Genomic DNA, 60,948 nt, shown 5'->3' with positions numbered 1-60,948 from the left:
TCAAATCTCAGATAAAAGAAAAGTCCTTGCAAGTAACCGTCTTGCCTTTCATTTCTTTTTTTCTTTCTTCTGTATATTGTCTTGGCCCAACAACGTTTATTAACTCCATTGTCTCAGTGCACAAAGTAGATTGTCCAGCGCACACCAGCGGCCCTAGCCCATACTTTACCTTCCAGATGTTTTTCAGAGGGATGAATTCAGATAACGGAATTGAATTAGAATCAGTTCTGTTGACCACGTATAACAGCTACTGGTTTCAACGTATTTTACATCATTAGTTCGGCATTTTTTAGATTCAGATTCCCGAAGCCCCTTTCAGCACCTACGTTTTCTTCTCTCCTGAATGTGTCCTCTCGCCTCCTCCTAGGATTTTAAAGGAAACAACCTGTCGGGTCGCAGCGCGCATGCTCTGCCGGATGTGCGCATGCGCTGGCGGGTGCACACGCGCAGTCCTCCCAGTGCGCCGGGTCTGTCTGCCATGGCGGACGCCGGCGGAGAAGTGGCGGCGGTCCCCGCCTCCGGGCCGACCGACGGTCTCGGTAATGGAGCGGGCGCGACCCCCGCGCAGCCCAACCACCCGCTGTCGCGCAAGCTGCACAAGATCCTGGAGACGCGGCTGGACAATGACAAGGTAACCGGAGGGGGCGGGGGCGGGGGCCCCGGGAGGGGCAGGGAGACGTTAGCTGTGCACCGGTGTTTGTGCGCCGCCCCTGCTGTGCTCTTTACACGAACACCTACCCGCAGAGCCTCCCCGACCCTTCTAGAAGAGACCGGGCAGCTCTTCTCCGAGCTGGCTGTCCCTTCTGCAGCATTGAGTAGCCAGGCATATACGTGGCACACACGCACACGTAAAGCGAGAGCCGTAAAGCGGTGGGTAAATACGTAGGTCAAGTGGAAATAAGCGGTCAGCAAGAATTTGACTCTTACGTATTTAAGAACAATCCTTAAAATGTTGACTGATATGTAAAGCTCGGGCCTAGATAGGATTGTGACATGCTACAAATTATGGATTGAATAGGATGGCTTGGAATAGCAAGCTCTGTGTTTGGAGAAGAAACTACAGAGCACTTCCCATAAACCAGCCTTAATCCCGCAAAAACAAACCGGAACAGAAACAACGTCGTGGTCATTGATTTGTGTGGTTCACTGCCAGTGTGATCAATAACAGCCTTTTGAATCCCGATGAGATTGCACAGCAACTCTAAAACTGCAAACCCTGATGCAAGGATTGATCAGCACAAAGAGCTCATTTCTCCAGCCCCAGACTGCCTGACACACAGCAGCGCTCCAAAACTTGAATGAATTGAGCTGTCAAGTTTTGCCTTGCCCACCCTATTTATCTTCACTTCTTCAAACATCTCAACAACATTTTTGCAGGGAAACCACTTCCATAACCAACAGAATGAATAAAATGCTCTCCAGGAGTCCACTGAATCCAAAACATAAGTGTTTTTATTACAGATGTAAACATTTCTCATTGGCAATAATGTGCCAGTTGTAATGGTTCCTGTTTTAATTAATGAAGGTGTTTGAACCAAGTTACGATGATTTAAAATTCACTTTCCAAAATCAGTTTCTTTTGCACCAACCTAATATCAACGTCCATATTTTTATCTCATCAAGGTTGCTGCCATAACTTCCTATACTTTGTTGCTTCAGTTACCTAAATCTCTCAGGATATATACTAATTGCATACAGAATCGCTGTCGAAGCAATTCTGTTGTATATTACCTTGTACATATATGATTATATGTATATATAAGTTTCTGTGTTCTGGAAATAAGATTGCTGCTTAGTAATTAGAAAGACGGACACTGTTGGAGTCGTTTACTGGAAATGAGTCCATTAAAAATAATTTCACTGAGCTTTGACCGGGTTATCAGGAACCGTCTAAAAGTCAGCCCTGGTGATTTTCCTCTGTTGTCCCTCGCGCAGGAGATGTTGGAAGCTCTCAAGGCACTTTCAGCTTTTTTTGTGGAGAATAGTTTGCGGACTCGGAGAAATTTACGTGGCGATATTGAGCGTAGGAGCCTGGCCATCAATGAGGAGTTTGTGAGCATTTTCAAGGATGTGAAGGAGGTAAGGAACTGCGTTTCGCCTTTATAGGGAGCTATGTGTTTGCCGTTTTGATGTTTTTTAACATTAAATTGCAGTGTTAGCTGATAATGTAATGTTTTCAAAGAGAAACCAACATAACTCCATTTTTATTTGAATTATTGTGATTTCTGTATTCTTTACCTCTATTAAAAAGTTGTAATGTTTATTTTGAGAAATTATCTTAGGAATTGTAAGTTTTTGGTCTGTTTTGTTTTTTTGAGAGAGAATTTCTCTCTGGCTGTTACGGAGCTCATTCTGTAGATCAGGTTGGCATTGAACCCACAGAGATCCACCTGCCTCTGCCTCTGCCTCCAAGTGCTGGGAATAAAGTTGTGCAACATCACCACCCAGCTAGGAATTGTAACTTCTTAATAAAAATATAACATTTCTCTGAATGGTTTTCCATAGGAAATATTTTACCATTTCATGCACTGCTCAGATGATCTTTTCTTCATTGGAAATTGATTAGTATTGAGTTACTTTTGTTATCTCCTAAAGTACATAAGTTTTTTGTTTTGTTTTGTATACAGTGTTCTGCCTGCATGTATGCCTGCATGCAAAAGAGGGCACCAGATCTCATTACAGATGTAGGCCACCATGTGGGTGCTGGTAATTGAGCTCAGTAACTCTGGAAGAGCAGTCAGTACCCTTAACCTCTGAGCCATCTCTCCAGCCCTCAGCACTGTGTGTTTTAACTTTGTGTAGACATCTTTGAAAAGTACAGGTTCATCAGAGTTGCTACCTATACACCCTTTCTATGCTTGGCTAAAATTTAAGTTTTCATTTGCTTAGAGAATTACTGACTATCCTGTGTATGTTGTACATTTACTATTTTGTGCTATGATTTTTTTTCTTTTTTCAGTTTTAAAAATTGACAGATAAAAAATATATATATACATATATATATATATATACAATTCTACATATACATTTAAATTTGAAGTAAATATAAATTTGAAGTGGTTAGGCCTAGCTAATATGTTTATTACCTATGTAGTTATTCTTATGTAGATGTATGCAAAATAATATTCATCTGATAAGATATTTTTGGTTTTTTATACCCTCTAAAAGAAGTGGACCAGTTTCTTTACACCTTTATAACAGTAGATATTCTTCTTTTTAATCATTTCCAACTTGAAATATGGATTCTCCTTTCTTTCATTACAGATATTTATTATACATAATGATGGATTTCAGAAAGATCTTTTGTTATGCTTTGACAAAACAATAGAAACTGTGGAATTTGGCCTAAAAAGGGGAAATGTCTTTATGTTATATACATTGTTGATACTATTTTTTCCCCTTTCAGGAACTCGAAAGCATTAATGAAGATGTGCAAGCCATGAGCAGCTGTTGTCAGGACATGACAAGCCGGTTACAGGTGTGTCAAGGTGGCTGGGTTTCAATGAAGCTCCTGGTAGAAGGTTTCAGAAGTGTCAGGACATCTAACATGTATGTAGGAAGTCTGTATGTAAGTGTCATAGTTTTAAAAGAGCCCAAACACATAAATGAATGCTCTTGTGTTTCTTTTGTGATGGCTTCTTAATATTAGTTAACTCCAAGAGCCTTTATATTTTGTCTAAGCCGTGAAGAGTTATCTGTAGACTGTTGGTGAGTCTTTCAGATCTCTACTGCTGGAGTCCAGCAGGAACAAGTTCTTTAGGAACTTGTAGCAAATACTTAGAGGAAAACAGCAAATTCTTCAAAAATATAAATTTCTGTACACAAGATTTATCATAGAATAAAAATACAAATTTTCCTCAGGTTCTCTCTAGCTGACGGTTAGGTCTGTACAAGGGAAAATGTCTTCATGTTAGACTACAAAGGGTAGAAGTTAAGCTTTAAGGGAAACTATGAAGCAGTGCAGGCATTTGGAGACACTGTTGGACGTGGAGACTCAGTTGTAGTGAAGTGTCTACAGCTGCCATGTTCAACTGTGTTCCTAAGAGTCAGTGGCACAGTGAACCACGGTTCAGTGTTTCTTAAAAATCTCACTAGAGGTCAGGTGCTGTTGATGGAGGAAGGTCATTGGTTAAATAAAAAGAAACTGCTTGGCCCTCATTGGTTAGAAGATAGGTGGAAGGAGTAAACAGAACAGAACGCTGGGAGGAAGAGGAAGTGAGCTCAGACTCCACAGCTCTCCTCTCGGGAACAGACACCTCAGAGAGACGCCATGCTCCCCACTCCAGGGAAGATGCACGTGATGAAGCTCCGACCCAGGATGGACTTAGGCTAGAATCTTCCCGGTAAGTGCACCTAGCTGTGCTACATAGAATATTAGAAATGGGCTAGTCCAGGTGTGAGAGTTAGCCTAGAAGAGGCTAGATAGAAATGGGCCAAGCAGTGATTAAAAGAATACAGTGTCTGTGTAATTATTTCGGGGTATAAGCTAGCCGAGCAGGCGGCCGGGGTGCTGGGAACGCAGCCCCGCCACCCATATTACTACATGCCGTCATTCTCTGACAGGATGTTTAGGAAGCAGAAAGACAGAATTCCAACTGAGAATAGACTTTGCAGGAAGGAGGTAGAGGCTTTAATTGCCTCCAGGTCCAGAGACCTGATCCACAGAAGCTGGACTCTTCAGTGTACTGTTACAGCACGAAAATGACCCGCTCCCTTGAGATGCTCAGTCTAGCTTCTCTTTTAACTGGCTGACTCCCTCTGCTCTGCGTGTTGCTGTCTGTTACAGTGTCCTGTACGGTGTGCACTGGCTGACTCCCTCTGCTCTGCATGATGTTGTCTGTTACAGAGTATTGTACGGTGTGCACTGACTCCCTCTGCTCTGCATGATGTTGTCTGTTACAGTGTCCTGTACGGTGTGCACTGGCTGACTCTGCTCTGCGTGTTGCTGTCTGTTACAGTGTCCTGTACGGTGTGCACTGGCTGACTCTGCTCTGCGTGTTGTTGTCTGTTACAGTGTCCTGTACGGTGTGCACTGGCTGACTCCCTCTGCTCTGTGTGTTACTGTCTGTTAGGGGGCACCATACAGTGTGCACTCACTGGAGACTTAGTTTGTTCATAGTTCTGGTTCAGTGTCTTTGCATGACATGGACCCTGTGTCCCTCCCATCCTTGGCCATTTGTTTTTTCTTTCATTGCTGTTGCCCTAAATTTTTTATTACATTAATTTGTGTATTATTTTTTTGTGTGTATCCGTGGTATATGTGTGTAAGTTGGAGAACAATTTTGTGAATTGTTTCTCTTCATTTACCATGTAGGTTCTGGAGAGCAAATGCAAGTCTCTACACTTGCAACCAGGTCTATGTCCAGTGCCTGTGTTTTCCAGCTCTGAGACTTCATTCTCGTCACCTGTACTTTTGTGCCCTCTGTAGACCAGTGATTTAATTCATAGCCCCATTTTGAGGTCTCATGGTGTGCAACTCACAGGTCCACAACTGAAGCCATGTTCTTGCCCTCAGATTGCTCTCCCAGTACTTTTGCTTTGCTAAGAAACATGCAGATACTATCATCTTCTGTGCTCTAGCATCATGCACGTGTTGAGACCTTTGAGGGAGCACACCTTGTAAAGACAGCTCATGAGCCTTGAAATATCCATGCCAATTACCTGGGCCTTTTGAGCTCTTTGCCATTTGTCCAGATTCCAGGAAGGGTAATACTAGTTTAATGCAATTATAATATACTGAAGTTCTCTGTATTTATAATTCCAGGCAGCAAAAGAACAGACTCAAGATTTAATAGTAAAAACCACTAAGCTTCAAGCAGAAAGGTAAGTTTTTCTTCATACAGTCACCTCCTTATTGATGCAGATTAAATGGAACGTGGTAAATAATGCTAAGTCAAAATGATTCAAGGTTCACAGAGGACCCAAGTTTCTAAACTTTATCTAATAATAATTTTAACATAAAAAATCATTGGGAACATTATACCTGGTTCTTAGTTTTTAGAGATTATTTCTGTTTTGGAGTGGAGGTCACTAGTATTTGGAATCAATTGTAATGATAAGGCATGTGATCAATCAGGATGGCAGGGACACCATTTTAATGAATGAAACCACAGGGAGACTGATTCTCCTCGTGCCTGATAACTGGTGCTAAAGAGAAGTCGAAAATCAGCTCCAAAGAAGGTTGTAAGTAAAATGGTTAGTTTCTGTTGTTTCAAGGAATTTTATGATGCTTGGGATTACTTTAAACCTGTGAAACAAGTATTTGTGCCTTATCTAAAAATTAAAACATATAAGATGACTTTTGAATAATAGTACATACACCTTTTAGCTCTGTGTAGAGCTAAATCCAGGTATTTACTTCAAACACTAATGGAACCCCTTAATGAACTATGCAGAGCCACCATGCCCAGCTGTATATCCACCACGCATACAGTTCCAGATCCAGGCTTCACGCACCAGGGGTGTTGAGTTGCTGCTCAGGCAGCTCTGGCAGTGAGTAACTGGCCTTTGGATGGAAACCCTTCCAGTTCCATGGTCCCTGCAGGCTGCCTTCTAGTGTAGAGCATGCCTTCTCCTAATTGCCAGCTACCCCACTTAGGCTACATCCAGATGGAAGAGTTTACAGTGTTGTTTTTATTGTCGAGCAGAAAGAGTGGTGTATTAGGGTTCTCTATACATAGAAAGATTTATTAGAATGACTTACAGACTGAGGTCCAGCTAATCCAACAATGGCTGCCTATGAGTGCAAGTTCCAAGAATCCAGAAGTTGTTCAGTCCATGGGACTGGATGTCTCAGCTGGTAGATGCTGGGATCCTGAAGAAGTAGACTGTAATATCAGCGAAGAGATGAACTTGCTAGCAAGGCGAGAGCAAGCAGGTAAAGAGAGAGCTTCCTTCTTCCCCATCCTCATATAGGCTGCCAGAGAAAGTGTGGTCCAGATAAAAGGTCAAAGATCTGGATTAAAGGTGTGTCTTCCCACATCAAAGGTCCAGATTAGAACCGAGTCTTGCAACTTCAAATGATTTAGTTAAGAAAAAAATCCCTTATAGGTGTGGCCAGTTATTTGGGTTTAGTTAATTCCAGATGTAGTCAAGTTGACAACCAAGAATAGCATCACAAGTGGGGAAGCCAGAACAGAGACATGACCTATTTTTTTACTCTCATTCTAACATAAATTAATTCTAACAAAAAAATAACATAAATTCTAATAAATAAAGACGAACAGAATTAACTTTTGTTTGCTATGTATATTAATGACTAAGAGAAACTGCACATCTCTGTCTTGGAAAACGGCCTTTGTAAGAGGCTGTGTAAGTTAGTAATACAGGTACCATTTGTAAACGTAGTTCTTCCTTTCCAGAATGAGCAATGCCTTTCACTGCGTGCAGACCTGCAGGGCAGTATCAGCTAGCTCTGTCGCCGGCATGCTTGAGGAGCTTAGTCCTGTGCCTGCTGATGGTCCTGCAAGGCTTTCAGAGATGTTGAGCCTCTTTCACTATGTCAGGGACATCATTTCCTTTGTATTTGTACAAAAGCATAATCTATTTCGTTTTTCTTGTTATAGCCAAAGACTAGAAATCAGAGCGCAAGTAGCAGACGCCTTTTTATCCAAGTTCCAGCTGACTTCTGACGAGATGGGTCTTCTCCGAGGCACAAGAGGGGGCCCTGTCACTGAGGTGCGTGTGCTAGCTGTTTACAGTGTAGCAATTACAAATGCTACAGAGAAAATGAGATTTTAAAAGCTAATTTTCCCATCTAAATTTGAGGTTAAGGCATGTATATTAATTAGTTTTTGGTTTTTGTTTATTTCGAAGTTATGTTTTTTGAAGTCAAAGTACAACCTACCTAAAAAATCCAAACAACAACAGAAAATTCTCCATTCCCCTTTTCCCACCTCTGCCCTTTGTGAACTAGTTCTACTTGTTAACTGCTCCTATGCAAACTGTGTTTGTAGATCTGTGTTTAAAAGGATAGATATTCTCTTTATTCATTCTGGTGTGGTATCACACGCCTTTAATCCCAGCATGCTGGGGACCAAGGCCGGTGAACTCTTGAGTCTGAGGCCAGCCTGATCTACAGTGGATGTTTCTGAAATGGAATACAGGGTTTAGCCTGTTACATCACCTCTTTCCGTGTAAACAATGCATGTCTATGTTTTCTTTATTCCCGATTTGACCGGGATAATAATACATTGCTTACTTCCATAACTTTTTGTCTTCCTTAAGTTGCAATTTACTCCTCATCTTTTTTTTTTAATGATTTGCCACACTTTGCAAACTGAATGAAAGAATCATAAAACCTCTCTCCTTTCTTTTTTGTTTTCCTTAAAGACATTCAGTTTGCCCAGAAAGAACTTTCTGTCTCCTAATTCCTAAAGCTCCGGTGTAGTCTTCCAGCTGAGTCCTGTCTGTTTAGTGCGCATCTTCTCTTCTTACCTCCTGGGTGAGGGAGCACAGGTGCCCATGCAGCAGAGGCCGCAGCAGTGATTGCAGGGCGGCCCTGCTCCTGCGTATCCAGACTTGCTCTGCTTAGATGTCTCAGTCCATCTGAGGCTTACAGTCCTCTGACTTGGCTGTGTGCTTGCTGAGGGCAGGGACTTACTTAGTCTTCACACATTTTCCATTGCCGGTAACTAGCATACTGTTTGTTACACTTTCCATATTCTACAGCTGGAGTGGGATTAAAGGGGAGAAAGGGCATTTGTGAACTGGGTGTGGCTTGTGAGCGGGTTTTGAGGTAGCTAGCTTTGACCCTGACAAATTAATAGGCCCCAGCCATATGTTAACGAAGGGCCACAAGTTCCTCTTGCCAGAGTTAAGAACAACTCCATTTAGCCAGCAGGGACTTTCTTCTAGCTTCAGAGAGACTGGGAACTTTTGACGAAATGCCTGACCGTGGGGAAAGGACTTTCTCTGCACCAGACCCTCCATTATAGAATGTTGCAGTTTTCGTATGGCTCAGTTTATCCGAACACCTAAAGCTTAAAGTGAGCAAAGACGAAGCTGGAGAAACGCTGCTGTGAACCTGAGTAGACCTTGGGGGCTCAGAAATCTTCCTTAGTTATCAAGCATGTGTCACTTGCCTAAATTTCCCAGCATCTTGGTGCTGCTTGTGTGGGAGTAAGCAGAGTTATCACGCTATATGTTTCCACGGTGGCTGGGAAATTATACATTTTTATCCTTCAGAACCTGCACAAAATTTCCCAAAGGAAAAGGCATAAGGGAACTCCCATAACACATAGTGAGACTCATTAAAAATGAAGGTAAAAGGGTGCTGGAGAACTGCGTCCAAGTCGAAATGCTGAGACTTGGTCAAGCGGCAGTAGTCACCATGCGGTCCACGCCAGGCGCCGGATTGATGTCGGTCTTAAATGTGAAGAAATACCTACTATGCTTCCTTAACAGTGCAGCTGAAACCTGTGTACGACTTCACTAGGATGGGCAGAATTTTGTCCCATCTTTGTAGTGATCTTTTATTTCAGAATAGTGTAGTTTTCCTGAAAACACAGATCCTTTTTTAATGACATTTTTAATTTTAAAGGACTTTTTCAAGGCATTAGGAAAAGTGAAACAGATCCATAATGATGTCAAAGTTCTATTGCGAACCAACCAGCAGACGGCAGGGTGAGTAGCTGCTTGGCGAGCCAATCATATTGCTGCTTATATGTGTTAACTTTCAGAGTCGTTCTAGGTTAAACTTTTTGAAACTATGTTCTCTGAAATAGGAATTTAATCTTCATCGCCTTTGGGAAAGGTGGAAGTTCATAGCCTTATATATTTGACTGAAAGAAGAGCTGGAATTAACTGATGGAATTAAAATTTGACATTTATTTAATTGTAAAAAAAATTGAAAAAAATCCATAAAATGATAAAATGTTAAGGGCCAAATTGTCATGTAATTAAACATGAATAATTAGATTCTTAGACACAACTGTTGACTAAAGTTTGCATTGTAAGAACCCTTTAATTTTTATTTAAGTTTGGAAATTATGGAACAGATGGCCTTGCTTCAAGAAACGGCTTATGAAAGACTTTACCGATGGGCTCAAAGTAAGTGGTTTGGTTTTTTTTTTTTTTTTTGCATACTAGTACTTAATTCTTAAAATTTCAGTTGGCCTTGATTTGGTTTCTTGGAAAGTATTTGTATATGTGTTTGGAGACCATGCGTGTGTGTGCGGGAGCTCACGGAGGCCAGAACAGGGTTGGAGCCCCTGGAGCTCCAGTCACAGGTGGCTCTGACCTGCCAGCGTGGGTGCTGGAGACTGAACTAAGCCCTCTGCAAGAGCACCGTGGATCTTATCCGCTGAGCCCTCTCTCAGTCCCTAGTGGGTATTTTTTCACAAAGCAGAGCAAACTTGACATGTTCCTACACCGTGTTTATGTTTTATCGGGAGCCTTGCTGAAGAGCGGGGTAAAGGAAGAGAGTGTATCTTCCCTAAAGGAAAGCCGCAGAGAGGATGCTCCTGCCTTAGAAGAAATAACTGAAGGCAGCAGTTGATTGGGCAGCTCTTGCTACTCATGCAACTTTAGTGTTAGAAATGGTGAATTAGCTTTCAGTCCACGGATAATTCCTGCAGACTTTGAGGTAGAATGATTAGTCTGTCACGTTGGCCATCCAAATCAGGCATGGTTCTCACCTTGTCAACATTTTTGTTGGAAGGGCCTGTCACGTAGCTCCTCTCCTTCCTTGTCCATCTGTCGGACTAGATGATTGCCTGCATTTGTGAGAGTGAAGTCGGCTCCCAGGAATGGTTACGCCAAGTTAAGGAGCCTCAGTATTTCTCAGTCACCGTGAGCTAGGAAATGAACCACAACTGTGAGTCTGAAAGACTGGGAATTTCTACGTCCTCAGTTCTTTGAACATAGTAGGGATTTGCAAGCACTTTATAGTTAAAACTGAGCCATAAAATAAAATAGTGATTGCTTCTGAAGAAAAGAGCTGAAATGTGAACAGATAGCAGAAGTTATAACGCTGACTATATTCCAGGTGAATGCAGAGCACTGACCCAAGAGTCCTGTGATGTGTCTGCCGTGTTAACTCAGGCCATGGAAGCCCTGCAGGACAGACCTGTCTTATACAAGTAAGACTTACTGATTTGTCTTTGATTATTGTCTTGATTGTAGGAGTACCACATTCACGTCTCTGTGATGCTCAGTGATACTTCACTTCTTTTCTGTGTGTGCTATTGGAGCATCAGGTTGTGTGAATGCTGCATGTAGTTAAGGGAAGACCATGGGGTTCTGCGGTATGACTGTCTCTTAAGTTATATGTGGCAGACAGGTAGCTTAGCCAGTTTGCCATTTCATTAACTCCCTTGGAATTGTACATCGCTGAAACCCCATAGCAGCACAGCCCTGGGAGAATGCAGCTATATAGATTGTATAATATAGTTACTCTGAGATGAAAAAAAAGAGTAGACACAGTCTGGTCCATCAATGGGCATTTTTAAATAAAGGTCCAGGTCTTTGATCTTGTAAGTATGCCATCTAAGATCTTCATATCAATGTTTTGGGTAGGAACCCTATGCCTTTTCATTTGTTGGTTTTTAAATTCTGTATCTTGGTGTTACTCAGAACAGGAGTCAGTGCATTTTAAAGCTCTGTAGCAGATGAAAGCCACCTGTAAGGACAGCAGGTGTTGATGCTGTGAGAGATGACTTGCTCACAGTCACCTGTCCTAGAGACCCTGGGAGGGTCCCCTTTCATCAGTGTTTGAAGTATTTCTCATGGTTACGTCACAGAACACGAAGGCTGTGCCGGCTGTGTAAAATGACAGTGTTGCTCTCTTTGCTCTCTTACAAGTACATGTTATAGAGTAGGTCCTGTTCTGAGTGCTAGTGATAAAAACATCAATTGACCGCTTCTCCCAGGTTCCTAGAACTTCGGGATGTCATATAAACAAATGGATTATAATAGGATGTGTCTTTGGTAGTCTAGTCTGAATGCCATGTTCCAGGTGCTGTGTGGCCCAAGTGTCCCGTGATAGGAGAGGAGGATGACCTCAGGGTGCCTTTCCTAAGGGAAATGGTATACGGTGAGTCTCAGGTTAAAAAGGCGTTTTCTGGGAGGGGGCAGAATATTCTTCTTTGAGAAAGTAGTGGGTGTGAGGATGTGAATTGGTTGGAAAGGTGTGAACTGGCTGTGTGTTAGTGTGTATCTATGGCAAACTGGTGCTGACTATTGATCAGCGGCTTTCCAGTCCCATCGACCTGATGCTATTGGCAATGATTGTCAGAGACCTGTAGTTTTCCGACGTGTGCTTGGTTTTAAGCAAGGTTTGCTTTGGCTAAAGATTTACCCTTGTTCAGAAGTTGATCTATTTTGGACACTGATGATTTCCACACAAGCACACAGTGTTTACTGGTAATATCAAGCTGGCCTTTTACTACCCGCATTCAGTTCCTCGTAGACCTTGCTTCAGAGCAAGTGTTTTCAGAGGGGGAGAATTATTTTCACAGTTTGCTAAATTTGGCTATCTGTCTGGCTTATTTTGCTTACGGTGACATCTTCAGTTCCACCCATTTTACTGCAAAGGGAAAGGTGCATAGTTCTTTGTGGTTATTAACACTCTGTGGTACATACGTACCAAATTTTTAATACATTTATCTGTTGTGGGCACCTAGACTGATCTATGTCTTAGAGGTCAGTATTGGGTGTCTTATCGCTCACTTTATTGTCATTATTGCTATTATTAATGTTGGTTTGTGAGCCCGGGTCCCTCACACATTCAGCATGACCAGCTGGCCAGTGAGCTGCAGGGTCCTCTGTTTCTGCTTCCTCAGAGCCGTGATGGCAGGTGTGCATCGTCATGCCTGGCTTTTTACATGAGTGCTGGAGACCTAAACCTTATCCTCATGGTTGTTTGGCAGGTCCTCTAGAACACTAAGTACTGAGCTTTTAGAGTGGATTCTTGAGTCAGGTATCTTGAACATGCCCTTGAGCCTCTGTGAGCGTTAGTTTCCTAGGTAGAATGAGGATATAACAGAGCCTGCTGTACTAGGCTGTGGAGAGCCTCATTCCAGTAGACATTTCCACAGAGGGGAGGCAGGCATCTGCTACGGCCTAAGCAGGGCTCTGTGGAGCCATCAGGACGGCAGAGGGAAGCTCGGAGGCCCAGTGAAAGGAGCAGAGACTGAGAGGGCGAGCACAGGGGAGGGATAGCGAGGGATAGCGGCTGCAGGCTGTCGGGGGTATTTGGAGGACGGGTATTCAGCAGGCTGTGGTGACGGCCAGAAAGAAATCTGCCTTTCCTTATGTGATCATCTTCCTTGGTGGCTGTCAGGTTGTGGGGTGCTTCCTATAGCCAGCAGGTGGCAGTGTCTGAACTTCATGTCAGCTGTGTGTAGGTATCACAAACAAGACAAAGTCAATTGAAGTCCTTGAGAAAGCTGCCTAGCTCATGTTTCTTAGTAGTTATAACTGGAATTCTAATGTGTTACATTAATAACGGCTGTACCTATTATTTTTCATTGTCAACTCAACACAACCTGGGACCACCTGGAAAGAGAGCCCCAGAGAGGAATTATCCACATCAGGCCGGCTGCGGCCATGCCAGGGTGGGGTGGGATTATTGACCGAGTGGGAAGACCACATGGATGCACCGTTGCGCAGTCTGGGTGTGAACTGTGTAAGAGGGAAGAAGCTTGCTGGGTTGAAGCAGCCAACGAGGCAGCAAGTGTGCAGCAGGGTGCATCTTTGTGCTGGGCTGTGGACGTGCCCTGACTGCTTCCAGTCCTGCTGTGACCTCCCAAAAGTGATGGGCTGTGAGCTAAAACAAACTTTCTCTTCAAAGTTGCTGTTGGTCAGGCTGTTTTTATCCCAGCAACAGAAATGAAACCAGGACAGATAATTCTTTTATTTTATTTCTATTTTTTTAAACATTTATTTGTTTGTTTATTTATTTATTATGTATACAATATTCTGCCTGTGTGTATGCCTATAGGCCAGAAGAGGGCACAAGACCTCATTATAGATGGTTATGAGCCACCATGTGGTTGCTGGGAATTGAACTCAGGACCTTTGGAAGGCGAGGCAATGCTCTTAACCACTGAGCCATCTCTCCAGCCCCAGATAATTCTTTTAAATCTGAGTATAAATGGAAGTTTTTAAAACAAATTGCTGATTCTTCACCGTTAGTAAGCCCAAAGAGTACAAGTTACTTTGGGGATATGGCAACAAACACATCCATTTTTTTTTATGAATTTGTATTTCATTTAAAAAAGGAGATTCTATAATATTCTTTTGTTTGTTTGTTTGTTTGTTTTTCAAGATAGGGTTTCTCTGTAGCTTTGGGGCCTGTCTTGGAAATAGTTCTTGTAGACCAGGCTGGTCTTGAACTCACAGAGATCCACCTGCCTCTGGCTCCCAAGTGCTGGGATTAAAGATGTGGGCCACCACCACCCGGCTCATAGTATTCTTTTAATTTGCCTTTTAGAATATGTATGTATTTTGAATATTTACTCTTATAAAAGCTACATTTTGAAATTTTGACTTTTGTTGGGAAAGTCTTTAGTTTTCTATGTCCCTGAAACAGATGTTCCATGTCTGACTACTTCGCGTTGTTTTTCTTAAGTTATATTTTTCCTGTGGGATGATTTAACATTAAGTGAGACTTCATGTTATTATACAAGTTAAATCCCAGTGTTTACCAAGCCTTTAGAACACCAAGTAGACTCACTTGTCTCTGGAATCATGGCCTCAGTCCTAGAAACAGTTGTTACCTTACTATATATGGGGCCTAGGAAAGGAAGATTGAATTTTTCTGCTTAAAAAGATGAAGGTTTGGGGGTGTTGTTATAATAAGTGTCAGTCATTGGATCATCCAGGAGGTTTTAGTTGGCAAAATTGCCAGAAAGATTTTAGGTTAAACGTGTGATTAAAGAACACATGGAAGAAAATAAACACAAACCGTTTGATTCTAAATTGTCCTAAAGTATAGAAAGTAAGTGTGAGCATCTGTGCAGCATAGCAAAGCTTTGCCTGATGCCTGCCTGCATTTCCCCCTCCCTCTGCTACACTGCATCTGCAGAGATGTCAAAACTAGAGTGAGCAGTCCTCAGAAGAGGGCCGTGCCCTAGGAACTGTAGCTGTCTAGCCTCACTCCTTCCCTTCAGTAGGAAGCAGTATAAATAAAACATCCAGCAATGTTCCTGTGTTTAACAGAACACGGACTTTTCATTCTGTCTACAGCATAATAGAGAAATAATTCTCCTGGACGTCTTGGGGAAACTTGTAAATTCTGTTCGTTAGTTATTGGATCCATTTTTAATATTTAGGCTGGTAGAATATTGTTTGGGGATTTTAAAATTGGTGGTATGGAATCTTCTGACTTTACATTTTTAGTTTTTTGCTGTGTACTTTAAAATTATAACTTTTAATTGGAGAGTATAAAGAATGAATGACAGTTATATTAGGAAACAAGCTGATTCCAGCCGCCCACAGATTCATCCCAGATTGCCCTGTGCTCTAGTTTATAGCCTTCTTTCTCTGTTAGTTCCTCCATTTTCAGCAAGAATGGCTGACTTCTGATATAAGAGAAAAGATATTTACTGTCTATAGATAGCCAGTTAATAAATGTAATATGTCTCATTGGAGTCAAAATAAGCTTTTAAAATTGAGTGGCAATTTTGGGTCAGTATTTGGTGCTAAGTTATAGTAACATAAAGAGAAATTTGTAATATGGGAAGAAATTCTTGGTATTTGGGCTATAGAATCCTAACCAGCTTCTGAGAAGTGTGGCTTCCTGTGAACTTTGGAGCATCATATTTTAGCTGCTGTGCATCCAAGCCAGCTGTTCCTATTGCTGCTGCATCTCCTGCTACCTAGGCCCAGGCATTCTTTGTTTGAAGGAGCAGAGCTGGTACCTTTCGATTGAATTTCAGGGCGCTCAGCTGACTGTCACTCTTCGTTTCCAGGTAGTCCTGCGTGAGGCGCGTGCGCCTGCTGAAGCTTTCCTGCCTTGCTGATCTTAGGCATGGAGTGAGGAGTCTGTTAGGGGACGGAGCTACTTCTCATCTCATGATGTGTTCCCTCTAGGTATACCTTAGATGAATTCGGAACGGCCAGGCGAAGCACTGTTGTTCGTGGGTTTATTGATGCTCTCACAAGAGGAGGGCCAGGAGGTACACCTAGACCCATTGAGATGCACTCCCACGACCCTCTGAGGTATAGTAACCAGCACTAGTAGAGGGTTTGATACTTTCCCCTGGGGACATCTGCACTAACAGGTGGTTTCCTGTAGGTATGTGGGGGATATGCTGGCGTGGCTCCATCAAGCTACTGCCTCTGAGAAGGAACATCTGGAAGCTCTCTTAAAGCAAGTAACTGCACAGGGTGAGTGTACTAACAGTTATTGCTAATGCTTAATAGAGAAAATGGGTGTGGCTCCTGTGTTTCCATTGCTGTCTTCACTGAGATAAACACACACTTAGATGACACATAAGCTTCCTGCTGTCCTTACACACACACACACACACACGCACACACACACACACACACACACGCCCTACTTCTATTTAATAGACTTCTGTGCTGTTGTCTGTTGCTTAGGATCTGCTTACCTTCTGCTACACTGCTGCTTTCTTTTAAGACACGGCTGGAATGCCCAGCATACGTTAGCTCACACCGTCAGCATCACACTTAGAGGTGGGAACACAGTGCACAGGCTGAGTGTTCCTTATATTACTGATATCACTGGGCTGGAATGGCTTGTTTCTGCCACCCAGACTCTTCATTCTCAGGGCACTTTGCTTTGTTTTGCTTTGTTTTGCTTTTTTTTTTTTTATAATTACCATAGGTGCTTAAAATGTTAGTTTGGGTTTTAAGTGAGAATAACAGCTATATTCTAGAGGTGCTGATGTCTGTAAAACTTCTAATTTTCTTAGTTGTAGCTTTCTTAAGAGGTATGTTAGCTACTTTTTTGGTTGCTGTGATGAAATCCCCGTCCAAAGCAATATACGGCAGGAAAGAACTCCACTGAAGCAGGAAAGGCATGGGAGGTGATTGGTCATAGCGGTGCAGTCAGGAAGCAGACAGAGATGATTCCGGTGTGTCTCAGGCACTCTTGGTTTTCTTCCCATTTGAATCACTTTGGACCCAGTCCACATTTAGGGTGAGTCTTCTGCCTAAATTAAACCACTCTAGAAAATGCCTTCACAAAAATACCCAGATACTTGTGTCTTGATTGATTCTAAAATCTAGTCAGATTGATGAGATCAAGCATTACAGGAGACTTAATTTAGAGTGCAGGGTTTAGTGTGTAAGGTAAGGGTGTTCTGATTTTGATAGGAAGTAGAAATACTGTTCATGGTATCACCCGACTGGGTGGTGTAGAGTAGCTCATCAGATGGTTTGTGGGAGAAGCCACATACAATTTGGTGGTGGCACTATGTCACAGGCTCAGCTCCTCAGTATTGAGACTTGATGAAGCATATGTCTTAGATTGGGAAGAAGTTTGCATTTTTTGTTATGTAAGGCACAGTCTGACATGGTCTTCTGTGTATCCCAACTGGCCTCAAACTGGCTTTCCTGTCTCAACCTTCTAAGTGCTGAAATTATAGGCATGAATAAAATTGTACTCATTTTTTTTGTTCCTTTGTTACTATTCTTATGCAGTTTTAAAAGAATGCATTTCCAGACTGAGCACAGTGGTGCACACCTTAATCCCGGCACCCTAGAAACAGAGACTGGCAGATCTCTGTGAGTTTGAGGCTAGCCTGGTCTACACATAGTGAGCTCTAGGCCAGCCAGGGCTACATAGTAAGGCCCCACCCCCTCCCCAGAGTGGGAGTGGGGGGTTGAAGAAGGGATGTGTTTCCTTGAAGGTGCCTTTACAACAGTTTATATAAGAGACTGTTTAGAAGTTTGAAGATAGATTATTGTTGGGTTAAATCCTGAGCCTGAAAATGAAAATGGTTACCTGTCTGCCTCACCTTATAAATGCCTGGTGCTCGGTAATGATCAGCGCGCAGCAATGTCATCTCTCCTGGGGTGGTGTGGTCAGTTTTCAGCCTTCTACTCCCTTGTATGTTAGCCACTCCATGCTCAGGTGAGGATCTGCAGACCCCTCCTGCTGTCCTTCCCCGCCTCTTCCAGCTCACAGGGCTCCAGTCGGGTTCTTCACACAAGGGTACTGTAGTTGGTTGGTATTATTATTATTATTATTATTATTATTATCATCTCTTTGGGGGCCCACCACCCAGCTCTCAAATAAATCACCAAAGTCTTGTTCCTTATGAATGCCCAGCCTTAGCTTGGCTTGTTTCTAGCCAACTTTTCTTAAATTATCCCATTTACCATTTGTCTCTGGGCTTTCATCTTTCTCTATTCTAAATACTTTTCTTAATTTCCTACTCCATGGTTTGCTGTGGAGCTGGGTGGCTGGCCCCTGGAGTCCTCTCTCTTCCTTTTCTCATTTCTCAAGCTCCTCCTATTGATTCTCTCTGTCTGCCAGCCCTGCCTTTCTTTTCTCCTGCCTTACTATTGGCCATTCAGCTCTTTATTAGACCAATCAGGTATTTTAGGCAGGCAAAGTAACACAGCTTCACAGAGTTAAACAAATACAACATGAAAGAATGCAACACATCTTTGCATCATTAAGTAGATGTTCCCCAGAGTAAACAAATGTAACACATCTTAAAATAATATTCTACAACAGGGTTCATTTTGTTAATCAACATTCATACAAATTATCAGCATTTTGTAGATACATACTGGGTACTAGCACCATTAAAAACATGTCAAAAATTATACTTAACAAAATGTTGCTGTTTATTTTAAATGCTATTCATGGCATTTAATTAATTATTTTTGATTAATAGTTCTTAAAACGTATAAGAGTCAAGTATAACTTGGGAAGAAATAATTATGTTGTACTTAATTTTAGGCGTTGAAGAAAATATTCAAGAAGTTGTTGGACATATCACCGAGGGTGTGTGTCGGCCTCTGAAGGTATCTGACCAAAGTGTTGACTTGTTCTTAGGAGTTTAGATAAATTGATAAGTAACAGTTTGAAATTGAGCTACAATTTTGTCAAATTAATACATCATCTAGGCTGATAAAATACACTTAAACTAACACCATTGCCTGCTCTCTACAATGGGAAGAGCTGTAGTTTGCATTTATGAACTGACTTTATAGTTTATATTTCCTGTGCCACTGGTAAGCAAGTAAGGAAAAGCATTAAATTGAACAACAGCGAATGAGTGCATTTAATGTATTACCTCGAGCACTGTGCCTTCTTCCGTTTATCATACTAATAAATAATGTTTACTCAAATATGAACATATTTACCTGTTGCCATCCAGGGGCAAGCTTTGGAGTCAGAGGGTTCAGAACTCATTCTGCTCCTGTCCCAGGCCTTAACTTTTCTGGGCTGCAGTATGCTCCCATGGGCCCCGCTCGGGGGCCTCCTGTGCACAGTGTCGAGGGCAAAGTGAGGCAGATGAGCTGCATGGTTTCCAGGGCTGCTCCTGCCGCAGGCTCCTCTCCATTATGGGGTCACAGAGCTCTTGGAAGTGCCTGACTTCCCTCTACTATGTAGACGTTACGTTTTACTATTTATTCTTATTATAAACTGAACTTCTTTTTATTATTACTTTAAAATTTTCTTTGGTGTTTTGATCCAGAAAAAAAGAAACCTCAGGTGACCTACCTTTTGACAGTGTGATATGTTTATAAATTCAAATCTCACCATAACTTGATAATAAGTACTTGAAATTATTTCATGTCTTTCACCATATGAAATACGTCCTGCAGTGTGATGTTTAGACATTCATAATCCATACACATTTTACTTGTTTTGTATACTGCTGGTTGTTAAAGAGATTAAAAGAGAGAGTGAAATTAAGCTCTTACCAAATGTGGTGGTGCATACCTATAACACCAGCACTTTAGGAGGCTGTGGAGGAAGACTGAGTTTGACACCAACCTGGATAACATAGAAGTTTGAGGCCAGTCTGCACAGCAAAGAAACACCCGGTGTCAATACCACCACCCCAAAATTTTATTTTTCTCCAACTTTCCTTAATAGCCAAAACATCTATTATGTTATTGGGAGACATTAACTGAATGAATTTTACATTAGTGAGGTAAAGCAAGTAGGTCACTGAGAAAAATATTTATTAAGATGAAAGTTGTGTTGGTTAGTGCTTCTATTGCTGTCATAAAATAGCATGATCATTAGCAACTTGAGGAAAATGGTTTATTTTACTCATATTTTCACATCACAGTCCATCACTGAGGGAAGTCAGGGCAGGATCCTAGCAGCAGGAGTTGAGGCAGAGGCAGAGGTCGGTACTGTGTGCTGGCTTGCTCTCTCTGTCCTTCTGTTTACAATTAACATCCTTTACAGTTTCATGATTGTGTTAACATTCAAAAAACACCATTTTTAGTGATGTAATACGTAATTATAATCGTGGGGTCAGCCAGTGAGCTCCAGGTTCAGTGAAAGACCTTGTTCAAAAGACAAGGTTGAGAGTGATAAAGGAAGACACCTTGTGTAGATTGCATGCAATAGTATTCACAGCTGCGTGCTACATGCACATGTGTGTGCGCGTATCCACACACCAAAAAAGGTGTTCATATAGAAATTGATGATTTTTCAATGCAAATGTCATTCCTTGTCTTATTGCCTCACACCAAAGAGGAGTCACTTTCATAAACATGCAAGTGTGAAGATAAATTAATTCCCATAAATAGAGAGAGGTCTTTGAAAATGTTACACATACAATATACACATATTTGCTTACAGAGTCTATATCCTGGGAGCAAAGAACAGAGAAACGTCAACCTTGAGAGGGCTTATTGAACATGTGTGCACTGTTGTACCAGATGCTGCAGAGATTGGAGCATGTAAGAAACAATGTCTGTTTAGAAAGCAGGAAGAGAACCACAGGAGTAGCAGCGTAAGGACAGACAGAGTAGATGGTGTGAGCATCATTAGTAACGAGGGATGCTGACCAAGGAGAGCAGTGGGTGGTAGGAGTTAATTAGAAGATTCCTGGAAGAGTATGTTCATCTGCATACTGGTAGCCTTACAGCTGGACGGATTGTTGATATTCACTTAAGACTTTACTCTCTGCTAATAGGAACAAACATGTAATGCAGACAGAATTCTTTCTCTTGTTCTTATGAGTGCTGCTGGCTAAGCATCTGTTCAGTAACACTGCAGCTGCTTTTGCAGTTTAGTCCTAACCAGGTCACTTACACAGAGGTGCTCAACCTCACAGTGGCCCTGCTCTCGTTTCCAGTATTGCCTGCTTTGAGTCAAATGTTGTGGATAGTCACTTTTAAGAATTTGTATTAAAATGTTTATCATATGTTAGAATTTAATATACAGAATTTCTTTAGAAAGCATTTTGGGATTACTGCAATAATGAAATTGTTTCAAGTACTTTTATGTTGTTTATACCTCATTATTAATGAAGAAAAGGTATACTTTTAAGAAATAAATGTTCAGGGTTTTCTTCTTCTTGTTTTCATAGGTTCGAATTGAACAAGTAATACTTGCTGAACCTGGGGCAGTTTTATTATATAAAATTTCTAATCTCCTCAAGTTTTACCACCATACAATCAGGTAACTGAATAGTAAATGTGCTTGTGTCCCCTGGAGTGTTTCTCTGTATTCAGGACACACTTCTGTTTCCTCTGTGTGTATCGTGTAAGACCATGCATGCTTAGTGTTCCTGTATGCCTTGGGGGCTGTCATTCTTCTTCCCTTTCTGTTCTGTGAATGACCACACACACACACACACACACACAGAGCGGGGGGAGGCATACACACATAGATGACACAGACACATACGCACAGACATAGACACACACATACACGGAGTGGCATACAACATACATAACAAAATATGTCTACAAAGTAAGCCTTGCTGCTTTAATAAATGAGATCCACGATAGCTAGAGCCTTTGCTATAGGTAGAATAAGACATAATGGTGAACTCTGTCATCTGGGCACCACTGTCCTCAATTCTTCGTTAGCATTTAGTTTTGCATGAATGATAACATAGACATAGCTTCATCTTCTCTCCAGAAAAGTAAGTTTATTGAATTGGAAATCTTGTGTCTTACCTAAATATATTATAATTGAAATCCCTTTTAATGTATCAATGAGGAAAATAAGTGTACATACTTATCTACTTGCAAAACAGGAGAAATCTCTTTAGATGGCTCTAATAATCATCTATTTAATAGAAAATTGAATATTACCAGATATGCTAATATAATTATTTCAAAATAGCATAGTCTTATAATTAGTCTTAAATATAATGCTACTTAAGCAGCTGTATAAAGTTGAATAACTCTAGTTTGTAGATATATTTTTGATAGGTTATGGTAGTTTTAATGAAAAGAACTCAGTATAATGCAATCTAATTATCAAATCAGTATGAGCTGTTGATTCTTCCTTAAAATTAAAACCAGACTTTGCTGTGTAATCAGGATGCCTGTCTGTTGTGCTGAGAAGACTGTGTTTGCATGTCACAGATGTCAGTTCTGACTCACAGCCTCGCTAGAATATGTTGGAAATATTGGAAGCGTGGTACAAGTTAACTAAACCTTACCCAGAATGCTTGGGACCAGGACTGTGGAGCAGTTATAAAAGCCTTTAACAATCCAACACTCATCTAAATACCCAAAGCTTTCTGAACAGTGACGTACAGTTTCGTATTTCAGATTCCGGTGCTATGGCTGCTCAAACTTTAGTTTGCTTCTTTCCCTTTTTAATTTCCTTACTCAAATGAAAAGGAAACTGACATTTTTATATGAAACTGGAGTGACTGGTGTGTAGATCTCTCTCTGTCTCTCTGTCTCTGTCTCCCCCCCCCCTCTCCTGTATAAATCTGTTGTTGTCGCTAGCTCTCACTGTTGTAGCCCAGGTCAGTCAGTCTACTAGTACCCCCCCCCCTCGCCCATGGTGTGTGTGCATGTGTGTGACATAGCCCATCCTCGCCCATGGTGTGTGTGCATGTGTGTGACATAAGCCCATCCTCGCCCATGGTGTGTGTGCATGTGTGTGACATAAGCCCATCCTCGCCCATGGTGTGTGTGCATGTGTGTGACATAAGCCCATCCTGCTTGTGGGGCCCATGTCAGGGGACTTCTCTCACTGTCTGCCTTATTCCCTTGAGGGCCTGCAGCTTGCCTGTTAGACTGGTCACAGGGCTCCTGGGGCCCCTGGTGCTGGGGTTCCAGGCACATGCAGCCGGCTTGGCTTTATGTGTGTGCTAGGGGTCACACTCAGCCCTTCCAGCTAGAAAACAGCGGTCTTACTCATTGTGCGTTTCCCCAGCCTCCACATCGAGATCTCTTTTTAAAGCGCCTTTCTCAGCGGGCTGAATTGTGTTAGCTTCTGTTTTCCAGTCTGACATGAAATGTTCTTTGTTTAGTGGCATCGTTGGAAATAGTGCAGCTACTCTACTGACGACAATTGAAGAAATGCACTTGCTAAGCAAAAAAATATTCTTCAATAGCTTGAGTCTGCATGCAAGTAAACTGATGGACAAGGTGGGTGTGCTCAGCTTCCCTGAGCTGCAGCCATAATGGACTTCTTTCACGTTCTGACTTTAGTGACTTTGTCCCCCTTCAGACTCATGTTGAGATACACTAAGGTGTACCTCAGGTCATAGTTTCTCTCTGGATTAGCATAACTGTTTCCTAATTGGAGAAATATCTCAAGGTGAGTTTCACTACCTCGTTTTCTAGATGTTTCAGTTTTAAACATTTCAATGCAGAGTGTTCCATTCCAAATATGTGTAACTAAGACGAGCTTAATCCTCTACGTGAGAGCCACTCTGGCACTGTGAAACCTGGAGCTCTTACAAGATGTCTTTTCTAGACAGTTTCATAGTTTCGCCTCCCAGTGGCACAGCTTTATCTTCTGTGTCACACCCATGAACATTTATGAACGTGAGTAGAGAAGCTCCATGTAATATAAACAAACAGCTAAACCCGAGGGACCTGTCTGCTCTAGCGTTGTAACTCTCACAGAGTTCTGCAGCAGGAACGATTGTTCTTTGTCAGCTTCAGACTTGTCTTGCTGGATGCGTCTATGGACGTAGCTGCCGTGTGGTCTCATCACATGTTGATCCTTTTACTGTCAGAAGATGGCCTTTATGTCTGGTGATGCTTTTGTCTTACTGGTGTTTTGTCTTGTGTTAGTGTGACTATACTAGCTTTTGTTTGGCTATTTGCAAAGTATGTCTTTTTATGTTCTTTTCCTTTGAACTTGTTAAAAGATAACATGCAGTTTGAGTATGGTTTTTAAAAAATAACTCACCCTCAAGTCTTTGCCTTTCAATTAGTATGTGTAACCCATTTACATCCAGATGACTTCCTGAGAGTAGAATTTGTTTCTTTTGCTCTGTTTTCTATGTTTTGAGTCTTCATCCCTGTCTCTCCAGTCTGTCCTTTACTTCCCCCTCCTCTACAGCTCTCCTCTTTCTTGTGCTGGTATTATCGCATGTAGTTTGTCTTCATGAAGTTATCTTTTCATTCACAAAGAGGAAAAGAAAATATAAACAAAATTACTAAAAAAATATTTTTGTCTTGATAGTATCATGTTCTCCTGCATTCTGAAGACTACCTCTCCCAGAAATACAATTGTTGGCTGCCATTTTACTTCTTCCAACCCTTTAAGTATGCGATATTTAGTGCATTCTGGTGATACATTGGCTGTTAATCTTAGTGAGTTACAGAAGGTTGCAAGCCACCATGTGGGCGCTGGGAGTTGAATCCAGGTGCTGAGGAAAGAATGGCCTGTGGTCCTCACCACTGAGCCATCTCCTGAGCCCCTCTCTTTTGAGTTATGCTCTGTCTCCATGGAGACCACTGCAGATTTATGTTGGCATTCAGTCAGCTATTTGGCCATTGAGATGAGTGTTCAGCAGATTTGGGGGGTCATCTGTCATTGTTTCTTCAGGCACTTCCTGTTCCTTGTTCTCTGTTTCTTTTGGATTAAGCTGAGGTTGGTCCATGGGGCTCTGTTCATTTTCGTTTGACTCCCTTTCTTTCTGCCCGTCTTCAAGTTCTGTGCCTGCTCACATCTGTTGGTGAACGCTGTAGTGAAGGTGTCTTCCAGTTACTGTGTTCACCTGTAGTGCTTTGGTAGTCAGTTGTGTCTGTTGTGCGTTGTTTCCGTCCTTCCCTTTGGCTGTCATAAACCACATTTTCTTTTCTGCTTATGTGTCTCATAACTTTTCTTGTTAATACTACTTTCAGAAAAGAAAATACTTTCACGGCCACTCTGCCATTCCCACTAATGTCAATTATTCATCAACTTTATGTATGAAAAGTTTTAAATAAATCCTGACATTTAAAAGTTTCCTCTCTTTCTGTCTGACACAAGGCTATAGTGTCTTGTAAAGACTTCTAATTGCCAAATTTTGTTTTATTTACAATACGTATCCGTTAAAGTTAAAAGTACTCTGATGCCCTTGTGAAGTTTTCTAGGCAGAATCTCAAACTTGTATAAGTTCTTTTTTGTATTAAAAAGAAATAATAGTAAAAAGGAAGTTCACAGGGGCCCTCTGGTGGTCCTTCTAAGCAGCAGTGACATTAGGCCTGGCTTCCCTTCCCAGGGTAACTCAGGCTCAAGTCAACAGCTGATACAGGATTCTACCTAGTCCTTTAGAGTCCCTCTGATGCTCTGAGGATGTAGCCGTGAGAAGATTAAACCTATCTCTCAAAATTTTAGTGGTACTTACTTTCTGTGAACCACTTTTCAAAGTGCATAGCTTATGGGTTAACCTGGAATTCTCTGGGGGCCCTTGATGGAGAAGGGAGTCAAGAGCCCCTTCCTAGACACTGAGCCATAAGAGCAGATGATGATTCTCAGAGATACAGCAGTTCTCAGTGATACTGCTGCTGTGGGGATTGTTTTATTCTTATAATTTGGGCTAAAAACAAAATAAAGCCAGGTTATGTTCTGTATAAAACAAATGTAATTCTACAATTCAAGTAAACACCAAGTTTTCTCATAAATTCTTGAGCTTTCACGTAGAAAGTCATAATAACAGCTCTGGAGCAGGCTGGTAAAACCTTGTCACTCTGAGCAACGTACTTCAAAATAAACTGGCGATAAGTTGTGAGTTTTTAATACATCAGACATGCGCTGTGTTACCCTTGTGTTTTATCATGAGCCCTCTGTGTGCTTTAGCCTTCCTGAAGAAAACCTGGGCAGCAGGTAAACTGTTCTTCTGGTGCAGGTTGAGCTCCCACCACCTGACCTCGGACCCAGCTCTGCCCTCAGTCAGACACTCACTTTGCTGCGGGAGGTTCTGGCGTCACACGATTCTTCAGTTGTCCCCTTGGATGCTCGGCAGGCTGACTTCGTGCAGGTAGCTTGTGAATTCCTTGATTGCTTGCTCACCTTCTTTAGACATTGTGTGAGATGTTGGTGTATGCGTCTGTATACTTTGATGATCCCTTTACTGTTGATGTTGTTGTTTCTTCAATGTTAAGTCAGTTCTTGATTTTAAAGGGGAATTCAATGATGCCCATTTTTGTGCTATTTGGTTTTGTTATTAAATCTTTTTTTTTTGGTTTTTTTTTTTGAGACAGGGTTTCTCTGTGGTTTTGGAGCCTTTGTTATTAAATCTTGACCTCATGGACTTTTATAAGTTGGCTGTCTTCCAGTTAGCTTGACATTTAATTCTGAAAGGCTATAACCCCAGGACTATATCCTGATTAGGAAATAAGAATCCATTTCCTTTTCATTTACAGGTTTTGTCATGTGTCTTAGATCCTCTCCTCCAGATGTGCACGGTATCAGCCAGCAATTTAGGCACAGCTGACATGGCCACGTTCATGGTCAACTCACTGTACATGATGAAGACGACATTGGCTCTGTTTGAATTCACAGACAGGCGCCTGGAGATGCTTCAGTTTCAGGTAAACTTTGCTAGGGAGTGGCTTCTCTATGAGCCTGCTTTTTCAGTGTGATAGCTCTAAGTTACTAACTTTTGACACATGTTAATGGCCTGGCTTCATCAATTCCTTAAGGCAGTTTGTCTGAAGGATGTATTCTCTCTCTCTCTCTCTCTCTCTCTCTCTCTCTCTCTCTCTCTCTCTCTCTCTCTCTCTTTCACACACACACACACACACACACACACACACACACACACACACACTTCTGATTTTCAGCTATAAAGAAGCCAGACTGTGAAATGGTTAAAGAACTTGATTATATTCTAGCATAGGATGGTATGAGAAAGCTCTCTGATTCATTTCAGTGTTCAGTGCTTCAGTGCTATGTGCAGATGTCGTGTTATATTGTAATTTGCAGGGCATGTAGCAGGTGCAGCAAGTGTTACAGAGACCAGACATATTCTGTCCGTGAGTAAAGCAGTATTAGCCAAAATGCCCTGGTCTAGCAGTCACTGTTCCCATAAGCCAGCTGATGTCTCTCAAAAGTCTGTATGATGGCTAAATCAAAGCCATTCATAAGGTACATAATACTTGGGTTCTGATACTGACATAGTACTGGTAGAGGCAATGTTCAGGAGAACAAGGCGAAAGCAAAGAGCCCCAAATGCCTGTCACTAAAAGCCTGAAGACTGGTAGTGGGTATAATGAAGTTTGATTTGTAGCCTTGCATTTTTCTGAAGAGTGACTTTGATACATCTAAATTTTCTAATTTCTAATTCATTTGAGAACATTTAAGAATGATCAGTAATCATAAAGTCTTAATAATTTTGGAGTTTATTGTAAAAAGGCACAGTTCTCAACCCCTCCCATTTGTCTCTCTGGATGTTCATTTTTTTTTTTAATTTATCTTGGTAGTTCTGAATACTTGTATGTATTGCCACTTAAGATTTTAGAGAGGCTTGATTTTTGGTCTCCTTCACTCTTCCTCCATTGCCCTCCCTCCCCCTCTCCAGCCGGTGACCTTCATCCCCTCAGTCCTTCCTTCTGCGTATTTTATGTCTTCCATTGCTCTCCGTGTCCCACCTTCCTCACACCCTCATCCTCCTGTCTCATGATCCCCAGGCTTTCTTGGTCCCCACACATATGCTTCCAGACGGGTGATGCCTCTCCCCGAACTTCCTCGTTCACTGCGGTGAACGCTGTCAGCACAGATGCTGTGCTAGCTGAGCCGTGTTGGAGAGAGTGATTAAACTTCCTGTCTCCAATAACTTTATTTCCGTGGACTTAACTTCGTCATATGGTTTTTATCGATATCTCTGCCGTTTGTCTCTTTCTTTTGTTGAAAGGTTCAGATGTATGTTCTTACAGTGCCATTCTTCTGCATTGTCAGCCGTGTGACGTTTGTCCACAGTGTTGTGCACGTTTCCGGCCAGCACGATGTCCCGTACCTGTTCAGTGGAGTTTGTTAGTGTGTCCAGGGTCTCTTCTCTCCACCCACATCTTCATGTGTCAGCTGGACTCTTCACACGCATGTCAGAGACAGGCAAGGGCTGTGCTAGAAGCCATGGCTCCTCAGAGTCCTCCAGAGACACAGCTCATGTTGTTAGACCATGGGTTCTAGATGCCCAGACGTCATCTCCCTGACCTCACCCTCAGCTTTCCCCAGCATGGCTGGTAACACCTGTTTGGAGCAACTGGCTCTGTCTACCTAGAGGTCTGTGAGGATCTTCCTTTGGGTTCAGGTACGTCCCCAGAATATTGTAGGCATTTCTCTTATTATTGCCATCTTAGACAATGAGAGCAATTTCAGTTTGGAGATTGAAGCCTTTCATTTACTCATTAATTTTTTTAAAAATAATTTCTCTGTGTGTTACTGTCTTATGTTCTGCAGGTCCTGTCTTTGTTTTATTTTATGTTATGAATCTGTTCTCCAATTTATTCTGTCTCTTTAGCATGTTTCTTTGATACTTTCTCTCTCTTCTGTTTTTCCTGCAGGTCACTAATTTGGTTGTTAGCATCAACTAGTTTCCTTTTCACTTTTATTAAATGCTTGTATTTAAGCAAATTATTATAATTATTACTAATATTTGGTTTTCCATAAATAAGGACTCTTAATTGTACTTCCTTGAGTATTTTCATTAAGAAGAACAATGTGGTGGGCTTTTTTGTGGGAGGAATACAGGTGTTGGAGTTGCTTGAACTAGGAGGCTTTCATGTGGTGACAGAAATGAGAGTTGACAGGTGCTCTGTGTCGTTGGCAAGCAAACTGGCTAAACTGGGGACACTTTGGAGTGAATGGGGAGGACCAGGCAGATGGAAGGAGCAGCTTCTTCTATTGGAGTGCTTTCCTTCGGGGGGCCCATTCCTCAGCTGCAGGGCCAGGTCCCATCAGAGTTCTTCAGAGATGGGGCTCCTCAGGCAGTGGAGGGAAGGCTCAGAATGTAGCCTTCAAGCCCTTCTTATCCCCGAGTAATTTATTTTACACAATCATTGTGACTTTTGTTTGAGTTCTGCTTTTGAAATAGCTGAGAATCAATCCATATTCCTTAGCTGGTGGCTGTCTTAGAATCCTTTTTAGTTGTAACTTCTTAAGTAACAGCGGGAAGAAAATCTGTTGTGGAGGCTGCTTGGGTCCCATAGTCTGGGCCACAGCAAGAGAAGGCTGTGACGACAGCCCCAGCATGTAGTAATAGGAGCGGTGGGGCTGCATCCCCATCACCCCGGCCACCTGGCTAGCTTATGCCCCAAAATAACAACACACAAACTGTATTCTTTTAAACACTGCTTGGCCCATTAACTCTAGCCCTTACAGGCTAATTCTCACATCCTGATCAACCCATCTCTAATAATCTGAGTAGCATCAGTCTTACCGGGAAGATTCTAGCCTACGTCCATGCTGGGTTGGAGTTCATTGCATCTACCTCAGACAGCAGAGCTCTCGCATCCACCCAGGAGAGGGGAGCATGGCGTCTCTGCTCCAGAGAGCAGAGCTGTCGAGTCTGAGCTCACTTCCTCTTCCTCCCAGCATTCTGTTCTGTTTACTCCTCCCACCTATGTTTTAACCTATGAGGCCAAGCAGTTTCTTTATTACTTAACCAATGACCTTCCTCCATCACCAGCATGCTCTTCCTTTACTGTGTCTCTGTTGGTTCTCTTCTACAGTGCTTTTTCTTCTGTATTTATTTTAGATTGAAGCCCATTTGGACACTCTCATAAACGAGCAAGCGTCTTATGTTTTGACTCGAGTTGGCCTGAGCTACATTTACAATACTGTACAGCAACACAAGCCTGAGCAGGTGAGTACTCAGGGGTGGCTTCTAGGGATGGACTGTAGACTTTAATCTTGGCTCTGCCACTGGTTAGCAGCTCTCTCTCTGTTCGCGTCCTCTGCTGAGACAGGCCTAATCAGTGTCTGTCATGAGTCAGGAGAGTGCCTGAAAATGCAGTTAATTCTTTGTTAGGAGTAATGACAATATTTAGGAATTACTGTCATAAGATGTAAATACACAGAAATGAGTATTATAAAGTGTACAAGACGTTCATACTGGTGATTTTTTTTCCTTTTTAGACAGGGTTTCTCCTTATAGCTTTGGAGCCTATCTGGAACTTGCTCTGTAGACCAAACTGGCCTTGAACTCACGAGGATCTGTCTGTCTCTGCCTCCTGAGTGCTGGGATTAAAGGCGTGCACCACCACCCGGTATCCTGGTGAATTTTTACAGTCCCATTTCACCTTCAGCTGAATGAATAAATGGATTACTATGAAAGTAAAATTATACTCCATCTAGTTTAGCAGATCCGTGAAGGAAAGTGTTCTGGGCCAAAAATGATCTTACAGAGCCCCAATAGGAAGAGGTTCTGGAGAGGTGGGAAACCCTAACACAAAAGTAAGATTAGAAGATTGCCCAAGTTCAGAAACTCAAGTAAGTGCTTCCAAAGAAAAGCATTTTCTCTTAACCGCAGTAAGAGTAGGGCCATAAATGCGGAGCAAACAAAAAAAAAAAAAGCTGCCTCAGGAAGCAAGGAACTCACAGCTTCTGCCCTTCTGTGTAGCTGATTGACAGGGGAGCAAGTTCCTCATGTTGTCTGCTCCCTAAACCTCCACACCTCACCAGCGTCCTCCAAGTTTTATGTCACTAGCTTTTCTTGCTTGAGTAAATCTCAAGTGTGGTGGTATTTCCAGTGTTGATAAATGTGGTTTTGCTCCTCATTTATGGCCCTACTCTTACTGCAGTGAAGAGCAAACTCTTCTCTAGAAGCAAGTACACGATTTTTCTGAAAGGGGGCAATCTTCTAACAGACCATTTTTATAACTTTTTCATAGGGTTCTTTAGCCAATTTGCCCAACCTAGACTCGGTGGCACTGAAGGCTGCAATGGTGAGTGCATCACAAACCCTTTCAAGGTGGATGTCCTTAGGCACTGCTGGCCGTGGTTTACTGTGCAGTGACAACGTCCTGGGTGATAGGTTTCCTCCCATGATGTGCCCTGCAGCTCAGTCGGCTCCTTTTATCAGCCTTGCCCAGGGCTGCCTTTGGTTGTCCTCGCCCCTCAGACCTGATGAAGTCCACAGTACTGCAGTTTAGGATCTCCTCATTTTCAGAGCTTGGCTCCTGATCTGATGGGGAGACAGGAGTGGTGGCACATGTGGGTTGGGCTGTGTGCTGCAGACTTTCTTTGGCCGTGATTCCCGGCTTAAACGCCTGTCTTTGTTTCTTGTTTTTTTGTTCTTTCTGAGATGCTAACTGAACTCGGATTCCTGTTTTAGAATAGTGGCTTACTTTCAGCACGAGAGTCACAAAGCCTTTAGCTTAGACTTTCTTTTTGTGGGAGCAGTTGCAGCAGTGGTAGAATGCTTTCCTGGCATGTACATCTTCTGTACTGTGTTTGTTCTGTGCCTGCATCATAGATATGCATTATGTTATGTCACATAACCCTGTCACTCATAAGATGACCCCTCTGCAAGTTTCCCAGCACTTCTCTTGCTATAACTCCTTCATTTGTTCATCTAGGAAGTCACCTTCCAGAGCCTGGGGCTTGCCTCCAGAAGTTACCATCTGCCCTGAGTTCTTCAGATAATCCCTAACAAAGTGAACGTCCTCTGCTGAATAATTCTGATAGCAGAGATGCCCTACATATTACTGTCTTAGTTCTTTTTCCTGTTGCTATGATCAAATACTCTGATGAAATCAAGTTAAGGAAGAAGGAGTTTGCTTTAACTCACGGTTAAGGGTCTATCCATCCTGATGGGGTTTTGAAGCAGCTGGCCACTGCAGTCCATAGTCAGAAGAAGAGATCAATGAATGCATATACATCCAACCCCGTCTCTGCAGTTCATGTGGCCCCACCCCATGAAATGGTATTGCCCAGCCTTAGTGTGGATCTTCCCACAACTAATCCAATTGAGAAACTTTCTCATGCCCATAGCCTAACCTAATTTTGATAGTTCATCATTGAGATTCCAGGTGATTCCAGGTCCTACCAAATAGACAATTGAAATTAACCATCACAACAACCAGGACTGCTGTTAGACAGTGTGTGGTTTAGAACCCTAAGTGAGATGGACAGGGTGCATTACATCATGGTGAAAGATCCCACGGAGAAATAACAATCATAGCATATACACCAAGTGTAAATTGTACTAGCAAACTGGAACCTCAGAGGAAATTTTATCTTTAAAATTTCTGATGACAATGAATGAATTTCAGATTCACTTTTAAAAAAAAAAACAAGTTCCTTAGGAATTTGTTCGTAAGATTGGGGTTGGGTCCGTCAGTGAAGTGCTTGCCCCATAAGCCTGAGAGCCTGGGTTGGTTCCCAGAACCCACTTAAAAATCCAGGTATGGTGGTACATACCTGTAATCCCAGTGCTGGGAGGAGGGGGAGAGAGAGAGGACCCACGGGGCTCACTGGCCATTCTAGCCCACTTGGCGCATTCTAGGCTACTAGAGACAGTGTCTTGGTGGGAAAAGGTGAATGCCCAGCCTTGCCCTCCATCCTCTGAATACACATGCACACACACTCTTTGACTACCCACTATCCCTTGCCAACCTTTCTAAATAAGTTAGTATAGGCAGTTTTAGGGTGTTTCTGTGATAGGAAGTGCTCATTTGAACAAAAATCCCTGGACAGTTGTATTTGGGGGGCGGGGTCTGAAGTTTTAACCTTCCCCAGAAGTGGCTGTTCAGTGGCTCCTTAGCGGGTCCACACATCTCTCACTCCTTCTTCTCTCAGGCTCAGTTTGACCGCTACCTCTCAGCCCCAGACCACCTTCTGATGCCGCAGCTGAACTTCCTCCTCAGCGCCACAGTGAAGTAAGTGCTGCTCAGAGGGAGGCGGGAGAGAATCAGAACCTTTTAAACAGCAAATAGTTCTCCTTTTCAGACAGACATTCGCTATGAAGAGCAGTTTTCAGTGTTTTTCCTGCCTTTGCACCCCAGGGAATCAACCTTGGCAATACTTATTCCTTACTCGTATTTCCCTCCTTCTCATTAATATGTAATCTTCTGGTGATGGAAGTTACAGAATAATCCCACACTAGTTCAGAATTACATAGAATAAAGGGTTATTTATTTAGAGGATCACAGTCCTCTACACGGATGGGGAACAGGAACCAAATCTAGCAGCTGGAAGTGAGAGCCAGAAGCATCAGAATAGGCTTCATGGAAAGAACTTAGCCCTCTTGCATGCAGGTTTAAGAATTTCTCATATTATGTGACTTTTAAGTAATAAATTTAATGTGTTTGGTGATATTATTTTATTATCCTGTAACTGAGTTTAAGCACCTGAGAGTTCTTAAAGAAACAGTGTATTGTACCTCAAGTTGTGTTTCTAAGAAAAAAAATTAAAAAATAGCATTGCTATCTTACAATCATGTTATCAGTTTATGTTTAAATGTTTTCAGTTTGTTTACTTTTTAAACTTTTATAACATTTGGGGGGGGTGGCATATGCATGCCACAGTGCACTTGTGGAGGTCAGAAGATGCTTGGGGGAGTGGAATTGTGTCCTTACACTTCTGTGGGCCTCAGGGATTAAAGTCCGATTGTGACTCGGCAGAGGCACTGCTGTTGGCTGACCATCCTGCCTGTCCTGTTCTCTCACCTTTAGATCATAGAGAGCAGCGTACACAGTAGCACTGAAGTGTCTATGCTAATTAGACATCTTTCTGTTTTTAGCTGGTAGCGTTTCTTTTCCTTCAAAAATAGGCATTTCTCATATCCATTGCAGTCTATATTTGATCTTATTTATATAGTACTTGAAATAGGAACAGATAACTTTTATCTAGTTAAATTGTGAGTCTTTCCAAAATGATACTCACTTTAGGCAAAAGTAACTATATATACAACCTTATGCCCTTCGTCCCTGCCCTTCAGGGGGTCTGTGTAGAGTGAGCATCCTCCGCACCCCTGCCTGCCCCCCTGCTGGTGCTGTTCTGAGTTGTGATTGTACAGTGCTCCACTCTCGGGTTGTTGTTGTTGTTTTGTTTTGTTTTTTGTTTGTTTTTTTGTCTTAAGATTTGGCTTTCAAAGGAGAGTTTTGATTGGACATTCAGTCGTAAAGGAAAATGTTGAGCATATTTAAGGGACTAAGAAGTAAGGCTGACAAGAAAACGAAGAAAGAAATAGAAAAAATAAGTGGTTTTAAAGAGTTTTTCCTTTTTCCGTGGAATAAATTAGAAAGGCACTGTTCTCTTTGTCGCCAGTGCCCAGGGTTCACCTTGTGCACCACAGAGTCTGCAGTTATGGCCATGGCAGCATCAGAGTAGAGTTCATAGGGCTTGACAAGAGGAGGGAGTGTGCGTGCTTCCAGACGAGTGTGCAGGAAAGGCTATGTGACTGAAGAACTATTTCTCTAGGGTCAATTTCTTCCTTCCATTTTTTCTTATATTAAAAGTAAAAACACAGATTCAGTGAAATAATTGTGTTGTTTGATTTAAGGAAGATTTGAGTGCACTTGTATTCATTATCTGTGTAATCAAAACTAAACATAGATAAACAAAACTGAAACAAGTTTTTAATTAAGAAAAGGAAAAGAAACATTAGTGAAAGAATAACTGCTGGTGACCTTTAAACTGAAAAGCAGCTATAACCTGGACAACATCCTAGAGACCTCAGAGAGCCCAAACCTTCAAAGTAAGGTACAGATGGGCTGGTGGAGACTCACGCTAAATACCACACTAATCTCCAACTCAGTGCGCTACCTTCCAAACACAGTTTGGCTTCTGAAGGATGCCTGCTGGTGCCGTACATAGAGGCGTGAGTCCCCAGTTGGGGGAACACCCAGAACTGCTTAGGAGCAGGAAAATGTGAACCCAAAGGAGAAAAGAGATCCATTAATAGAGACAGACCCACAGACAGTGCTTACAGAACTAGCGGATACTTATGGCAGGTATTGGAAGTGTGTCCAGGCATTAAGGGAAAGCTTCAATATGCTGAGGGAGTAAAGAAGGACACTTCCCTGAGGCTGCTGCACTTACCCTGGAAAGTACAGCGTGTAAAAGGAAGCCTTCGTCCTTCCTGAGGGAAACAGCACCCAGCTAAAGAGGGAAGGAAGGCACACGAGAGGGGGGATCAAGCAGCACACATACATGTGTGTACACTCAATTATATGTGATAGGAGTGTCTCGTTATTGGAGGAAAACATTTAATGGAAGGAAAACTTTCTCCAGATGTGATGTCAAATGGGAATCCTCATCCCCAATAAGCTAACTCAGCCCGAGCAGAATGCACGGGGCATCAAAAGCTGATGTAAACAGCACCATCTAGAGCAGCCAGGGGGATGAGGTGGTGCTCATAGGAGCTGACTCTGTGTTGGAAACAATACAGCTACAAGATAGTGGGGTGTTGGTAGCACACTGAACTACAACAGTGTCTACATGAAATGTGTGACCCTCAGCTCAGTGGTAGAGAGTTTACTTAGGGTGTTTGCAGCCCTGGCTTCAATTCCTAGCCCCAGTAAACCAAAAATTATACCAAAGGAAAAAAATCCTTGAAAGCTAATAGCAAAATTAATACATCTTACCATCTACATAAACACCAGCATATTGCACTGTAGGAGATGATAAAGGGAATTCTTCAGGATGAAGGAAAGTAACCTCAGAGTAATGAAGAAAGTGAATTGTGCACATTTAAGGGAGCCTAGAGCAGTGGCTCCCAGCCTTCCCGATGCCAGGACCCTTTAATACGGTTCCTCAGGTTGAGGTGACCCCCACCATAAAATTATTTCCTAGCTGCCTCGTCACTGTAATTGTGCTGCTGTAATAAATTATAATGTAAATATCTGTGTTTTCTGGTGGGCTTAAGTGACCCCTGTGAGAGGGTTGTTTGACCCCAAAAGAGGTCGCCATCCATGTGAACCACTGATTTCAAGGGAAGTAGGAGTGTACTGTTGTGAGGTGGGGTGTGCAGTGCTGTTGGAGGGTACACAGGAAACTGTCCAGCAGTCTCTGAAGCAGACAAGGAAAGAAGGAGAGAAATGCAAATGAAACAGGAAAAACCAGCAAGACAATAGACGGACGTGCAGCCTGGCAGGTAGCTGTAGAATGTAGAAGACGGTGTGCTCCCATAGAAAGGCAGTAATACCTTAGACTGAATTACAACATGGCCCAGGTGCCTGCTGTCTGTAATACACACACCCTGAGTGCAGAAGACAGTGTACAATTAAAAGGACGATAGAAGCCAGGCAGCACTAATCACAATAATGCTGAGATAGCTGTGTCAACACTAGGGGAATTAGACGAGGTGCTAACGTGAGAAACAGAAGCACTTCCCGGTGATAATAGCATCAGTTCATAAAGGGTGCATTTTTCTAACAGTAACACCAAAGAGCATGGAGTACAGTAGTTATGGAGCCAGGGATGGTGACACAGGAGGCCAAGCTACCCAGATCTCTGTGAGCTCCGGGCTATCCTGGTCTAAATAACAAGTTCCAGGCCAGCCAGAGCTAAACACAAAACCAAACCAGCAACGCTAAAGCTGCACACACCAACACTCATGATTTCTCGATGTTTTATCTTCCCAGCCCTTAACTGGGCAAGCCTTCTCCTGGTGTGCACGTGGTTGTGCCTTGCCAAAGCTCACGCTTAGTGATCTCAGAACCTGCGTGTAGAAAGAAGCTATTTTTAGGAACAGTAGGTTTATGGTAATGCTGAAGATGCGCCAGGTTGTTAGGCAACGAGAATCCTAAGTGCTGGTTAACAAGCTCCCTGATTCTAGAAGCAAGCGGTTCATTTGCTAGCTCAGTGCTGTATATAACTGTTTAAAATACAACCAATTTGCATGAGCAGATTTTAATGAGAATGATTTCTCTGTGCACTTCTGTAGTGGTCTGTATTAAGAGTTTTGAAAATTTGACATTTGTGACTAGGTAAACAAGTTCTTAGTGTCCAGCATCCTGAAGTACGTACAGGGAAACAAACGGCACTGCCTTTTAGTAAAACTGTGATGTTAAGAATCAGTTCACTCATTCTCTCATGGTCATTTAGCCCCATGGTTATGCTGTTTGCGTGTGATCCATGGTGTGGTCAGCTGCTGTCTAACTGTGAGATGTGTTGGGGAGTTACTGGTCTCTTGGTGTCATTGACTGCCGACCTGCCCCACAGGAAAGACCCGTGGAGGAGGTGAGCCTTTACTCTGCTCTGCTCTTTGGAACTTAAAGGTCTCAAACTGTAGATTTGTTAAGTGGTAGTGGTGCTTGGTAAGAAAGTCCCAAAGGTCATGATTCTTTTTGTACCACAGCACATTAGCCTGTTCAGACATAACTTGTTTTATTTGAGCCTTCCTTTAGAAATACCTATAAATGCCCTAAGGCCATACCACCCTGGGTATATGTTGTCTGGTTTAACAAAGTATTCTGTGACCAGCTTTACCATCAGGAGTTTCATTGTTGACCTGAATTAAGACTGTGATGTGTTCATTTTTATATCCACATAAGAGTTGAGTTTCTTTTTGAAAATTAGCTTGGATGGATTAGAACACCAAACTAAACCCAAGATTTCATGGTAACAGAGACATGGGGTGGTTAGTGGCCTAACTTTATTAATGACTACACCTTTTATTAAAATACCATTTCCCTCCATTTTTATTATCTTTAAAAATTGAGATTTTCATACATGCATATGTGTTTTGATCAAAGCCACTCCTATTTCCTCTCTCTACTCCCTCCCCATCCCTCAACTTAGTTTTCCTCCCAACTCCATGTACTCTTTTTAAAAAACCTACTGAGTCCACTTAGTGCTACCTGCATGTGCTTGGGTGAAGGACCATCCGATATTGGATGGGCAGCCTCTCAGGAGCCACAACCTTGGAGAAGAGTGACTTTTCCTTTCCCCAGCAGCCATCAGTCACCAGTAGTTCCCTGGAGTTTGTGTGGTGTGCTCTTCCGCTCTCCACACTGGCATGGCTGGCTTGACCTTGTGCGGCAATTGTGCTTGCAGCCCTGGCCACTCTGACTGCATAGGAGCAGCTAACTAGCCTACTGGGTCTGGAAAACCATTTCACTATAGCCGGCCAGTCCCTCTGGTGCTTAGAGTCTTTGTACCACAGAAAGCTTTCATCCATCAGCCGTGAGCTTGACTGTGATGGATGTAAATGCAGGCGGGTGGGTGCCCAGGCTCGAAGTCCTGCTCCACAGCACCGCTGAGAAGCTTGTCTGCAAGAGGGCCAAAGTCCCAGCACACAACTGGACTTAGATGATTTCTTGATCACTTTGGATTTCACTACACAGTCCCTCAAGCTGTTCTATTTTAGACATCAGTAGTTTGTCACTGTAATGAGTCTCATAATTTCAAACTATTTCATGATACTGCTAATTAGCGCGATAACCTGACACCAGGCAGGAAGAAAACCAGTATGGTGCACAGACAAAACACTTACATAGGCTTTCCAAGATAAAAAATGAGCTTGCAGGGTAGTTTCTACTCGAAGTAAAAAAGAGAGAGAGAGAGAGAGAGATAGTAGAGAATTTAAAATGAAATAGAGGCAAAGTCGTTTGAGCACTGCCTAAGTAACAGCTAACATGCAGAGAGCCAACAGCTATTTAGGACCGCATTTCCTCTGTGTAAAATGGTGTGTGTGTGTGTGTGTGTGTGTGTGTGTGTGTGTGTGTGTGCGCACTAAGATGAATATATAGGGTTTTTTAAGACAAGCTCATTAAAAAGCTCTCATCTGTCGACTGAATCGTATAGTTTAAATGCTGAAGATGTTCTACAAAGATTCATCTACTCAGTGCTTTGTACGGACATATAGAATACAGTCAAGGTATCTGTAGTGAGTGCTACATCCTTCACCTGAGTTCCAGGCTTTAGAATTCCTTCCCAGTATTGTTTTTTCTCTACCATGCCATGTAGACTTCCCCGGGAAACATTTAATGAAAGCGAATGTGTGGACTTGGTGGAGATCCCACCTCCCACACAGTCAGAGTTCATGAGTCTCAACTGAGGGTTAGACGGGGCTCACTGCAGGGAATCCCCACTTCTGGCTTTCCTCTGGCTGTGGCTGAGCTGGCAGGGAGAAGGAACCCTGCCTTTCCTCCCTCCACTGTCTGACTGTTTCCAAGACTGTTGATCCACCACCTCTGCTCTCTCTGTCTTCCACAGTCCGTGTTCAGTTTTAATTCCTTCTGTATCTCAGTGGCCTCTTCAACAGGGCGCAGCATGGGAAAGACTGTGCTATCACATGCCAACACTCAGAGCCAGTTACAGTCTTGGAAGGTCTTTTGGCCAGGTTTTATTTAATTATCTGTGTTTTACCTTTGTTCTACTTTTCAACTGTTGTTAATTAATGACATTTGTAAACTCATTTAGCTTAGAAACAGGGCACAAATTGCAACTCGGTTTTACTAATTTTTTTTATAATGACTTAAAAACTAAAATTAAATTGCTACATAAGATTTTTCAGTATGTTACTCTTGTCAGTTATTTGTTTTTAAAATGATATTTAATACCCTCTTGTGCCTTATCATTTTAAACCCTTTGTATGGCAGCATAGTCCTTTTCCTGTATATTCTTTATGTTGTAGTCAGATTGCAACCAACTATGAGGTATGAGTCTGGGCTAATAACAGCATCCATCATCCTGCTCCTAGTGATGAGCAGAAACAGCTTCTAAAGTTCACTTCTGACTTGTTGAAAAACAAAACAAAACAAAAAACCCCCAACAAAATGTGGTTTTCAAATGTATATGTCACAGTTCTTAATTGCCATCTCATAACAGGTTTTGACTGTTTCACTTATGAAAATTAGTTTTGACATTATTTTGATACACTTGTTGTGAAGGTCAGTAGCTACAGGATCATTCACCAGACAGAAGAGCACATGATGTGACAAGTAGATTCCCAACCAGTTTCTTCCTTATTTTTTAGGGTTTATCTGTGTGTGTGCATCTGGGTGTGAAGGTGGAGTTTCTTCCTCTGTCATTCTCTGTATTCCCATGAGGCATGGTCTCTCCCTGAACCTGGAGTTTACGTTTCCATGCTGAACCATGTAGCCATCAAGTCCCCCCAAATCCTGTCTCTGTACCTCTTGGTGTTAGGGTTCTAGGCAGTTTACATGGCTCCTGGATCCTGATGGCAGAACAAGTAGTCTTAACTGCTGAGCCTTATTTGCTCTCCGTCAATCTTCTGCCGCCCCTTCCTAGAAGAAAGTAAACATCACTGCACTGTGTTCAGAGCATTTGTTCAACATGCCTTCCTTCTCTCTGCTCTTATTTTGCAATATTTAGCAGTTCTTGAAAAATTATCAAGATCCTTTAACTTAATAAGGATAGATCCGAACCCAGGTACTGTTGACCCAACATCTCGGAATGGACTCCTCTCCTGCTCCCATCCACATACCGTACTTACAAATCACAGACTCGTGTCTGTAGATCGTCTTACAAATTATTTTGGGCATTATTATAGAGAAGAACATAAATCCCAGAAAGACAGCTTAAAGAATTATCATCTATTATTGGCAACTTCATTGCATAGACATGTATGATAACTAGAATAATTTCTTACTGCCTTTATCAGATGGTTTGACCCAACTCTAAGCTGAGGTTAAGTGTTCTGAACACATTTAAGGTATTCTGGGTTGCACTGTTTGGTAGGCGAAGGATGTTAAATGCTTTTTTCTCCTCCCATGTTTCTAGCTTGATTCATCAAGATGTAAGCCCACCCTGAGTCAAGGAATCTTTGTATGTGAGGTGCTGTTTTAGTCGTGATGGCCAAGCGGCAGGTGAAGCGCAGCCCCTGACTTTTGGAGGCTGCATGTTAATGATGAAGACGTTAGTAAACAGTAGTTACTTGTCCCCATCAGTAGGAACTGCTCAGCATGGAGGTGAAGCGTATCATTCAGACGTCATTCAGATGTGTGATCTTAGAGTCCCTGGGGTCATGTCATGTTCTGGCTTTGTTTGCTCATCAACAGGGAGCAGATTGTAAAGCAGTCTACCGAGCTGGTCTGCAGAGCCTATGAGGAAGTTCATGCAGCCGTGATGAATCCCGTCAACGCGTACAAAGATCCGGAGAGCATCCTACACAGGTCGCCTGAGCAAGTGAAGACACTGCTCTCCTGATGATCTTGATGGCATTTGCAGATTACTGCTGCCTGGCAACACCAAGGGTGGTTTGGGTTTTTAATCTGAGTCTTTATTTTGAAATTTGGGGGTTATAGTTTTCTTAATGTAAGATTGTAGGTGAGTTTCTTTCATTCTGAGCTCGCATGGAGATAAATCAATTTTGACTTGAGTCTATACTGCTATGTCTTCTTTCTAGGTAGCAATGTTCTGTTGTTCATTGGCTGCCTCTACATAGCAGCTTAAAGGTCCCCTTGATTTGGAATTATAGATGGAAGCAGAAAGTCAGAGGGAAGATTTCAGGATTAAGTACAATGAGTTCTAAGTACCATGTGACATAAACTGCAACTGTTGTTGGTAACGAATGTCCCTTTATTGAAGATTCCTCTGCATTCCTTGCAATGGATCGCTTCTTAAACCTAGCTCATTTCTCTGTCCCCCCAGATAAGTGTCAAAGGGTTTGTTAGAAAGAAGCGAAGTTGAGGCTATCGTCTCCTTTCTCTTACTTTTGTACCTGCAGCCTCGTTCCTTGCAGACATTTGTGTGTGTGTTTAAATATACACGGGGCTGAAAGGTCAGAAAGCCTGCACATGGGAAGCCTCGTTTTTCCGGGTGGGTATTCACCTAATCTAGCCACCTCCACTCTCTGTTCTGTGTTCACACTAAAAAGGTCGTTCAGAGCAAAAGTAACTCTATGTTATCCATTGTGGTGTTGGTCTGTCTTGTTGGTCTTTTCAATGAATACATGTGGCATATTTCATCAGAACAGCATAAGACAAGGCAGGAGCTTACACTGTACATAATTTATTACTACTGTGAAAAAGATTGACACACTTAGCATTTCGTTTGCTGAGAGAAAATATATTTTTTCTTGTTACTTGGTTTTCTTAATATATATTAAACTATTTCTGGAACAACAGTCTTTGTAGTATTTTTATACTTCTCACAGATGTGTCCTGTACAGCGGAGGGAAAGCAGCAGGTAGGATGTGGTACAGTCTTAGGCTGAGAAGCACGGTGACATGGAAGGTTAGGAGGGCAGCACAGACCCAACACCGAGGTCTGCTGATGCCAGGCTTTGTATCCTGGACTGTGTTGATCTGCATGACTGTAACCTCATTAAAGATGACGTGGTGCATGGGAATAAGTGTGGGCAGAACTGGGGATTCAAGGTGGCAGTGCACCCAGTGGCCAGATCGGTGCAGTCCCTATGAAATTCCATCTGCCTTGTTTTTTCTTTCAGAAATGGACAAACTGTCCAATATTTATATAAACACAAAACCAACCATAGTGTATTAGTACTCAGAACAATGTATACTGCTACCAGGATGGGCTGCTATGGGGTTCTGTCCTAAGAAGCCCAGAGTAAGTGGGCACTGCCCCGTTGGAAATATATTCCATCCGCCTAACCATATGACAGCAGAACTCAGCCACACAGCACCAAGGTAGAGCATTAGGAGCGTGTGCTGGTGCCAGTGGGCTGGCTTGACTTGCTGCTGTCCACCACACTCAGTGGGCGGGGGAATAGATTTCAGTAGATGGTTTAAAATGTGTGTTAAAGGGCAAGACTTGTGCAAACCAAACCAGATAAAATCCCAGCATAGACCGGGAGGTCTGCACTCAGCCTTTAGCTTCTGAGGAGAAGCAAAGTCAGTTTTCTTTTTTGTTGCGACCTCTGGTGTGTTTACCACACGCCAGGGCAGACCCCACAAGAGTAGTTGGCCAGCACAATACAACTCAAGGGGTTTGATTAAGAGAGAACATGAAGTTGGGGTTGGGGTGGAGGTGGGCCTGGGAACAGGGAAAAGGGAATAAATATGATCAAAGTACATTGTATGAAATTCTTAAAGAATTAATATAAGAAAATTAAAATGAAAAACAAGCCAGGAATGGTGGTGCACACCTTTAATCTCAGCTCTCGGGAGGCAGAGGCAGGGGAATCTGTGTGAGTTTGAGGTTCGCCTGGTCTACAGAGCGAGTTCCAGGACAGCCCGAGCTACACAGAAAACCCTGTCTATGTATTTGATAAGGCCTATTGTGCAGACTACATGTCTTCAGAATACAGTGTACAACCCCAACATGACTGAGTTTTTATAGGTGCATTCTGCGTAAGCATTTACCCAAAGACGATACAAAAGATGGCTAATGAGCCCCTGAGAAGAAGGCACCGAAGCGGCCAACAAGCTTGTGGACAGAAGCTCCATGCTGATAGATACTCTGGAAGTGCAAGTTGAAGCCACAGTAGGATGCCATTTCACACATAGTAGGGTAACAATTTTTTTTTCTTTTTCTTTTTTTTTGGGGGGGGGGCGTTTCGAAACAGGGTTTCTCTGTGTAACAGTCCTAGCTGTCCTGGAACTAGCTTTTGTAGACCAGGCTGGACTTGAACTCACAGAGATCCGCCTGCCTCTGCCTCCCGAGTGCTGGGATTAAAGGCCTGCGCCAGCCAGCTAACATTAACATTTTTTTAAAGAGCAGTAGGTCAGTGTGAGAGTGAGTAGTTGTGTTATTCATGCTGCTTAGAGTGTAAGATGAGTGTGGGAAATAACTTGATGGCTTTTTAAAAAATTCAAGAGGATCGCCATATGATTTAGCAATCCAGTATGCTAAGGTGATTCGAAAAGCACATCCACACACAACTTTTCTAGGACTGTTTAAGGCCGCATCTATAACCACCCCACGTGGATAGGATCCAAAAGTTCATCAATGTCATTTACCCATTTTAGAAAAGAGTGAAATTTTGATACATGCTGCAGTGTAGCCTGTGAGGCTTGATGGGAAGAAGCCAGCACAAAAGGCGCCATCTAGCTTGTGAGGTGTGTGGGTCCCTTTGGAGGAAGGCAGAAAGACTCTGCAGGTCCCTTTGGAGGAAGGCAGAAAGACTCTGCAGTTAGGGGTGATGGAGTCGTAATATTGACTATACTATCAAACTACTGTGTTGTACTCTTTGAATTTGCCATTTGGTAAATTTAAACTTCTGACACGTTTTGATTTAAAAAAAAAAGTTAACAGAAAGTGAAAACATGCCAGTTTGCATATCTTAAACTCAAATATTACGATCTGAAGTGAATTTGAGATTTAGAAACACCACCGACCCAGCAACCTATTGGGAAGCAGAGCATAAGGCATGTTTTCCTGCGAGTGTCAGTGGGGTGTTATCAATTGTCCGTCAGGAATATTTATCTTTTCTAAACGGTGGACACTGAATTCTGGAGTGGAATGAAGAGTCGATCGATAATACTGACTTCTTGCAACAGGTTATTTTTCTTGTGTGTGGGAGGGGGTACAGGTGTGTGCACAGCCTTCCAAAGCCAGAGGTGAAATCAGGCCTCTGTGTCTCTCTATCTTATTTTGTAGGAGGGTCTCTCAGAACTTGGAGCTCACTAGTACAGCTTGACTGGCTGGCCAGAAAGACCCAGGAATTCTCCTAATGCTTCTTTAGCCATAGGATTACGGATTGCAGGCCCCGGGACCTGGCTTTTTACATGGATAATGAGATCCAAGTTCAATTCCTCATGCTTGCTTCAGATGTTCCTTCAACAACCGATCCATCTCCCCTGGCCATTTTTTAAGTTAAATATGCTTTTTAGATAGTGTAGCCAGACCTACATACGGTCACTTGGCGGTGCTAATTATATTTAAGTATGTTTATCAGTCATATGTTTATGAAAATACTTTAATGCTCAAATTACTTTTGAAAACAGATGCAATAATATGGGTCCAAATATAAAATTATCATGTTAGCTGAGAAAGAGGGGTAAAAGTTGCATTAATAATAGCATGCCAATCTATCAAATCCAGCTAGCATTAATGCCAGTGAATATTAAAAAGCATCTGTGGTGAAAATAACTAAAAGCTCATCATAATACTAAGCTTATAAACTGGGCTGATCTGGAGGGAATTTTAGACAGGATCAAATGTATCAAATCATATAAAAAATTTGCTCACTTCGGGGATATGCAACTTTCTGGCAAAGTGTTTGGAATTATATATTTAAAAACAGTGAACTCTGAGCTACTCTAAAATTTTCAGAGATCTTATATTTCATATAAATGTTACAGCTTTGCCACCGGGAAAGCGATTTACTTATGTTTTAGCATGAATTATGTACTTTTGTATTTTGAACTAATTTATTTCTGATCATCAAAATCATAATATATTAATATTTCCTAATTGGGGGAGTTACTGTCTTCCAAACAACTTTTGATAACTCTCCCCTTACAGGATAAGCAAAACTTTGTATTTTTATTTCTACGCTACAGTTCTTTAGTATGGATATCATGAATTCATATTACTTTTTAGAGTTCTGTGCTGTCATACAATAAAATGTAGCTAACTTGTACTTGTTGACTGTACTTCATTCAGGCCCCTACCTAACTGACATTGTTTCCTCTGAATTGGGTTTTCTGTATATACATTTATATTTTTGGAAGTTGCAGTTTATATACTGTGTCTTTTAGTTCTTATTTAAACTCTTGAAGGCCTCATGTCTTTTTGTGTCCATTTTGGTAAATTTCATTTCAAGGTGTGATTCTGTCCAGATTTAGTGCAGTGGTGTTCTGCCCGTCATCCTGTTCCCTGGTAATGGAGCTGGAGACTCCTTATTTTAGGTTCACCATTTCAAAGGAATGATCTTAGATGTTTCATTTTCTTATTTTCTCTTTATTTCATTTGCTTTTGCTCTGTCTTCATTATTTTCTTCTTTCTACTTTGTATTTTATTTGGTCTTTTCTTTTCCACCTTGTCAAAATGAAACCTGATCATTGATATCTAAAGATTTTCCTGTGGTGATATTTTATTTATATTTAACCTTTAACATGTTAATCTGTAATTCCATCTAAGTTTACCTACGTACATATATCTTTGTATGTTTTTTAATTCCATTTACTTTTAATTTTTAAAAACATATTTTAGTTAAAATAGAATTATGCTGTGTCTCCCTCCATTTCCTCCTTACATCTTCTTCCCAGCTCCCTGCTCTCAAACCCTTTCCACATCCTCCCCACTCATGGTGGTAGCCTCTTTCTCTTTGATTATTATTTGTGTGAGTGTGTGTGTGTGAGAGAGAGGCACAGAAATACATAAACACAGCCCTCTGCGTCTGTTTCTGCTGTTTGTGTGTGTCTGGTTTCGAGGCTAACCACTGCATTCATTAACTAGTGAAGGGACCCTTTCTGGGGAGAGGCTGACTTTCCTTCCCCTGAGGTCATGACCTCCCGTAGTTCTTTGTCTAGGGATGGGAACTCCTCCCACCATCACACTGTCAGGCCCTTTGCTCTGCTCTTGCTCCTGCAGCCACTCCAGGAGAGAGGCTGTCTCACAGCAGACTTCCCGGTCCCCTGGCTCTTACAGTCTTCCCACCCCATCTTCTGCAGTGTTCCCTGAGCTCTAGGTGGCAGAGCTGCGCTGCAGATGTACCTCTTAGAGGGGCTGGGCTCCCCAAGTTGGTCTCACTTCAAGTATTTTCTAATTTCCATAGTAACCTCTTTTGCTTCCTGAATTAATTAGATGTATATTTAAAAACATAAATATTTCTCAGTTATCTTTTTATTCCTTTGCATCAAAAAATTCCGTATTTCGCCGGGCAATGGTGACACACGCCTTTAATCCCAGCACTCAGGAGGCAGAGGCTGGCAGATCTCAGAGTTTGAGGCCAGCCTGGTCTACAAGAACTAGTTTTAGGACAGGTTCCAAAGCTACAGAGAAACCCTGTTTCCAAAAACAAACAAACAAAAAATCCTTTGTTGTGTCTCTGCTTACTTTGTGTTCCAGCATATGATACAGTCTAGTAAATTGTCCTCGTTAGAGCGAGGAGTGAAGTCTTCCCCTAGTTACTCTGAAGTGCTCTACATGTTAAGACGATAACTCCATTCATCCCCTTCTCGCCATCTGTAAAGCCTCTGTAGCCTGTCTGATGTTTGATCTGTGAGCGCTAGAAGCTTTCATAGCAATTATGAATTTCAGTCTGTTCCTGCTTGCTTTATTATGTGTTTTAGTCTATCTCTAGCCATTTGAATTTGACTTTTATTTCTCTGAAGTGCCATCCACTTGGAAATGTGTGGTTTGCGTCTTTTCTGTTAACGCTCTCAAGGAGGGAGCGTGGCGATGACATCTTCCAAAGAACGACCAGCGAGAATGTGCCCCTTGCCGTGCCCCTGATGCGTGTCTCGTGGCCTCCAAATCCACAACTATTACATGGTGCACTGGCCGACAAAGCCAGCCACTGCTCTCAGTGAACTGCGGGCAGCACCAACCACTTTGATCCGCAGGCAGAGCAAGCCAAATCCTCAGTGTGTTGAGGAGCCAGACACTTTGGTCATTTCTCTTTCTTTTCATCTGTAGTTGGGTGACTTGGATTCTGCTATTTCTGACGAGGTTTTATACTCTAATCTCTAAAGGTTCCTGGTATCTTGCACACTGGAGATGAGCTACTCTCTATTCACTCAATGACTTGATCTTAAAGCTGTATTTCCACACAATAATAAAAGGGAGACTATGCCACATTGCTTCCCAGCTCCTGGGTTTTTTGGTTTGGTTTAAATAAAATGAGAATCCCAGTTATAACTGGGTGTGCCAGTTTTCTTCTAGGTGAATTTTTTGGTATTGTTATTTTGTTTTATTTTTTTTAACAAATAGGGAAGATCTTTCCCTTGTGGTGAATCTCTTGCTTGTTTTAAAACCATCTCTAATCCTGAACCTGCACTTACCATAAAACTCTTGAGTTTCATTCATACCCAGTAGCCTCGGAGAAACTTTCATAGCACTTTTGCGGTTAGCAGAGGAGTGAGCGGAACCCAGACTTCTTAGCTTCACTGCTGTGTGCACATAGTTACGGAGTATGAAGAAGGGGTTCCTCTCTGCCGGGCACATATTCTCAGCCATTAGCCAGGTGCCGTTGCCTTGGAGGCTCAAACGTCCAGCCATGGCAACCAAGGTTCTGTTACAGGATGAAGTGGCCAACCCTTGCCTCGCCAGAGGGGGGCGCCTCGGATCCCTGATAGCTGTGGCAGCCTGGATGGTACGCTACAGCTGCTACCCAGCCCCTTCTGCCTTCTGGATCCCGTGCTGCACCGCCTCTGCCCTCTTTGCCTGCCGTTTGACCTGTGGGGGCACCGCTGGGAGCACATTGCCAGTTGGCTCACTACACTAAACAGACATCACGCTCCCCTTTTCCTGTGCCTCCAGCAACAACGCCCCCACCGCTTCACCAGCCTGGCGGTCTGGAAGGAGAGCATTGCCAACTCACTTTTGAACATTTCAGGGCCTGCATTGAGAGGCTTCTGGGGTGGCCTGCCACTCAAGGAAAGCCAGCGGAGGAACGCCGGAGGAACGCAGTTAGAGCCTTTCAGAGGATTGTAGCAGCCAGCCCACCCTGAACTGTACCAGAAAACCAGGAGGGGCGGGGGGAACAAGAGTAGCCTTTGTAATTCCCACATTCCACCAAGATGGACTGAACTCGGGTTCTGTCAGCTCCCTCACAGTACCCCATTTTCCTCTGCTCCAAAACCAGAGCCATGGAATATCTCAACAGAACTAAGGCCTTCTTAGCACTAAGCATTTGGCCCCAGATTCTCTCTTTGTGTGGGAACTTGCATGGGCAGCCCCTCCCCAGGCTGCCACAGTAGAAGCAAATGGCCATCTTGGAGAGGGTCAGAAGTCTGGGACTTGGACAGGTTGAGAGTTCTGTATGCCAAGCTGAATTGCTTATAATTAAAATGCTTCTCCTCGTCCTCTTCTGCACTCCTAAACTTATCCGGGGAACCAGGAGCGTTGAGTCATGCCTAGAAACAGATCTGTCCCTGAAAGCGAAGGCTGCCTGTGAAGTCAGGGGCATCCAGCAGAGACAGCAAGGAAGCTAGTGGACCTGGAGTAAGCAATTAACCCTCCTTAGGCATGGTGTTTTCTGATTTTCAGGGTGATGGACCACAATTGGGGTGCTGGGCATGAGCTGGAGTTGGGGTATGCGCCCTCTTCTTCCTCGTCTTTTTGATTTTTCTTTCTCCGTCCCCTTGCCTAAACTGTACCCACAGTAAACATTCTACATGTTGTGAGCTTTGTTGCGGACCTTAACGACACCAGTTTGTTAACATTTATCTGCTTTCTAATAGGGGAAAGAAAACTCGTTATTCTTGACACTTGAGTGTGTGAGGGCTCTGGTTCAGGAGCTAACTTTGCTCCTTCCTCAGCTGTGCTAATATGTCAGACTGTTCTCCAGTTAGAGAACCCACAGCAAAGTGAGGCAAAAGGCATTATGGGAGTACTGTCAGGAATCATGATTTATTTCAAAACCTTCCAAAAGCGGTGAGCATCTGAGACTGTCCTCTCTGGGGAGCTCCTAGTAGGAGCAGTACAGTTTCTGGGATTGAGTATAGATTTATCTGTGGGGGGGTGGGGCGGGGGGGAGGCGGGGTGATACTGGGACCATTGACTGCGCCCAAGCAAAGCCTGGGTCCTGTGCAAACTTCCAGTGGAGGAAGGGAGGCTGTCACTTGTAGGGGCTCCTTTACCTCTGGAGTGACAGGTGTCGTTCTGCCAGGGTAGCCCTGCTCTCTCCTTAGACCTCCCTAGTTCCCTTCTGAACTCTCCGAGGGAAGTGACTGCCACAGTTGGCTCAGGTGACCATGCCTGGGCAAACTGGAAATAACAGAGAGCGAGTGTCTCCGAAGCAAGAGCTAAGGTTCCCCAAATGTAGACCTTCTTGTAGAAGAAGAGATCTGGGTTTCACACACGGCCCAAGAGGAGCCGTGGTCTCTTGCCCCCAGGTGACACTGCCAGGCACACTCAGATCGCTCCGCCCATCTTGCCCTGTCACGGGAGTCTGTCTTCTCCACACTCAGGCTAAAGAGATTGAGTGACCCATTTTAACGAGGTAATGATGTTTTTGCTCCATTGTGTGCAATTGTGCACCCTCTGGAACTGCTTCAGCCAGACCATGTGGGTGTTGACCTGTGAGTGGGTCTTACTGGTCCACTGGGCCAGAGGGCCCGGTGCACACCGATACCGAAGCTGCCCCTGCTGTGGTTCTGCTGGTGGTTTAGCAAGATACGGAGCAGGGATAATTACAGTTTCCTGGCCCACCCAGAGGAACTCTTGATTGCTGTGTGGGTGGCCTACATCTTCCTCATCTGCTTCGCTGTGCTGCCAGGATTATTTATCCAGGCTCCAGAGCCCCAGGTAGTCCTTCAGTTTAGAGGGACCAGAAAAACAGGCCTGGTTAATCACAGCCGTGCACCTGGGGTTGGGGGAAGGAAGAGGAAGCTCCTGATTTAGCCATTTCGCTTCGTAGCTAAGTCTCGATGGTAAGGTTTTTTTTTTTTTTGAAAAAAAAAACGATTTTTTTTAATTTTTATTTTATAGGTATTTATTTTATTTAGGTATTTGTTTATTTTATAGGTTTAAGCTCCTGCCTGTATATAAGCACACTGCACACATGCCTGGTGCCTGCAGAGGCCAGGAGACGGCCTCGGATCCTCTGGAACTAGAGTTGTGCACGGTTGTGAGCTGGACAGCAGAGCTTTTAATCGCTGAGCCGTCTCTCCAGCCCCCACCAATGGTCACTTTTTAAAAGATAGACCTACACTTTGTTCAAAATATTACAGCCAACTTATAAAATGTGAGCCAAAAAGCATGACAGAGCCGTGACCTACAAACATTACATACCTGGAATGTTCCCAGTGCTCTCCCGTTGTCCTCCGTGTCCTCCCTGCCTGTCCACGAAGGAAACTGCTAGAATTTCACTCTTACCTCTCACTTGAGGAAATTTTTTTTAACCTTTTCCATGTACAAATGTTTGTTACTGCTAGATCTGCTTGGCTCTGACTCTTGGCCGCATCCTTTTCGAGGTGACTTCCCTTTGACTTTTTGACTCATTCGCTATAATATGAATAATACATCACCAAGACAAAACCTCCAGAACAGTCCTGCACACACATACTTGTGTGAATGTTTGAGAAGTTTCTCTACTTTGCCAAAGTGATCAGAACAGCTCCTGCTCGCTCCAGAATTTGCCAGAGCCCCATGGTGCTCTCCATCCATCAGAAGGTAGGGATGGTGTTCTTTGTTCGGATTTGAATTCTGTCTGTTGGCTGTGGGGGCCCGGGAAAGTTAGTCAGTCTCTCCAGACCTCAGTTCCCTCCTCTGTAAAAGAGGGTATTTGACTCTAGTAAGGTGGGACGGGCTTCTTGGGAGAATTAGCTAATCTGTGCATGCCAAATAGTCTTCCACAGCGACCAGACACAAATAATGCCCACTAGCTATGTGTGAGGCCCAGAGCCGCAAGTGGAGGGAAAGAGTCAAATGCACCATTCTAATGCTTCCTGTATTCATCCCTCACCCCCATGCAGAAACTGAACCCTGAGGGTGATGGAATGAAGAGGGGATCCTTCTGCAGGTGATTTATAAATCGGTATCGGTATCTAGTGCCCTTAGAAAAGAAGCCAAGGGAAGCTTCTTCATCCGTTCACCCTTGGAGTCCTAGTGAGAATGGAATAGCCCCCAGGGCCTTTAATCTGCTGACCCCTTAATCTGGGACCTCTTGGCTGTGACAGCTGTAAACAGTAGGTTTCTATCATAGGTTCCCGTGCTGCAATATTTGGTTATTATAATAAGAAACAGATTGATGAAGCATGCAGTGTTCATTTGGGTAGCACACAGAACTGGAATGATAGAGAGAGGGTTAGCATGCGCAGATGACAGATTCAGGAAGCATCCAGTACTTTTGGAAAGATGGCTCAGCGATTTAGAGCACTCATTGCTCTTGCAGAAGACCCAGGCTTGGGTCTCAGCACTTACATGATGGCTCACAACCATCTATCACTCCGGTTCTGGGGGATCTATGACCCTCTTTTGGCCTCGGGGCATCCAGTACCCTCTTCTGGCCTTGCTGGGACTGAATGGGCATGATGCACATAAGTACATGTTAAAAAAGTAACATTTACTAGTCACATTGGTGAACTCCTTACATCATGAAATGTAGCATCCCTCTTAACCCAGCGCTTTGATCATTGATTACTGCTTGTATAGCCTCAGGAAAAAGGCCTTGTGAATCTTGTTTCAGGAATTTCCTCAGTCTTGTAAGTTTTGTTTACTTCCTGAGCCTTGTAAATTCCCTTCACTTCCGGAATCTATCAACCTCCCTATTCCCTCCAGGAAGGAATATGTCGTCAACTCAGGGGAAATAGCTACACAAGAGACACGTTTAAATTATGAACAGACCTAGTAGTCAAAATCATAAGTAATAGGCCAAGGAATTCAGGATAACAGTTGACTCAGGTGAAGTGCTCTCCAACCAGCTGAGCTGCCTATGAGTCCTGCGAGGAGTTCCAGTGATGCAGATGCTGAGGCAGCTTTCGGGTGATACAGAGCTGCCTTTGAGTCACTCCCGCTCCTGTAAGTAACCAAGCTAGGCTTGGACTGATGAATTCCACTAATTAATCTGTCTTCAGTGCCCTATCTTGGGTCAATAGACATTTGTTCATATTTCCATATAAGAAGTCACACAACCCTGCCCTAAAAAATAGAGATTAGTACCATTAAGGTAAAAATGTTTCCTGGTTTGTTATTACAGGTGGCAGTTGGGTGATTTTACTTGATTAGCATCAACTACTGCGGCTCTTGTCTTCAGCACATTGGGTTTTCCCTTGGGACTGTCAGGTAGTGTCATCCCCTTCAGAGCTCGCAGGCAGCCCATGTTACACCAAGGCTCTGTGACAGCAATGGGGCATCCCAATGGGATGCTGGGAGCAGCATCATTCTCTCTGAGCCTTCAGGAAGCAGCCACACGCAGCCTTTCCTTGGCCTCCTCATAGGGGTCCTCCAGGTTCCTGTTACTTCCAGTCTTTCACAAATGAAGAGGAGATGAGAAGAGGCTTTGTGGGAAGTGACTGACTAAAACCCTGGTCCTTCCCTCACCGGGTCAGTGATTTCTCTGCCTTTCCGCACCTTTTTGCTCCTTAGCATTTGTTTAGCCATTGTTCCTTTCAACGCTATTTAGCTTAATCCATCTTCCTGTAATAAGACGAGAAGGAAATCCGTTTGTGTCTCCAGTTGGCAATAGCCATTAGTCAGAATCACGGAACAAAGTTCGTTGGCAGCTTTGTTAACAGGAAAGGCTGGGGAATGAATCCTGGAAAGCTCCTTTGTCATGAAAAAGGCTTGCGGTCATAGCCTTTCACGCTTCGCGATCTTCGCGATCAAGTTGTAATTATTGCCAAGGTTAGTAACAACTGAAGTGTTGTGGTCCCATGCTCTTCTCTCAAAACCATTTTCCTGCCCCATCACCTTCCTTGTTCGTTTGTATTAATTGTCTTTTTAGTGTTCTTTGTCTTAAAAAATACACAGTCCCCTACCTCCCACTCCCAAAACCAAACAACCCTGCTTCATTAGTGTCCTGAGCAGCAGGTACGCCATCACCAGCAGCCCTTGCAAGGCTGACGGGACAATTGTCCACACCCAGCAACTCAGGACCAGCCTCTTGGGCAGCGCTCAGCAGGTAACAGCTCCAACCATCCTCTGCTCTCCTCCACCCACAGGAATTTCGCTGTACTCTGAGATCTCCACACATTTCTTTGAATTCTGTGAGTTTGAGGCCAGCCTGGTCTGCAAGAGCTAGTTCCAGGACAGACTCCAAAAGCTATGGAGAAACCCTGCCTCAAAAAAACAAACAAACAAACAAACAAACAAAAAAACTTAGACTTTTATCCCCATTATAGTTGGATTCTGAAAATGTACCATCCTTACTAGCTCATGTTTTGAACACTTATTCCGTAGATCTTGGTGACATTTTGGGAGGCTGAGGAGCTTTGGTGGGGTGATCACCGGGGGCAGGGCTTTCGAGGTTACAGCTGCCTCTTGTTCTGTCTGCTCTGCTCTCGGGTTCACCATGATGGGGACAGTCTTTACCTGACAGTCCTGATTCCAGGGACATAGCTGCCCACCATGCTGGCCCATTGGAGTCAACTGACTGAAAGTGTCCGAATTCATGTATGGAAATGATCCCCCTCCCTTCGGTTGTCTGTGCCGTGGTGATGTGAAAGTTACTAAGGTGCCCACTGATAACAGAGAACCCAGGCTACCAAGAGGGTCAGTTACAGGAGTGGGTTGCCTGTTTCTACCTCTGCTTCTGTTAGACCAAGAGGAAAGCAAAGTGAAAATGGGGAGCTGAAGGTCGTGTGAGGTTAGGTTGACAGTGCCCTCTAGGTTACAGATAATGGGCCCCCTCATTGACCTTTGTCCACATGAGGCTGGCTCCTTCCAGAATCTGTTGGTGCTCTGTGCACACGGGTTAAAGGACTTTTCTATGACTTCCGTCCACCCTCCTCATAATTAGTCCCTCACTGCTTAAAAAAAGTCTTAGAATCAGAAATACCGAGGTGGACACTGTTAAAATCTGCTGAGCTCCTAACGGTCCAGATGGAAATGGAAATTATAAATATAAATTATATACATTATAAATGTCTTGATTTCTTTTGTTTGTTTGCAAACTTTTTACTTTTTACCACATAGTGCGTGGGCACTAATGACATGACTTAAACATTCATCACACAAAGGAACACGCTTATCGGGAGTCCTTGAGGTCGCATATGTAGGTGAATGGTGTGTGGCCAGTGCCCAGGCTCAGCGGTACTCCACAGAATAGAAGACAGGGTGCTGAATTAAAGGGACAGGCTCGAGCCACTGTTTTCTTTAATATTTTCAAGGGCAGGTGAGAGCATGCCACTGATAGAATTCTAATTAATCGGTTTCAAGTTTATGTCTTTGTAAAGAACCCTTAGTCATGACTTTCAAAGTCTAACGCATCCCTATTGTTTCCTAAACAGCGTGTAATTTTAAGGCTTTTATGAAGCTTTCTCTTTGCCAGTGGAAAGATGTTTCTATAAATTCTCAGGCCAATTGTTTCTGTTGTATAGAACAGAATATCAGATACTCATTAAATTGTGTTTTGAAAAAAGAAAAAAACAAGAAGAGTTATATTTAGATTCGCTACCATTTATATAATGCTCCACAGATCTGGTCAGCGAGTTGGGATGTTGTGAAATTTCTTTCCTTCTGTGTCTTTTCATACAATGTGGCAGGTGCTCTTGTTTATAATCACTTTATCAGCAGTTTGGGGCAGATTTTTAGTAGTTGTTAATGTTAGGGTAGTTTGGAAAATATTAAAATAGTGGCAATGCTTATACCTGTACATCATTACAAAATTAATGTTGTTGTATTAAGATAATTCCAAAGGAAGGAGATGGAAAACACTTTTTGGGGGGCCGGGCTCAAGACAGGGTTTTTCTGTGTATCTCTGGCTGCCCTGGAACTCACTCTGTAGACCAGACTGGGCTCAAACTCAGAGAGATCCACCCGCCTCTGCCTCCTGAGTGCTGGGATGAAAGGCGTGCAACACCGCGCAGCGAAAAATCCATTCTTAATGAGCTATTCTGAAGGTGCAAGGCTGTGGGGAAGAGGTGACGCTATGCTCTCAGGACCCGAGAGAGAAAGCTGATGGCAGAGAGACCATCCATTATAACGTGTGGGTATCTGGAGTCCCGGCCTATGCCTGTCACCTGCCACTTCATAGAGATTATCCTGGCAGACTGACATCTCTGGGGGTGAGGTGGGATAATGATCTTGTGACTCAAATGGGTTTAAATATAAAAATTATTGAACAATTCAGTTCGCAAATTAAGGGTCCTCTGGCTGCTAGTGGTTTGCATTCGCTATTGTTATGCGGCTTGAATTAGAGCAGAGGAAATAAAACACAGCAGTTTGTTGTTGCTACTTGATTCGAGGAATGATAGAAAAGGTTTTAGATGAAGGGCGAGGCCATCCAGGTAGAGTTCTGACTTGGTTTCCTCATCAATAAAATGGATCTTTCCTCTTTTCACATCCTGTGATCTTGCGCATGTAGTGAACAGAACCCTGATCACTTAGTCGTTGCTTTGGTATTACAGTATTCTAAGGCAATACTAAAGCAATGTAAAGCACCGAGAAGGCACCTACAAGAAAGCAATACCAATATTCTAAAAATAATGAGAGATACTTCTGAAAGATGTTTTCTAGGCAGAATTCTGATCAACAAAGAATTGGGGGAAATGGCTGTATTTTAAAAGCCTTTTAAAAAATGAAGTACAGGAGAGCAGTAATATCAGCTCTTTTAGTGTTTGCCTTGGATTCTAGGAACTATTAGTTGAAAATGGGCAGAGAGGGGAGGAGCCAGAGGAGGCAGCGGGGGCAAGGGGAACAAAGTACAGCTTGTATGTTGTACGTGGTTGTTATTTTAAGAAAATGTATTCTGACCAATCAACAAATACCCAGAAACATTCTGCCCCGTTTTTGTTTTTTTATTTCCAATGTAGACCCAGTAAAAACAATGAAGGTAAGTTAAAAAGATGGCTGCCAGTATACGGGCTGCCTCTCCCTTCCCAGTGGTGTTGCTGAATATAAGACACTCTTGTTTTGCAAAGTCACCTTGCTCAGTAATTTTAATATGTGAAACTGATACCACACACTTTGCCCTGGGTGGGGGGGGGGATGAAAGAATAAATGGGGAAAGATGTAAAGGGTATTTCATGGTCTTCTATAAATACTTTATGAAGGAATCTAAGAAACTGAGGACTCAAGCCCCAAGCCAGTCAGAAGGCTGATGGCTGGTCTTGCATCTGTCGAATGGGTGCCTGTCTGGTCTGGTCTTTAGTGACACATTAGAGGGACTTTGCCTCTCTCCTAGCAAGAATGGCCTGGCTACTGGGAAGGCTTGCCAGATTTCTCTTGCTCTGTTTAATGTTCTTGTTAGTCTCATTGCTTTGGCTCGCTTGGTTTCCTACCCGTTTTTAAGAGCCTTCATTGATTTCCCTCGGTCTTTTCTACTTATCTTTCAACCTTCCTCTCTTTCATGGTTGCCAGGGATAGGAGAGCTTAACCATTGATTGTTGTTAACACTAACAACAGCAACAGGCAAATGTGAGCGCTGTGTCAAGAGGTAGTGACAGCGGCAGTGGCCATACATGAGCACTGTGACAAGAGTAAGGTGGAAAACTTTGCACACATGATCTCTTTTCTTAAAAAAAAAGTATGTTTATTAATTCTTTGATAGTTTCATAATGCATACAATGTATTTTGATCAAATTCACAGCTACTCCTCCCATAGCTCCTCCCAGACCTATCCCAACCTGTGCACCACTTCCCTTTGTTAAATAACTCACGGAGTCCAATTTGTACTGCCCGAATAGAGTGTGAATTTGTTATCATCCACTAGACCTATCAACCAGGGACGACATCCTCAGAGAAAATCTGTCTTCTTTCCTCAGAGGCTAACAAGAACCCCTCATCTAGGAGATGGGGTTCACATGCCACTCCTCATCCGTGTTGGAAGGCTGACTGGCTTATGCAGGCGTTGTACAGCCCACATCATCTGCCATGACGCCACGTGCAGCGGTCCTGTCCTGTCTAGAAGATGCTGTTTCCCGCCAGCTCTCCCAGTCTCTGGATCTCACAAGCTTTCTGTCCCAGTTCTCCATGGATCTTCGTCTTGGAGGCTGTGGGTGTCACACAGGGACCCCATCTGTGGCTCAGGACGCCACTGACAGACATCCTTCCTGTCTGTGCTTTGACAGTTCTGAGTGTCTGCATGGACTGCCGTCCACAGCACGCAGAAACGTCGCTGACGAGGTCTGTGAGTTTATTACAAACGGGAAGGAAGCGTTCAACCGAGACCACCAGAACAACATGGGCTCTCTTCAGAATAACTGGGGCATGGAGTGGGGGGTCGACTCCCACCGTGGAGAGGGTCAAGAGCAGAGACCAGATTGGATGAGGGGGTGACATGCCAGATCACAGGCCACCTACTGAGTCCCTAACCAGTAAGAATTGCCTGAGTTGGAAAGGGGTGTGAAGCCGGAAGGAATGGTTGTCAGGTGTTACTAGAGTAGAAACCGTGGGAGTAATTAGGAGATAAGCAAGGCCAGGCTCAGGAGTGAAAAGCTTTGTGTTACTTAGGGGAAGCTAATTCTACCTAGAGTGCAGGCAGAGGAGCCACATAACTGCTATGGAGAAAGCCCGCAAAGATGGCGGCAAAGAAGTAGTGGCGTCTGCCCTTTAAAAGATGTAACGTGTTGAAATTGCAAAGTCGGGTTAACTCTTCTCCCTTCTCTTTTGCGTAACCTTATGGTCATGTGTCCCAGTTTAAATACAAAATATCCCCACAGGCTTAAGTGTTAAAGGTTTGGTCCCCAGTTGGCGGCACTGTTTGGGGGAGGTCCCAGTCCTAGCTGGGGATGTGTCCTTGGGCCTGTTTCTTGCCATGGCCTGAGCCTCGCTCACTATTCCTTGCTGTGGCCTGAGCCTTGCTCGCTATTCCGTGGTCACTGTGAACTGAGCAGCCTCACCTCTCAACCCGTTTCAGCCGTGATGTTCTAATTTACCACCGAGAAACAGTACAACCATCCAGCCACAGCCTATGACCCATGATGGCTTATGACCCCTGAAACCATGAGCAACATAAACCCTTTCTCCTTTAACATGCTTTTCTCTACTATTTGTCCCAGTGATGAAAATCTCAACACACTGCCATTCTCCCTTAGCGCTAAGTAATTAGGAAGCCTATCACCAAGGACTTCCTGACTCCTTGGATAGAGCATATACTAAGTCCCTTGGTACTAAAATGTAGGTATTGGGGAAAGTATATTTCCTATACCCCATGAGATAATGGTTACTTATTGAAAGCTGCCTAACAGTTTCTAAGGAAGACTAACACTCCTAACTGCATGTATAGGAGAGTCAAGAGCTGTCATTGACTCGGCCGAGTGTTGTGGCCATAAAAATTAATTGTAATAATAAGATGGCCACAGGGAAAAAAGGTTCTAAAAAAATGAGTCTTAACAGTTCTCATGGGAGACAACCTCTAGCCAAAGTAGTCCAGTCAAAGAGGTGAATTGCTTGTCTTTTACTTATACCCCCAATGTGATAGAGGATAAAAAGATAATTCATGTTTTAGACTTATAGACTGACATTGTATCCAATGTGGTGGTAACTGCAGGGTATTCTCAGAACAGAAACAGCCCTAAGAGAGCTATGATCTGATTGATGATACAACAGCCCTGCCTGAGGTAATGTGTTGACATGTAAAGGTAACTCTGTCTGGAGCCTTGGAAAGGAAGGCTTGGACAAAAGATCTCAACGAGCACCAATTCGGAATCTCTGAGGAAATGAGTGACCCTAGGTAGCTGATGTGGGTATTGCCATCAATGGACTGCTGAGGTTCAAGAAACAGACTCTGTTCTTCCGCAGTTTCAGTGAGACATTCATCAAGTATGCACAGATTGTCAGACCCGCAACTCCTCCAGTAGCCTCCTCTGCTCTCAGGAAGGGCAGAATGGTAGAGTGTGATCGCAGCCTTCAGATTCTGTCTTCCGATGGCTTGGCCATGGCACTGCAAGGCTGCATACATCCCCGAGAGGGAGAAACCCATGAGAGCACATACTAAGATAGGAAAACGTTTTGAACTTTAGCCTAGGGAGCATCACATCCCTCAAATGGCATCACGTTCATTAGGATGTGATCTCTACTGTCAGCTCAAACAAAGAGAATAGAATTGGATTCCAACTCTGGAAGGAGTTGCAAAGCATTTTGCACGCATTTGAATCATCATACTATTTGATCAGTACGAGTCATTTTAAATCCCCTGCCCTGGTTTCTCCACTTGAAATAATAATTACTGAAAGGACCTGTGGTAGTTTGAATGTAATTGACCCCAATAATCTCATAGGGAATGGCCTTGTCAGAGGAAGTGTGTCACTGTGGGGAGGGGCTTTGGGGTCTCCTATGCTCAAGATACCGCCCAGTATCACAGACTACTTCCTGTTGCCTGCAGAATGTAGGGCTCTCAGCTCCTTCTCCAGTACCATGTCTGCCTGCACGGGTACCATGTCCCACCATGATGATAATGGACTGAATCTAAATTTTTTTCTTTATAAGAGTTGCCATGGTCATGGTGTTTCCTCATAGCAATAGAAACCCTAACTAAGACATGATCCTAACATGATACAAGACAAATGGCTAAGTGCTCAACGAATATCAGCAATTATGCTGGTTATTTATTCTATCCTGGACCTCTTTGACCTATGATGGAGGTACCAGGAGGCTCCACGACTCTGCAGAACATTATATGCTGGCAGTTTGGAGGGGGAGCCATACACTAATTATTCCTATTATATATAAGCAAGCTAATCTCTATGTGGTCCTTCTGGACTTCCATGAACCAGAGCACTGTTCCTGCATGGTCTGGAAACTCAGCCCAGATAGCGCGCATTCTTCTTTGTAAATCTTGTTATTTTTGCCCACTAGAGGAAGTGAACGGGCAAGGTGCCTCCAGGCTGGGACTTTCAGATTCAACAGTAAGGGGTGGGGGGGGGGGTCAAATGGAGCCCAGGGTGCTGGAGAAATCAGAGGTATAAATCTCAGATGACATCTGCAGGAGACATCCGGGAGCCCTTGAATAGACTCTTTCAGATTTTCACCATGGCTTCATCAAACCAGAGCCTCTTT

At 43.1% G+C, this 60,948-nt stretch overlaps 1 protein-coding gene across 1 annotated transcript; it reads left to right on the top strand.

Annotated features, from left to right (window-relative positions):
• The first annotated feature begins 446 nt into the window (after positions 1-446).
• Cog6 (component of oligomeric golgi complex 6) lies at positions 447-42,341 on the top strand. Its single transcript, XM_075950528.1, has 19 exons — positions 447-631; positions 1,936-2,079; positions 3,407-3,478; positions 5,765-5,823; positions 7,566-7,677; positions 9,542-9,624; positions 9,980-10,050; positions 10,988-11,081; positions 16,036-16,164; positions 16,241-16,332; positions 18,884-18,948; positions 21,483-21,574; positions 23,394-23,511; positions 26,211-26,342; positions 26,728-26,895; positions 30,060-30,167; positions 31,195-31,248; positions 33,104-33,183; positions 41,275-42,341. Exons 1-19 carry the CDS (start codon positions 479-481, stop codon positions 41,420-41,422), a joined length of 1,974 nt encoding a protein of 657 aa, XP_075806643.1. The 5' UTR covers positions 447-478; the 3' UTR covers positions 41,423-42,341.
• The last annotated feature ends 18,607 nt before the right edge of the window (positions 42,342-60,948 follow it).

The sequence above is a fragment of the Microtus pennsylvanicus genome, chromosome 16 (genome assembly GCF_037038515.1).
Source record: "Microtus pennsylvanicus isolate mMicPen1 chromosome 16, mMicPen1.hap1, whole genome shotgun sequence".
Taxonomy (NCBI): domain Eukaryota; kingdom Metazoa; phylum Chordata; class Mammalia; order Rodentia; family Cricetidae; genus Microtus; species Microtus pennsylvanicus.
This window is presented reverse-complemented; position numbering and strand designations above follow the sequence as displayed.

Coding starts and splice junctions, on each gene's coding strand:
- Cog6 (XM_075950528.1), top strand. CDS start 479: ATGGCGGACGCCGGCGGAGAAGTGGCGGCGGTCCCCGCCTCCGGGCCG. Junction 16,165..16,240: donor CACTCCCACGACCCTCTGAG/GTATAGTAACCA, acceptor GGTTTCCTGTAG/GTATGTGGGGGATATGCTGG. Junction 31,249..33,103: donor TGGCACTGAAGGCTGCAATG/GTGAGTGCATCA, acceptor TTCTTCTCTCAG/GCTCAGTTTGACCGCTACCT.